We start from the raw sequence: 72,089 nt of genomic DNA, 5'->3' as shown, positions 1-72,089 counted from the left end.
TGCATGGTACTCACCAGATCAATGGCGACAGTCAACAATCAGGGCGAAGAACCGCATGCTACAGTGCTAGAAAGACAAGTTTAGACGCTTGCTGCTGCTGTCGAGCGCCTCACTAAGCAGAACAACGACTTGGAAGAGCAACTACGGCAGATGACCGTGCGCCAAAGTGCACCACAGGACGACCAGGAAGTCGCGAGCCCGGAGGGGAGGGATGCCGTCAGGCCCGAAGGTAGCACCGCACCTACAAGACAGGAACGACAGGAGACAAACCCGCCGTCTGCTTTGGACTCCATGCCACCTCATGTCACCGCTGAAATGCAGGAGATGAGGGAACGCATGGATGCGATGATGAACGCCCTTAAGGGCCGGGTATCCAGCAATCTGGACGACCTAGTCCAGAGAACGGATTCGCCCTTCACGGCTTTGGTGAACACGTGCCCCGTTCCTCTGAAATTTCGTATGCCCCATGTGGAAAACTACGACGGATCTAAAGACCCGGTGGATCACTTGGAGTCCTTCCGAACCCTAATGCATCTTCAGGGTGTACCGGATGAAATAATGTGCAGGGCTTTTCTCACTACTTTGAAAGGACCTGCAAGGGATTGGTACAGAAGGCTGACGCCAAATTCCATCGGCACTTTCAAGGAGCTAGGCGCACAGTTCGTGTCGCACTTTATTGTAAGCCATCGTCACAAGAAGTCTATTGCCTGTATACTGGGTATTAAGCAACGAGAAGACGAGACACTAAGGTCCTATATAGCCCGCTTCAATAAGGAGTCCCTTTTGATAGACGACGCAGATGACAAGATATTGGTGGCAGCATTCACGAACGGGCTACAAGAGGGTAAGTTCTTGTTCTCTCTATGTAAAAATGACCCAAAGACTATGTCCGATGTATACTACAGGGCGACAAAGTATATGAACGCAGAGGATGCCCTGCTGGCCAGGGACGACCATAAACCAAGGAAAAGGGAAAGACAGGAGGATACGAAACCAGATAATGGACGAAAAACGGCAAGAACCAGAGATCGACGGGAAGATCGGAGATCCAAACCACCTTCGGGGAGGTTCACGAGTTTCACCCCCCTCACCACCCCGATTGACCAGGTGTTAATGCAAATCAAAGATGAAGGAACCCTGACGTTTCCGGGCAAATTGAAGGGAGATCCGAACAAAAGGCCACGAGATAGATACTGCCGCTTTCATCGTGACCACGGCCATGATACGACGGACTGTTACGACCTGAAGCAACAGATCGAAGCCCTCATCAGGCAAGGAAGGTTGCAGAGGTTCGTGAGGAAAGAGAGAATGGATCAACCCCAGGAGCAGGGTCGAAGACGGGAAGACGAACGTCCCAGACCACCGGTAGCGGACATACGGATGATAATAGGGGGAATTACTCCAACGGGGTCGTCTAAAAGGGCCAGAAGGACTTATTTACGGGCAGTACAAAATGTCCAGTCAGCGGGCTCTTCACTTGAAAGAATACGGCGGAACGGCTCCAGTATCGAATTTTCTGAAGAAGAGGCCCGGCGCCTTCACCACCCTCATGACGACGCGCTTGTGGTTAGTATACAGGTCGGAGACTTCAACGTCCACCGAGTTCTAGTGGATAACGGGAACTCGGCCGACATCCTTTACTACCCCGCGTTCCAACAGATGGGGATTGCAAAAGAGCGACTGGTCCCGGCATGTACACCCCTCGTCGGCTTCGGTGGAACCCGGGTCCATCCTTTAGGATCCGTTACGTTGGCAGTAACGGTAGGAGAATACCCGCAGCAAATAACAAAGAATGTTTCCTTCCTTGTGGTTGATTGCTCCTCAGCATATAATGCCATTCTTGGGCGACCCACTCTCAACGCATGGAAGGCCGTCACTTCTACCTACCATTTGATGATCAAGTTCCCCACCGAACATGGAGTTGGAGAGCTGCGTGGGAATCAGGTGGCCGCACGAGAATGTTACGTGGCCATGATGGAGATGGATAACCACGTACAAGCAATGAACATCAAGGAACAGAGAACAGCGGCAGAACCCGTGGAGAGACTGGAAGAGGTGCAACTGGACGATTCAAGGACCGATCGGACCACTAGGATAGGAACCTCGATGGACCAAACGGTTCGACATGCGCTTCTGCTATTCCTCAAAGAGAACCAAGACGTATTCGCATGGAGCCATGATGACATGCCAGGAATAGATCCGGCAGTCATTGTCCACAAGTTGAACGTGTCGCCTTCGTTCCCTCCAGTTCGACAAAAGAAGCGCGTATTTGCCCCCGAACGGGATCGTGCAGCAGCAGAGGAGGTTCAGAAGCTACGGGAAGCAAACTTCATACGGGAGGTATACTACCCTGACTGGCTGGCAAACGTGGTGATGGTCAAGAAGTCTAATGGGAAGTGGAGAATGTGCGTCGACTTCACGGACCTGAATAGAGCGTGCCCTAAGGACAGTTACCCGCTCCCACGCATTGACGCCTTAGTGGACTCCACCGCTAGACATGAGTTGTTGAGCTTCATGGACGCCTTCTCAGGGTACAATCAGATCAAGTTAGAGGAAACAGATCAAGAGAAAACATCGTTTGTGACAAGCCGCTGGCTTTTCTCACAAAGTGATGCCGTTCGACCGAAGAATGCAGAGCCACGTGAAGCCAATGATTGATGAACAAAATGTTCGAGCACCATTGGCCGAACGTCCAGGTCTATGTAGAGACGACATGCGGTGAAGAGCGCAAAGGTGTTCGGATCATCCGAGGGATCTACAGGAGACTTTCAACACTCTTCGAACGTACAAAATGAAACTGAACCCAAGCAAGTGCGCATTCGGAGTGACCGCTGGAAAGTTCCTAGGATTCATGGTGTCCCAGCGGGGCATAGAGGTAAACCCTGAGAAAGTGAAAGCAATTATGGGGCTGTCTCCTCCAAGGACGGTGAAGGAAGTTCAAAGTTTGACAGGGAAGATAGCAGCTCTAAACAGGTTTGTATCAAGAGCAACGGACAAATGTCTGCCTTTCTTCAAAACACTAAAGAGATCTTTTGAATGGACGGACGAATGCCAAAAGGCATTTGAGGAGTTAAAAGCATATCTCTCCGCACCGCCGCTGCTTAGTCCGTCCACACCAGGGGAGGAATTATTCCTGTATCTTGCCGTCTCGTCAGCAGCCGTAAGTACGGCTCTCATTAGGGAGGAAGGAAAAATGTAGAAGCCCGTGTACTTTGTAAGCCGATCGCTAAGGGGTGCAGAGGAGAGATATCCACGGATGGAGAAAATTGCCTTCGCTCTTATGACCGCGGCACGAAAACTGAAGCCTTATTTTCAAGCACATCCCATAATAGTCCTAACGGACCAGCCCCTGCGAAGGGCAATGAATAATCCTGAAACTTCCGGACGGATGGCTTTATGGGCGATTGAGTTGAGTGAGTATGATATCCGATACCAGCCGCGAACAGCAATGAAAGGGCAAATATTGGCAGACTTCATCACAGAATTCACTACGACTGAGGAGCAGGGGGCAGAAGAAACGCCCACATGGAGAATTCACATAGACGGGTCCTCCACTAAGCATGCGGGAGGAGTCGGAGTTGTACTTCACACACCGGAAGGAGATAAGATTGAATGCATGATTCGTCTAGAGTTCCCCACTACGAACAACAAAGCAGAGTATGAGGCCCTCATGGCGGGATTGGAACTTGCAATAGCAGGTGGGGCAAGGAAGGCAGTAGTCTACTCCGACTCTCAAGTCGTAGCCAGCCAAGTTAATGGGAGCTATGATTGCAGGAATGAACGAATGAGAAGGTACCTCGAAGAAGTGAAGGAACTAGCGAGTAACCTCCAATTCATGATAGCTCAGGTCCCAAGAGAAGAGAATCAAGAGGCGGACCGACTCGCCAAGGCTGCTTCGGCCGAACCCATGACCGCTCCAGAACAGGTATTATCCTTTGTCCAATATTCATCGTTACTAGATAACGTTCGGATACAGGAATTAAGCACTCAGGACGATTGGATGGCTCCGATCGTGGCGTACCTCAAGGACGGGAAGCTGCCAGACAGCAGGCAAGACGCAAGAAAGATGAAGGTTAAGGCTGCCCGATTCGTACTAATTAAAGGCATCCTCTACAAAAGAGGATTCTCCCGACCGTATCTGAGGTGCCTCGGCCACGACGAAGCCGACTACGTGATGAGGGAAGTTCACGAGGGAATTTGTGGAAACCACTCGGGATCGAGGTCTCTGGTGCACAAGCTACTCCGAGCGGGGTACTACTGGCCGACAATGCAAAGGGATGCCCATACGTACGTCAGAGCCTGCGACAAGTGTCAACGGTTTGGTAACCTCATTAGACAGCCGACGGAGGAACTCACACCCATGACGGCCCCATGGCCGTTTGCACAATGGGGATTAGATATCATGGGCCCGTTTCCAATGGCAGCAAGACAACTGAAGTTCTTGGTGGTTGGCATCGACTACTTCACCAAGTGGGTGGAAGCTGAAGCCCTTGCAACTATCACGGAGAAAAACATTCGCGGATTTGTATGGAGAAGTATTATTTGCCGATATGGGATCCCGAGAGTGCTCATTTCCGACAATGGGAAGCAATTCGACAACGATGCATTCCGAGACTTCTGCTCTCAGCTGGGTATCAAGAACCACTACTCGTCGCCCGCACACCCACAGGCCAACGGACAAGTCGAAGTCACGAACCGGTCCTTGCTAAGAATTATCAAGACCCGACTCGAGGGGGCAAAAGGCATATGGCCAGATGAACTACCGAGTGTGCTGTGGGCGTACAGAACAACGGCAAGGACGCCAACAGGAGAGACACCATTTCGATTGGCGTTTGGTGCTGAGGCCCTCATACCGACAGAAGTGGGGTTGACGAGCTACCGCGTGGAAAGCTATGACGAGAACAAGAACGTTGAAGCATTACGTCTGGAGCTTGATCTTGTCGATGAGGTTAGGGCAGCAGCAGCCCAGAGACTGGCACGGTACCAAGACATGATGGCGAAACACTACAACTCTAAGGTCCGGCACCGAGACTTCAAGGTTGGAGATCTAGTTTTACGAAGAGTGCTTGGCGCTACGAAGGATGCATCCCTAGGAAAGCTGGGTCCTAACTGGGAAGGCCCGTACAGAATCATCTCATGGCACAGGAAAGGAACGTACTACCTAGAGACGTTAGACGGAAGGAAGTTGGGCCATCCCTGGAACACGGAGCACCTGAAGAAGTACTACCAATAGCGCAGCAATCAGAAGACGATATCTACTGCCTAATTTTTTGTTTAATTTTTAAAACAGTCATAGCTTTTACTTTTCTACTCATGTTTTCTTTTCCGTTGACAATCTGGTTTGTTAAACTTATGAGGGGAATTTTTATTTAGAAAATACGGAATGCATGCTGTTGAAAAACCTACGAGTCCACAAAGTGGACGGATTATCCAAAGGATGAACACCCTACGATTCCATAAAGTAGACGGATCATCCAAAGGATGAACGCACTACAAGTCCACAAAGTGGACGGATCATTCAAAGAATGACCAACATGTAAGTCCACAAAGTAGACGGATCATCCAAAGGATGAACGCACTACAAGCCCACAAAGTGGACGGATCATCCAAAGGATGAACGCACTACAAGCCCACAAAGTGGACGGATCATTCAAAGAATGACCAACATGTAAGTCCACAAAGTGGACGGATCATCCAAAGGAGGAACGCACTACAAGTCCACAAAGTGGACGGATCATTCAAAGAATGACCAACATGTAAGTCCACAAAGTGGACGGATCATTCAAAGAATGACCAACATGTAAGTCCACAAAGTGGACGGATCATCCAAAGGATGAACGCACTACAAGCCCACAAAGTGGACGGATCATTCAAAGAATGACCAACATGTAAGTCCACAAAGTGGACGGATCATCCAAAGGAGGAACGCACTACAAGTCCACAAAGTGGACGGATCATTCAAAGAATGACCAACATGTAAGTCCACAAAGTGGACGGATCATCCAAAGAACGACCACACTGTTAGTCCACAAAGTGGATGGACCATCCAAGGGATGAACACACTATGAGTCCACAAAATGGACGGATCATCCAAAGAATGAATAGCCTACAAGTCCACAAAGTGGACGGATAAGGAAAAGATAAAAATATACAAATTCACAAAGAGGACGGGTTTTTCAGAATGGCAAAGACCATCTGTGGACGGATCCACTGAAGATATCAGGCAAAGCATAAAGTAACGGATCAAAATATTAACGGATTATCAAAGAGTTACAAATAATACCGTACAGTTCGACAAAAGGAGTCCAAAAAAAGTTTAACAGAGTACAGGAAATGAACTTGTTCCTTATAGCTACAAATTGAACTAATCTTTAACAACGACGGGTTCCCCAGGAGCTTCAGGCAACGGCTGTACAGACTCCGTGACGGTCTTTTCTTCTGTTGCTTTGACGAGCCCGTCGTCATCCAGAACCTCGCCGAAGAGTTCCTCGGTCCCTTCAGAGTCGACGGTGTGAGCAGGGGTTCGGGCCTCAGCGTCTATTGTTATATGAGCTAGGTCCAAATCAGGGAACGATGCCTTAACCTGACGGAGGCAATCATCGAACCCGTCGTTAAAGGAGGAACCTAGCTCCGTCAGAAGTGCGTCGGAGTATCGATACTCATGGACGGCATCAATTTTAGCCTGCTGAATGTTGTCGTCATGAGATTTCACTTTCTTCCTTAGCAGCTCCACCTCCTTCTCTAAATTTTCGCGAGCCTGCTCGGAGAGCGTCAGCTTCTTCTCATGACGGACCCTCCACAACTTCAACTCGTCCAGCTCTTCCGCCGTCGCCTTTGCCTTAGCACGAACTCGCTCGAGGGCTCTTTCCTGAGCAAGGCAACGGTCTGACAAGCCCTTGGCCATTAACACACCCTGTGACGGTTCGACCGAAAATCAGCTCATGATGGCAAAGAATCAAACGAAGTTAATGGCTTATGACGGAATCTAACCTAGGCTAAGCTATACAGACAAGAGTCCCCCATGGTCTCGGTGGCATGGTTCCCCAAGTCCTCATAATCGTCGTCACTGATGATGGAGCCTATACGACGGAGAGTGTATTGGGGGTCTTCACGAAGCAGAACGGGGGGTTTCTCCTTCGCGGAGTCCGGATTGGTCATCAAACCCTTCCCCTTGCCGATTCCAAGCTTAGTGGCCGGTTTCGCCATGCCGGACCCCTGACCGGCGGGTAGACCCGTCACAAGCTTTTGCTTCTTCGAATGACGGTCCAACCTCTCGACGGATGGCCTTTTAAGTGACGGATGTGACAGATCTGCCTTTGGAGCATCGCTCACCTTCTTCTTCTTGGCTGCCTGTTTGATGAGCGCCCGTCTCCTAGCATCGTCCATTTCTGCAAAGGAAGACGGTCAATAAAAAGCAACATAAGGACAGATTATCGACGGAAGGATTCCAGCACTTACATTTGCGTACACCTATATCGTATCTTCTGGCGACGGGTGTAGGTTCAGGACCTTCACAGTACCAATGCAACGTGTCCAAGGTGACGAGCTTCGACCAGGTCCGTTCAGACAACTTCGTCTTTTGGAAAATTTTCTCCAGGAAACCAAACTGCTCAGTCGAGATAGGTGGACGGTCCCTTGCTATAAAAAAAAAAAAAAAAAGAAAAAAGTAAGAGAGATAATTCATGAAATAAATGACGGTAAATGAATAGACGGGCTCGTACCGGACGGGGGCATTATACCCCAGGTTTTATCAACCGGCATGTAGTCGTCGTCGCCTGGACGACACATCCAGTTATCCCCTCGAAGGAAGAAGTAACGACCCTTCCAATTACGGTTGGAATCTGGGGTCTCGGATACTAGCCTCAGTACCAAACTCCTCGGTACAAAACTATACATCCCTTTGGACTTTGTGATTTCAGATGGACGGTAACAATGAAAAAATTCTTCCACTGTTAACCGTCTGGCACCGTCAGACATGACGCCATACAGTACCTCGACACTAAGGAAAACCCTCCATGCGTTCGGAGATACCTGGGTGACGGCTAGACCTAGGTACTGGAGGAGACGACGGTGCAATGCACTTAAGGGGAATCGGAGCCCCGCTTTTAGCATTTGCTCGTAGACACCGACGTCTTCAAGGCCGCGGTAATAACACTTTTCTGATTTGAATGGTAGACGGATGGATATGGTGTCGGGTATTTGATACTTTTGCCTCAGCGTGTTGAAGTGCGCTGGCTTAATAGTTGACACGAAGTCATTCACCGTCCACAAAGGCAGCAGGACGAACTCCCTGAAGCCGTCAGGTCCAATGACGGATTGAATAGGAGGATCGACACCGTCTAGGTTATCGGACGAATCATACTCTGACCCATTTCCATCCTGCCCTTCGTCTTCCTCATGGGAAGGAGAGCTTGATGACGGTTCCCTCCCCTCGCTGGAGGTGTCCTGGTCTGCTTGACCTGACGGAAACACCTCTTCGTAACCCACTCCCTCGCGGGCACAAGACTGACTACTCGACGCCTCACTAGACATCTGACACCTACATGCGACAGGTAAAGGAAACCTAAGGCTCTAGATTCATACCGACGACGGGACTAACAAGAAAAATAAGGAATGAAACGCCGTATAAATAGCTTACAAGCAGACGGTGAGAAAAACTTACAAGTAGACGGCGAGACGCGCACGACGAAGAAAGTTATCACCACGTTGCTTCTCGGCCTCCAAAGAAGACGGTTGCTCTCTGAGAAGAGGTGACGGTTGCGCTCTGATCAGAAAGCTCTCTAAAAAGTGTAAAAATGAATGCGGTGGGTGATATATATATATAGGGGGAACGGCGCGATAAACGAAGCGACGCCTCGATTCCAGCGAACGACCAATGAAATCGCCCCACGTGTCCCTGAGCATTTATGACAGCTTCCAGCCTGTCCGTCAGAAACTGTAACTATCATTCCGAGATACCGCCTCGTAGAGATGACGGTATCACGGAATGAGGGGGCATCTGATGTGGGTAAATATATCATGACGGTCTGGCTGGTATGAATAAATTAAGGTGACGAGTAATGTAAGAGATGACGGATATGTGGCAGACGGACGGAAAAAATTTATACATCGCTCCCCTGGCCCCCTCAAACCACGCTATGAGATTAGGGCTGACATGGCCTTGAGTGTGACTCACGCCAACGTAAATACTAAGAATTCTTGCGCTACACATTAGCCTTAATTAAAGGAATTTTATAAGGAAAGAGTTTTGGTCATGAAAGGAAAGAGCTTGGTAATCAAGGAAGAAAGGGCCGACTCTACGCCTCTATAAATACATCCAAAAATCCCCATGACCAGAGGTACGCACATTTGACTCAACTCTAGCACTTTAGGGTTGAGAAGAAATTCTAACTTGACCTTCGGAGGGTTTTTGGCCGGCACCACACCGGTGCTCTCTTTTAGGTCTCTTTGTTTTCTTTTTGCAGGTTTGATTCAGGTTGGGGAGTGCTTGCAACTTACTGGTGATATTCTCCACATCATCACTTGACATGGAGGCCCTCCATTGATGAAATCTACTTGTCTTGGCAATGACAAATCAACGTAGCTACTTAAGAGAGAGAGAAAAAAAAAATACCCATTTAAATATTCAGCAGTGGAGAAAGAATTTAAATGAAAACAAAAATAATTCTGCACAAGATCCAACCCATCCGCAGTAAAGTTGAAAAGAAAATGAAAAGCTAAAAGAAAGAAATGGAAGTGAAAAAGAAGAAGAAAACATAACTCAAAACCCAGATCCATTCCAACATCATGCTCCTCCTCAAAATCCAGACCCAATCCAACATTATGCTCTTCCTTAAAACCCATACCCAACCAACACAACCAACTCATGCTCCTCCACAATTATCACCCAAGCCACCACGACCCAAAGCTACGGACGATCTGAACTGTAGTGTGAGAGATGATAGAGACATGGACAGAACAGAGAGAGAGGGGCAGAAAGAGCGTGAGGAATAAATTAATGTATAGAGAAGAAAATAAGTTAATGGGTTAAGTAAAATTTACCTTTTGTGTTATTTTCTTTTGAGTGTGTTACAAAAATATAGTTTGTGATTTATTGGAGTTCTTGAGACAAGTTTCTAAATTCTTACAAATAGCATCTTTTGATCTTATTTTCTCTTGTTTTAGTGTCTTTTTTTTTTGGGAGGAGAGAGACATAAAAGGGGAGTAGAAATACATATTTACCCCTGTTTTTAATAGCAGTAGGTTACAGAAAACAAACGAAGCTTACCTCAGGTGGATAAAGTCACACTTTTCAAACCACGGGTAGGCAAAGTGATTATGGATCAAACCACAGGTGGGTTTACTGTAATTACCCCTAAAATTAATTTTATACTAAATTTATGATTTTAAAAATCGGATGAACATAAATCTGGAAAGGATTTGTTCCTGGTTCTCTAGTCCATTTTTGTTGTTATCATGTGAAAAGTAAAAAAGAAAAGGAAAAACCTTGCCAAGGAAGCTGGTCTAGAGGCTTTAGAGGGTTGTTAAAAGCGGGTGGGAAAGGGATCAACAAAATCGAGCCCTGTATGGCATCATGTCCACACCGGTACTGTATATATTACCCATCATTAATCCCAAAACTCAGCCCTGGTCATCAGTGCTAGCCCGATGGAGCTGGTTTACCAAGAAACAAACAATTTTGCGATGACGTTATTGTCATTAGCAGAGTCCAAATGGCAATAAGTCAAGAACTTCTAGTTTGAGTGCTTTGTGCGACTAATTGCCTAATATTAGATATAGAAACCCTAAAGAAAGGAAATGCCATACGTACATTAAACAAAGAGCTTTTGTGTGGAAATCGTTGGAATATTTTTTGGAAAAGAGAGAGAGAGAGAGAGAGAGAGAGAGAGAGAGAGAGAGAGAGAGAGAGTACTAAAACTTGACTTTTCTGTGCTCTTTTAATTATCGCAATCTAGCCTTTTTATAGCTTTTCAAGAATTGCCTATCTGAAACCCTTTGCATTACAAGACAAAAAGCGTTAAGTATAACACAACTTTGGGAATACCATATAGCAACAACATTTTAACCATAGTTTTACTCTTGAATATACATATGAGATGATAACTGTGGGGGATAAATAGCTTGAATAAGGGTATTGGGCCAAGGGCCGCGCTCGAGGACGTCAAATAGCCCGAGGACAAACAAGTATTAGTAAAGGCAAGTAGGTTGTCAGGTCGAGGACAAGAGCTGGTTAGGACAAGCAGGTGATGTTGTTTGAGGAGACAAACTTCCTTGAGAAACAGAGTAGAAGCCTAAAGTCCGATCACCCAACAAACTGGGAAGGGGACACCATGTGCTTGGAAGGAGGATAAGCTTTGGAGAGAGGAGAGTCAACAGGTAATTGAGAAATATCTAGGAATAAAGCTGCTACCACCGCATTGAATGCTCTGCACCTAATCAACTGGCCGCATTAATGTGGAGGTGATGTCTGAACAGTGACTTCTAGCCTTACAACTACCCATAAAAAACTTCAAGAAGGCTCTGATGGGACAAGTATCAAGGAGATTAGTTACCTGACCAACAGGTGGAAGGCTAAGATGAGTGGGGGGGAAGGAGTATAAAAGGGAAAGGAATCCCTTACAGAAGGGGGATCGGAGAAAGGGGAGAGAAAACCTCTTTGTAACTAAGAATTTGGCTATTTGTATAAGCCTGAGAGATATATACAAGATTATACCATCCTCGGACTTGACCGAGAAGGTTTTTTCTTTTCAACTTGCTATTTTCATTCATTCCAAGATTAAACTAACCCGTAGTGATTTTACTAGACTCACTAAACGTTCAATATTAGACCCATTCTCTTACAAATTCATTGATGTGGGCCTATTGTGTCATTGTCCAAACCTATTGGGCCATGAGTCAATTCTCGTCCTTACGTTAACAATGAAAATGAATGACCATAATCATTGAGATATCATAATAATAAAAATAATAAAGGTACCAAAAAATTAGCCCACAAGTATTTGCAAGTCTTATTAATCTTTCCAATATTTTTATTTTTTCCCACACCATCCTAATGCCAACAAATGCCTGGCACGTGTCCCAATCCTGCCCCCTCTAAAGGGGTGTGGTTATGGAAAACAATATTCAACAGGGATAGTGTAAATTTTACTACATAAAAACCTATAAATTTATAGTAAAATTTGTAATACCTTTAACATTTTCCTCATATGTTTTACTACAAAGCACAGGTACGTTTTTGGATTCGGGTGTGGGTGCGGGTGCAAGATTCGGCAATTTTTTTAAAAGTAGGGTACGGGTGCGGCGATTAAAAAATTATTAAAAATATTTTTATATAGTGAATTTAATATTTTTTATATAAAAAAAATTCAAATAAAGGAGTAGAGTTTATTATTAAAAAACAATTATTTATGATTTGTTTTTAATAAAATCAATATTTTTGGTAATTGTAAACAAAAAACCACCTTCCAAGAAGGTTCCTTTACTCCTTTTTCAATTCCCAAGCTCACCCATGTGAAACAATTGGCTTTCTCACCTACTTAATTTATATTCTTTTGTTATAAACCTTTATCTTTCTTCCTCACCTCTTCTAAGTTCTAACCATTTCTTTGTGTCTTCTCATCTTCTTCTTCCTTCTCTCTCTCTCTCTCTCTCTCTCTCTCTCTCTCTCTCAAGGCCAAATGAAGCAGAAGAATGGCGGCTAACGGCCGATTTCGGCGACCGTATCGTTCTGTTTCGGCGGCTGTTATCGGACTATATCGGCTGTTTTGGCTCCCGTTTTTGCCAGAATCGGGCCAAATCAGAGCGAATCAGCCAGTTTCGGCATGAATTGAGCCAAATCGAATGAAAAAAAAAGGAGAATCGATGCGTCGGACACTGCGTCAAGGCGAGTCCGGTGCGCGTATGGTGGCCCTGGAGCCGCACCTATGCTTTCTAGATGTTTTATCAAGTTTAGTTATTCATTTGTCTTGAGAAATAAAATAGTATCTCAACCCTTATGTCATATGCAACTTATTTCGTGTATCTATACCAAGCATTAAGCAAACGTGTTGAATTTAACTTAATGATGCAAAACATTAGGAATTTAACTAAAGTAAAATAATATAATAGAAATAAATTCAACATAATGATGCAAAAGATTAGGACGTTTATAGACAGATACATTGTGACTGCCTAAACATCTATGCACGTCCCTTCACAACCGGTAGAGTCATTGCCAAAAGTTGGCTAAAGCATTTTGGCATCTGTAATGGATGCCAAATCAGAATAATAGGGAATGTCGTAAGAGTTTGAGTCATGCTAAAGGTATGTTAACCTTGTATTGTTGTATGTCATAATTATAGTGCTTCTAAATATTACAAGAACCATTCACATAAGCTTTATTATCAAATATGAGATGTTAATGATTCCATCCTGTAGAGTTATTTAGACCCCTTAAAACACAATTGGATTAACCTAGTTAACAAGCCAAGTTATTTCTTCATCCAAATTCGGTTAACACAATCATATAATCATATCAATGTAAAGTGCAGAAATATAAAGAACACAATGATATGATGACCCAAGAAAACCAAACTAGTAAAATCTCTGGGGAAGATTTAACCTAGCTATTCTCAAGGTAAACCTGAATCCACTATGAAAGAATCGAAATTTGTACAATAGCGACTTAGACCACTAACATCCTATTGCTACCCACTAGTAGAAAACTTACTGACACGACCATGTGCAAGCTCCGAGACCACAGACTCCTTCTTTCTTGGATTCTCCAGCAAGTACAAGCACTCCCGCTTGTGTATCTTTAAGCTCTTATGGCAGCAACTGAATGATCATCAAGTTCTTGAAGAAATCTCTTTCTTGATAATCCTAAGCTTGTGTGAAGGCAAGCATCTCTTAGATCTCACAAGAGATTCACACAAACAGCAATATGAGCAACCTCAAAAACGTGACTAGGGTTTGCCTTTTATACCTAGGGCAAAACATAAAACCCTACATGTCATATGGGCTAAGGGCTGAGTTGGAAATTTTGCAGAAAAAAAAATTTGCACGACTTTAAATCAGTCAAGTCTAATTCTCGATCGATCGAGTCAGGCAGAATTGCATAGTAACATCTGCAGTTAACTTGATTCCAACTTTACATGAATGACACACTTTGAGCAAGTTTAAAACAAGACTAAACACCTATTTTGATCATGGTTTGCCAACAATACACATTAGAGTTCTAATACATTAGTTCCTAAGTACTTAGAACCTAACAAACCCCTCCTTTGGCAATCTGTGACAAAACACAACTAAACGCTAAAAGTTTACAAAGAAAAACCCTTTACAAAAAATGCTCATTATAACAAATCCAATCCTAACTACTATCCATCAGTTGCAAGTGTAGACAGCAGCTCAATTGAATCAACTTGTATATTTCCTGAAACACTAAATAAAATACATAAACGTATGTATGGAAAATACAAGTAAATAAAATAAACATCTTGTATTCACAAAACACAAAATAAAGACATATATCAATGAAGAACTCATAGACATAAGTCAATAAGCAGTGAAACAAGAATCATATATAAAAATGAATGTATCTCCCCCTAACAAGAAATACATCAAGAGCCAAAAATGTAGATACAAAGCGAAACACCTAGATACAATCTAATCTCCACAGGCTCACAAAGACAAAGTCTCCCCTTAACTACACAAAAGTGCTCAAAAATAGTACAGTACAATACTCCCCCTTTTTGTGATGGAATGCTAAAAGGCAATCAGAATCCATCATCAAAAGAAGGTGGCGAAGGCGAACGTCGAATATGCGCCAAATCTGCTCGCAAAGCACGGATCTCATCAAGCATGTCCACCAAAATCTGACGATGAGCTGCCTGAATAGTCAAGACAGACTCCAAAGTACGACGAATGTCAAAGTCATCCGAAGTCGATGGTGGAGGAACATCAGCAGCAGTAGCACCTACAAGATTAGCAGACTCCTCACCAGAAGGAAAACTTGTAGAAGAAGAAGGGGGTGTAGTACCAAAAGGCTCAACTCTAGGACGTTTAGAGCGCTCTCTCATCTGAGCAACTCTCTGCCTAAGAAAAGTGGCACCTATGGGAGCAATAATGTGTACGGGCTCAGAAGTGGGGAAGTCAGACAAACCTAAAAATAACAAAATCCTATGAATGAAAACAGGATGAAAGAAAGCATGAGCAGTAGAAGAACTCCTATAAACTTCGTTCAAAGAACGAAGAAACAGATGAGCAAAACTAATAGCAGCATCCATAACTAGAACATACAAAAATGCACAGCGCTCCAAAGGAATGGTGTGCAGATGAGAAATAGGCCACAAGGAATGACACGCTATCCGAAAGAAAAGATAGGTAGACTCAATGTGCTCAGCAGAAGTGATTCGAGGATCAGAACCTCACCAGATAAAAGTACCAGTGATGTATGACATGATGTCGTCTAGGGGAGGAGACACATCATACGGGTAAACAGGATGCTGAACAAGAGGCACCCCAAGAGCATCAGCCACTACCGAAGGGGTAATGGTGTACTCATCACCACGAATCCAACTCCTAAGGACAGTGTTGGAATCATAGACATGAATAGAAATGTTAGAATAGAACTCTTTAATCAAGATGGCTGGGGGAGGGGAATCAGAATCCAGAAGAGGTAACCAGCCCCGACGCTCAAAGTTTGCCCTAATGGTAGGATCAAGCTCATCTAACAGAACCCTACGCTTAGCCCATAACTTTCAGTTAAGGTTAAGTTTCTCAAAGGTCTCTTGGTGCTTAGCACTCAAGAATCTGTCACTCTCAAATGAAGGAGCAGAAGAAGAGGAGGATGACCTATTGGCTCTAGTCTTCCTAGGCATGGTTCTAGAATAAAAAACAGAGACACACGAGAAAGAACATAACAAAACACAAGGGCAGATGGCAAGTTAGCATGACAAAAAAAATCTATATGATGCATGAACAAATAAATATCATGATGCATGCTCTAATGCAGTGATAACAAGTTCAATGGTTAAGTATAGAAGCACAAAATTGGCTTGAGCACAGAGTTTATAACAAAAACTCCAAAATTTTGAAAAACCACTAGTTGAATTTTAACGAAAATGACCAATTGAGCATCACACAAGTTAGATAACAGTTTATAATGATCAATTACATCAAACCAACAAGCCAATTTCATCAATCAAACTCACTAGTTGAATTTTAACGAAAATGACCAATTGATCATCACACAAGTTAGATAACAGTTTATAATGATCAATTACATCAAACCAACAAGCCAATTTCATCAATCAAACTCAATTTGAACAAAATCCCCAATTCGGATAAATACAAGTCCTAGAATTTTCAATTCTTCACAAAACACCAATTTGATCAAATTAAACACCATAGATTATGATGATAACAATGTAACACAAAAACCCATTGATCAATTTGAGAAAATATGGCTTGAATCATCAAAAACCCCAAAATATGCTTAGGTCCGAAAATCTCCCTTAAATGCATGAATTTATGCATGAAACATGAAATAAAGTGCAAAAGAAAGGGTAAAAAGGTCTAACCGGCCTTAGGAGAGGAAAACCTTACAAAAAGAACGGAGGAAAATGACAAAAAATTAGATTGGAACCTTGACCGGATTGTATAGAGAGAGAAAAAAGTTGAAAAACTTTTGAAAAGTGAGTTGAACACGTGAAAAAAAATCCTTTTGAAAAAGTCTCTACACGATTTTCGATCAATCGAAAAACAGATTCGATCGGTCGAAAATGCTTCGATTGATCGAACATCAATCAAGCACCGATCAAAACAGACAAAGGCTGACCAAAAATTTTAAACGCAATTTCGATCGATCGAAAAACAGGTTCGACCGGTCGAAATTCTGGAAACATCAGTTTTTGAAAAAATGGAGCAATTTGAAGCATAAACTCCTCAAAGCATTGAATTTAATGAATAAAATGCATGAGTATGAGATGAAATGCTTTTCAAAAACACATGTTTTGAACCCAGTTTTTCCAAAATTAAGATTTTCAAACATTTTTCTTGAATTCTCAAGCATCAAATCTATTTTGCATAAAACTCAAGGCATTTTCAAACTTGGTTGGTCAGACTAAAAACACACACAATAACATGTACAAAGTTTAGCAAAGAGTGACTTGTGTAGTGTGTGCAACTAGCAAAAATTTGAGATACATGTGCGGTGATATGTAAGTAGAAGTCAACCACAAAGTCTACAAAATTCATCACAAAGAAGCTGAAAGAGACTATCACCTAAAGAGTTACATCATATAACTCCCACATTTCCTAGATCATAAGCTTGCAATCATGTATGTTTCTTGATTTTGCCTCATATTGTACACACCAATTTTATTTAATCAGAAACTTATTAAGAATAGTTGGGATAATGTACACACCAATTTTATTTGTTTGATTTAGCATTAAGTCCAATAATGTACACACCAATTTTAAGCAATTAAACTGAGGCTACACCTTATGTTCTTTTTGTGCATGTGCTACACTTTCTAGAGCACAAAATCTTACGATATGTACTAAGGTGTTCATGATTGGCTAGTGAACAGTGGTGAGATGGTTATTTATGCCTTTCTCAAAAGGTTCAAGTCCGACAGTCAAAGACATGTGACTTCAAGATCAAGACAAATTAATCAAAAACTACAAACATCTTCCCACACAACATGCACTACAAAGCTTTTAACTAGTAAAGTGCATGAAATAAGCTCATCCAAGCTAAACAAGGTAAATAGACATGTTATGTGAAAATAAATTGACCAACCTTGTTTTCAAAACCAAGAAAATAAATGCAAAACACATTTTGCTTCCCTTTTCTTTTCCCTTTTTTTTTTAATTTTTATTTTTAAAACCATCCTAGAATGAAATGCATGAATGTTATGCAATGCAAATCCTAGAAAAACAAAGAGAACAGAAACAAAAAAAAATACCAAAAAAAAATGGTCACAAAAAGTAGAGCAATAAAGCACAAGGACTATGTTAGAAAGACTCACTTAGATTGAGCCTTTTGCATCCAATGTCTTTTAGATGCACCTTGAGCATTGGAGTTCTTATTCATATTAGAATGATTTCGAACTCCAGAATTGGAATAAAGGTTTAGAGCCTTTACCAACTCACTAATAAGTACCATAGGATCTTGTGTTTGAGGCACAAGTACTTTTGGTTTGTTTGCTCTCTTAGCAGCTTGAAGCTTGTAACAGTTTGGACGAATGTGCCCAGACTTTCTACAAAAATGACAAACCCATGCAGGCTTATCATGTGACTTGTTTTTAGAAAGGGTAGACTTCTTAGGTTTAGACTCTTTCAGATCAACCCTAATCTTCTTGGGAGGTGAAACTTCTATGAGTTTGACAACCTCACGCACAGGGGGTTTGACAACCTCACGCACAGGGGGTTTGACAACCTCACTCACAGGGGGTTTGACAACCTCACTCACAGGGGGTTCAGAAGAAGATGAAGGAACAAAGATTGTGGAATTAGGTGCAGACACATTGATGCTTTCTACAAAACCTAAACCAGTTCTGTCGGAAGGAGACTTTTGAACACTCAACATCTGATCAAGTTTGGAACTAGCAGACCTATTTGTTTGTTCTCTAGCAATAGATAGTTTATATTCCAAAGATTTAACTTTATCGAGCAAAAGCATGTTCTCAGTCTTCACATTATTCAAAAGTTCAGTAGAATCAAACAAATTCACAAGTAAATTTTTCTTATCAAGCTCAAGAGATGCAATTTTTTTTAAGCCTAATTCAACACTCATGGCATCCTTTGCAACAACTTTGCAAAGTTTATTTTAGGTTTCTTGAAGATCTGCATCCTCAGAAAGTTCCCCATCAGAAGGGTTCTCTTCAACAGTCACACTTTCATTGACTACAGCTGTAGCAGTGAAAGCAATGAAATTTCCATCTTCATCACAACCTGACTCATCATCAGAAACTTCATCATCACTAAGGGTTACAGCCATAGCTTTACCCTTAGACCTCGAGAACGTTGGACATTCATATTTCATGTGACCATACCCTTAACATCCAAAATATTGAGGACCCGTAGAATTATTAGAAGATTGACCTACTTTTTCTCTAGGTTTTTCAATTTTGTTAACCTTAGTGGGATCATTCTTCCTAAAGTTTCTAGGTTCATCAGTGTTGTTAGGACATATGTGTTTCACTTGTTAAGAACACATGTCATTCATTATTTATGTATTTAGGATGAGTTTTATACTTCAAGAGACTGAGTTTCAAGATTAAGTGTTAAAGTCATCAAGTCTGCCTAATAATCAAGCTGAATAGTGCAAGTTCATCAAAGCTTGACAGCTAGCATGTGTCGAGGTTTAAAGAGCTGTTCCAGCCCTGTGGCTCGACAACATCTTGATACCTCTATCTGTTGAGGTTTAAGAAAAACAAATTCTGAGTTCTGTTTTGATTCCAATCTGTGGATCTGTCTTTGGGCCTTCTTTTCTCCTAACCCTAGACATATAAAATGATTATTTTAAGGGCTGTCAAAGGGTGACAAGTTGCACAAGCATTGAGAAATCCTTGTTCATGTAAATTGTAACTTGGGACGAAGTTCTTGCCCTAGTTTATATCTCTTGTGAAGAAGTTGCTATGTCTTTGCACCGTAGGGTTTTGTAACTAAACATCTTCTTGATTTTTATCGTGTGGATGAATTGAAGAACTTTGCAGCCAACAATCTTCTCTAGTTGGTGATTGAAGTCGCGTACTAGGATCCGCATAATTGGTTAGTCACGTACTTGGGAGCCGTGCATTGAAAGGAGAAATTGTCACTACAGAATAAATTCAATTGGATATTGGGGTAAGGGTTCAACTGTAGGTTGGTAAGGTACTTGAGATTCTTTTACTTGTAACCGCTTGTTGTGATAATAGTGAAATTTCGGGAATGGTGACCTTAAATTCACCCGGTGGGGTTTTTACCATGTAGGTTTTCCCCATTCGTAAACAAATCACCGTGTCATTTAATTTTCACTGCATACTTTAGTTTATTGGTGATTTGTTTGTGCTACCATGCGTTTCCATGCTAATTTGATTAATTAATAAACTTGGCTAATTAATCAACTTAATCCATCACAAGCACACTCTGATTAGGGTTTAATCTTTGTGTGTAATCTATTGACCCCTGTTTGTCATGGATAGAGGTTAGTCTCTTATTATACCTCCATTGTTTGATGGTACTAACTATGCATACTAGAAAGTACGCATGAGAGCTTTCTTGCAGTCTCTAGATGAGAAGGTGTGGTAAGTTGTGGAGATAGGCTGGACTAAGCCTAAAGAAGCGCGGACCGATTGGGATGAAGCTAAGATCAAGGCGACAAACTTCAACAGCAGAGCATTGAATGCCTTATTCAGTGCAGTCACTAATGAGGAGTTCATGAAGATATCCTCCACTGAAACTACTAAGGAAGCATGGACCATCCTCCAGACAACCTATGAGGGAACAAAGGCTATCAAAGATTCAAAGCTATAAAGGCTCACTACAAGCTTCGAAGAAATTAAGATGAAGGAGGATGAGTCATTTAATGAGTTCTATGCCAAGCTTAAGGACATAGTGAACTCAGCTTTCAATCTTGGGAAAACCATTCTTGAACCCAAGATTGTGAGAAAAGTGCTCAGATCTCTGCCCGAGAGATTCCATGCCAAGATCACGGCAATATAGGAATTAAAGGATATTGACAAGATTCCTCTGACTGAGCTGGTTGGCAATTTGCAAACCTATGAGCTAGGGTTGATAAGAATTGGCAAGTCGGGCAAAGGCAAGAGCATGGCACTGAAGGCAAAGAGCAGTGAAATAGACGAGTCATCAGATGATGAAGACTCTAAGATGAAGTCCTACATCACCAGGCAATTCAAGAAATTCATAAAAAATGCCAATGGAAAAGGCTTCGACAAGGACCGTAGGCAATCTAGCTCTTTTCAGTTCAAAAGCCAAGATAAAGGGAAGAAGGATGCTAGGGATGGCGGTCAGTACACTATTCCAGCAGGACCTAAGTGTTTCGGGTGTCAAGGCTTCGGCCACATGAAACAAGAGTGTCCCGCATATCTCAAGAGCATTGGGAAGAGCAAGGCACTAACTGCTACTTTGAGCGACACTGAGCCTGAGGATGATTCTGACAATGAGGATGATGGAATTTTGAATGCCTTCACTGCCACTGTCAATCCTAATGAAGGGATTGTTGAAGATGTGGATGAAGAAGAGGAATTGGTGGAATCCAAGTTTGAAAAGATGGATGATCAAGATGATATCCATACAGCCTATGAGAAACTGTACAAGCTTTCTGAGAAGCATGAGAAACTCTATAGGCTAGCCACCAAGAAGCTTAGTGATGTGGAACTTGACCGTGAAGAGCTTTCCACTAAGTTTGATGAAGCCAATCAGACTATTGGGATACTGAGATTCAAGAACAATTTCTTGGCTGAGAAGACCAAGAAGCTTGAAGCAGAGCTATTTCAAGTTAGAGCTCAATTAGAGAGGACATCAAGTGCAAAGCTAGATGAGATGCTCAGCATTCAGAAATTTGCTTCTGATCGAACCAGTTTGGGGTATGAATTCTCTTCCTCTAATATTGCTTCTGCTAGTACTACTGTTTTGTTCCTCTTGCTAATAACATTAAAATTGAGAACAATGATGTTAAAACTGAATTAGCAAGCGAGAACCTAAACAAGGGTAAATCCATCTCAGAAGCACCACCTAAGCCTGAAAAGAAGGAAACTAAAAACCCTAGGGCTAAGAAGGCTAACTCTCAAAAGCCTAAACAAAAAAAGCAGCATCTTTGTCATCATTGTGGTATTGTCGGTCATACTCGACCAAATTGCTATAAGTGGTTAGCCACTCAACAAAGCAATGACATGATATATCTGGGAACCAGAATCAGCTTCAAACCTCTCTTGCTCCTCTTGGAGATCTTCTCAAAACCCTCATGTTCCTTTCAAACTTGAACGGTTTCAATCCTTCCCCCTCTTCACCAACTCAAGGGTTTGTAAAAAGGAGAGGTTATTCCAAGGTGTGGAAGGAAAAGGGTTCCAAGTGATTTATTCTTTTTTTTCTCTCTCTCCCCTTCTTGTTTTTGTTTTTGCATTACTTGTGTGTTTTGTTTTACTGTTTTTGAGTCAATCTAGTTTTATGCATTGTTTTGCTTTGATTAACATGTTTTTGTTTGCTTATTATCAGTTGTTGATTTATTTTTCCTTTCAGATAAAAATTAAAAAAAATATTAAAAAATCAGAAAAATACAAAAATAGTGTGTGTATATGTACATCGATTCTTGTGAACCTTAAAATGGCCGTTGAAACAGAGTTGTCTAAACTTTGTATCTCTTGTAGCTTAGATGAACATCTCTATGCACAACTAAGCAAGTGAACTTTATGGCTTTTAGTTTGTGATGAGTAAGGTTAAGTGATCTCTTGTACTTAACACTCGTATCACTTTCTTTGACGGGTAGGAATAGAAAATCCTAAGAGAAAGGCATAAATAACCATCTCATCACTGTTACCCGCCAATCATGATATGACATCTGTATGCTTCGACATAGCAAAAGTGCAATGTCAAAAGCTTAACATAATTGAGTATTTATTTTCTCTATTTTATATACTCATGCATGGTTTGCTTAATAAAAAGAAAATATGCAAAGAAAATAAAAGCAAAAAGATAAAAAAAAAATGCTTTAAATATGATTGCAAGCGTGTTTTCTAGGAGATGTAGGAGTTATAGAATGTACCTCAAAGGTGATAGTCCCCATCAAATAGTTATGATTGTGTGTGAGTTAAAGTGATTTTCTCATATCCCAAATCGTCATATCTTAGAGACACTTATGCAATTTTGCAATGTTTTCACACACAACACGCAATATTATTTGCTATTTTTGATACATGTGCAGGTACAATGTGATTTGGCCATCACAAGGTTTACATGTGCTGATGTATACTCACTAAACTGTCTTGACTTGTTTTTGAAATTTAAAATCGGTTAGACTTGTTTAGTGTGTGAGTGTGTATTTGAGATCCCTGTGCTTAAAATTGTTGTTGAGAGATGATTTTGAGAGTCTAATATGTTGATTGGATCATTGGTTGAATTGCATGCATGATTGCATTCATGTTTGTGTTTTTCCCTTCTCGAAAAACTGTTTTGAAATGTTGGCTCGACACCTCCTCGATACCTCCTCGACACCTGGCTGTCTATCGAGCTTCTCAGCTTTTTTTTTATCTCAATCTCGATAGCTTCTCGACACCTTCTGAATCGATCGAGAAACCTCATGTCCTCTCGATAGCTTCTCGACACCTGGTGGATCGATCGAGCATTTGTTTTCGTGTCCTGTCTTGTTCCTCGACACCTTCTCAATAGCTGTATCTATCGGCGTTGTATTTCTCGACACCTACCTCGACAGATGTCTCGACACCTCTTGATACCTGTATCTATCGGGATTTACTGAACCTCTATTTAAAGGTTCTGTGCGATCCGTTTCTCATTTCTCTCGATCTCTCTCTCAATAGATTTGTCTTTTCATCTTCAAACCTCTCTCTCTCTCTCTCACTCCAAATCCTTTTCTCAAGGTTTCTTCAAGCTTCTTCAAGTTTTTCTTCACTTGGTAAGCTTCTTTTCCCTCATTCTCATGCATTTCATGTTTTGAAACCTAGGTTTTGGGGGTTTTTGAAAAATTTTGGGGTTTTTCAAAATTGATGAGTTTTTGTTGAAATTTTTGGGAAGGGTTTTGTAGATTTGATCTTAAAAACTCCATGCATTGCATCACATTAGCATTCTATCTGTCTTCTCATGCATTTAGATGTGTGCAATATGTTTGTATGTTGGTAGGATTAGATTGGGCTAAGCCCATGATGTTTTTTCATATTGCATGTCCCATGTTCATGCATTCCTCATGCATACGTTCTCTTTTCAATATACTTGTTATATTTGAATTGTTTTTGGGACTTTTCTAAGTGTTTCTTTCTCCCCCCCTCTCTGTCTGTTTACGTTAGTAGTGTCTATGGCACCAAAACATAAGTCTATTCTGACCTAGAACCCTCTTCGTTATCGGGCCTCCTCATCTTCTGATCCTATTCCTCTTTCTGTTTGGTTCCGTGATGAGAAAGCCCATCAGGACTTCTCGGAGAACTTCTCTAAATGAGGTGTTCATTCGGAATGCCAAGTTGTTCTGGCGGACTTCGCCAACACCGACCTTCCCGATGTCTTTCACAAATGAGAGTCACTGTGTGACGTCCCGGTCATTGTCCTTCCATGCTGATCTAGGAGTTCTACTCCAACATGCATGGATTTGATTCTTCAGTACCTCTCTTTCACACTCGCGTTCGAGGTACACGTATTGTTGTCACACCGGAGTTGGTATCCGATGTGCTCCAGGTACCGAGGGTTGCGCATCCTGACTACCCCGGTTGTGAGCGTCTACGAACTGTGTACAAAGACGAGATGATTTCTGCTTTTTGTGAGTGCCCTTCTAATTGGGGTGAGCACCAGTTTACGTCATGTCGACCTTTTGTTAAAGGTCCTCGTTTCTTAAACATGGGATGACTTTTGTGTTGTATCCTCTCTCTCACTAAAACTCTATCACAGAGCCTCGTGCTTGTTTTTTGTTGTCTCTTCTTGAGGATCTCACCATTGGCTTTCTTTCACATTTTATCTTTTCTATCATAGATGTATATAAGGATACGGCTACCCGAGATAAGCTCATCTTTCCTTCCATTATCACAAGGATTTTACGCCATTTTTCCATTCCTTTTCCTGTCTCCGACCCTTTTCATGTCATGGTTGCCATAGACGCCGCTACCGTAAAACATAGTGAGGTGCAGTTTAGATTGCGATAGATAAGTTCAGTAGCTCCTTCCTCCCGTTTCGCTCCATCTAGATCTGCTCGTGTCTTATCCGCATCCTCCTCTTCGACGAGCGATGTGTCACTAGGAGACATCATGGCACAGCTTTAGCGCATGGATCTCGCTTGGATACACTCTCTACAGAGTTGTATCAGGTGAATGTTCGTGTTGGTCGCATTGCTCGGCGACAGGCGATCATGGGTGGTTTTGCTCCTAAGGTTTCTCCTCCACCAACTCCTGTGGCTTTTGAGTCTGAGGCTGATGATGGTGATGACGATGATGCTTTGGATGATGATGATAGAGATGCTAGCTCTACCGATGAGATGTCTACTTGACACTCTACCCTTTGTCACTCGTGACAAAAATGGGGAGTAGTTTTGGGTTATAAGAGTAATCATACTTAGGGAGAGAGCTTGTATAGGGACATTTTTGATAGGGGGAGTGTTGAGTGTTGAGGGATGTAGTAAGGATTACTTGTATCTTTTTCTTTTCTCCACTTTAGATACATTTTCTTCTTGTACCTAGGTCTTGTGACCATTTTTACATACATTGTGCTTATCTTTGTTATATATGTGATAATGTATGTTTCTTTCACCTATCTCTATATGTGTTGTTTCTTTTCTCTCTTTATACACATGATTCTCTATTTGTATGCAATCTATTATTTCTGTTTCACACTAAGATACCTTTATGAGTTTTGTTTAAAGTGTTTCAGAAATACAGGTTGTCAAAGTCTACTTGTCATAAACTCTCTTCTTGCAAAATTTTTCAAGAGTTTGTGTTAGGATAGATTTTATTGTATTCAACAAGTGAGTATGAGTTGAGTGATTTATGATTTCTCTCATATGTTCATTTGTTTGTTGTGGTTTTATCACAGATTGCCAAAGGGGGAGATTGTTAGGACATATGTGTTTCACTTGTTAAGAACACATGTCATTCATTATTTATGTGATTGGCTAATCCTTTGACAAAACGCACTTTACTTGTAATTGGGTAGAATTAGGATGAGTTTTATACTTCAAGAAACTGAGTTTCAAGATTAAGTGTTGAAGTCATCAAGTCTGTCTAAAAATCAAGCTGAATAGTGTAAGTTCATTAAAGCTCGACAGCTAGCATGTGTCGAGGTTTAAAGAGCTGTTCTAGCCCTGTGGCTCGACGGCATCTCGATACCTCTATCTGTCGAGGTTTAAGAAAAACAGATTCTGAGTTCTGTTTTGATTCCAATCTGTGGATGTGTCTTTGGGCCTTCTTTTCTCCTAACCCTAGACATATAAAATGATTATTTTAAGAGCCGTCAAAGGGTGGCAAGTTGTACAAGCATTAAGAAATCCTTGTTCTTGCAAATTGTAACTTCAGACGAAGTTCTTGCCCTAGTTCATATCTCTTGTGAAGAAGTTGCTGTGTCTTTACACTGTAGGGTTTTGTAACCAAGCATCTTCTTAATCTTTATCGTGTGGATGAATTGAAGAACTTTGCAGCCAAAAATCTTCTCTAGTTGGTGATTGAAGTCGCGTACTGGGATCCGCGCAATTGGTTAGTCATGTACTTGGGAGCCGTGCATTGAAAGGAGAAATTGTCACTACAAAACAAGTTCAATTAGATATTGGGGTAAGGGTTCAACTGTAGGTTGGTAAGGTACTTGGGATTCCTTTACTTGTAACCGCTTGTTGTGATGATAGTGGAATTTCGGGAGTGATGACCTTAAATTCACCCGGTGGGGTTTTTGTCATGTAGGTTTTCCCCATTCGTAAAAAAATTACCGTGTCATTTAATTTTCACTGCATACTTTAGTTTATTGGTGATTTGTTTGTGCTACCACGCGTTTACATGCTAATTTGATTAATTAATAAACTTGGCTAATTAATCAACTTAATCCATCACAAGGGGTTAATATGTTTTTGGCCTATCAAGTGTTTTTACCTCTTGCCCTTTTGTTGCTATTTCTAAGGAAATTCCTAAAGTTCTTGGCAAAGTATGCAATCTCTGTAACAGAGAGCTCATCATCAAATCCACCAACATCAACATCGTCAATAGACTTAAGAGCCATTGATTTGGATTTGCTAGTTTTGGGTAGGTCCAACTCATAGGACTGAAGAGATCCTACAAGCTCATCAACAAGGATGGAGTCCACATCCTTTCTCTTAGTGATGGCAGTCACTTTGGGTCTAAAATCTTCAGTTAAAGATCTAAATATCTTTCTAACAATTTTTGGTTGATCATAGATTTCATCCAAGTTGTATGCAGAATTAACAACGTCATTAAGTTTAGCATAGAATTCATCAAAAGATTCATCATCAGACATCCTAATGCTTTCAAATCTAGCTGTTAATTGTTGCAACTTATTGATCTTAACTGCCTTTGTACCTTCATGCACACAATCTGGAGGATATTCCAAGTAGTGTGAGCAACCTCAACATTAGAGATTTTCTTAAATTCCTCCATAGAAACAGTATTAAAGATTGCATTCATAGCTTTGCTAGTGAAGGCGGCTGCTTCTTTCTGAGAAGTTTGCCGCTCACTCACAGGGGTAGTGGGCTTCTTCCAGCTGTATTCAACGGAGTTCCAGACTCTCTCATCAATGGATTTCAGGAAAGATTTCATCATGACTTTCTAGTAAGCATAATTATTCCCATCAAAGTAAGGAGGAATAACAAGAGTGTCCATGTTCCATGACAACAGGGGTCAAAGATTAGTTCAGAGATCAAAAGATCTACACACAAGAGCTACCCGCTCTGATACCACTTGTAGAGTTATTTAGACTCCTTAAAACACAATTGGATTAACCTAGTTAACAAGCCAAGTTATTACTTCGTCCAAATTCCAGATCTAGGTTAACACAATCATATAATCATATCAATGTAAAGTGCGAAAATATAAAGAACACAATGATATGATGACCTAGGAAAACCAAACCGGTAAAAAACCTGGAGAGGATTTAACCTAGCTATCCTTAAGGTAAACCTGAATCCACTATGAAAGAATCAAAGTTTGTACAATAGCGACTTAGACCACTAACATCCTATTGCTACCCACTAGTAGAAAACTTACTGACACGACCATGTGCAAGCTCCGAGACCACGAACTCCTTCTCTCTTGGATTCTCCAGCAAGTACAAGCACTCCCGCTTGTGTATCTTTAAGCTCTTATGGCAACAACTGAATAATCATCAAGTTCTTGAAGAAATCTCCTTCTTGATAATCCTAAATTTGTGTGAAGGCAAGCACCTCTTAGATCTCACAAGAGATTCACACAAACAGCAATATGAGCAACCTCAAAAACGTGACTAGGGTTTGCCTTTTATACCTAGGGCAAAACATAAAACCCTACACGTCATATGGGCTTAGGGCTGAGTTGGAAATTCTGTAGAAAAAAAAAATCTGCACGACTTTCGATCGGTCGAGTCTAATTCTCGATCGATCGAGTCAGGCAGAATTGCACAGTAACTTCTGCAGTTAACTCGATTCCAACTTTACATGAATGACACACTTCGAGCAAGTCTAAAATAAGACTAAACACCTGTTTTGATCATAGTTTGCCAACAATACACATTAGAGTTCTAATACATTAGTTCCTAAGTACTTAGAACCTAACACATCCATTCAAGAGCATAGATAGATTTTGATGATGAGCTCGTTTCCATCTCTCTTCTTCCTCCATGGGTCTTCTCCCCTTAATATTGAGATGAGATGGGACCATTCTCTTGTTTCTTTCTATATATCTATCCTTATTCATCCCCCAAAAAAGTAGAACATATATAGAATTCAGCCAAATAGGTCGAGCGATCTAGTTAATTATGCCTACCAGGGGCACAAGGTTGTGCAAGACAGATGAATACCTGAACACCTATAGAGATGTCATGATTCATGAACATGACTCCCACTTCTGACATTAAATTCTATAATAATAATAATTATTATAATAATAAATAAATAAATAAAATAAGTGTCGATGTCACTGTGAGATATATGGCTTTTCATTGTTATGAACATGTTCTTTATCAAAATGTTCCATCAAATTCATCGCATGCAGCATCTTTCCTCAATCATATTGATCATGAAATATACACAGAAAACTGAAGACAGACACACTCACTTCTGACATGCAATTCTAATATAATATTTTTTGATAAATAATAATCAAAAGCCTAGGTCATTGTTATATACATGGCTTTTCATTGTTAGTAACAGTTTATCTATCAAACCGTTCCAATGTATCCATCAAATGCAACAACTTTCCTCATAGAAGAAAACTACACACACATACAACAACAAAAAAAAAAAGAATGCAATAAGAAATTCAACACTATGGCGTGGCTACAGGACCCTGCAGAAGTGGATGCCTACTGCACAGTAAACAACCTTTCTAAAATTACAATAGATTTCGATATAAGCATTGATATGACAGATACATAAATTAACTACAAAATCATCAATTGAGTCCTCTATGTCCAGCATGGTCACTGCCTTTGTTCACTAAAACAAATTGTCAGTTCTATTTTGTTAAAGACATATTTTATATAATTGACTAATCCTTTGACAAAATGCACTTTACTTGTAATTGGGTAGATCTAGGATGAGTTTAGTACTTCAAGAAACATTTTGTTCAAGTCAAGTATTAAAGTCATGAAGATTGTGTTGTGAAATTTCAAAATACTCGCAAGTGTACGAACCATACTGAAGTATAGTTTGACAAGAACAAGGTTGAACCCACAGGGACTAGAATGAATGTAGGAAAATTAATTAAATCTTAACTAAATTAATCATAATCTAGTTTAATAAAAATTGGTTGTTTTGAAATTAAATAAACTAAGCAAATGATAAAATTAAGCAAATAGTTAAACTAAGCAAAAGATATAAAGCAATAAAAAGATGTAAACAATCAAGGGGAAGGAATTAAGGTTTTGGAATCCGCCTTGTAAGTCATATCAGCATATATTTATGATCATTAATTTTTCCCAACTCGCTACATGATAATCTAGAAATCAATCTTGCTATCATGGAAAATATTCTCATTAAAATCCTTATTTTAAAAATCAAAAGCATGCTCTTCTTCGCTTCTTAAGTATAAAATCAAATCAACAATTGTATCCACAGCCAAACAAATCACAAGATATATCCAATTCTAAAAATCAAATCATAAATTGTATCCATTGACTAACAAAGCACAAGCGATATCCAATTTTATAATCAAGAATTAATAAACCAAACATTAAATTAATTAAGACAAATCCTAAATCATGAGAAAAACATGATTGAACTCATATCAAGAATCTCATCTCAGTCAATTGATATGAAGTAAGAACAATTTAAATCATTAAATAAAAACTATTTTGGGAAAAATCAAATCACATAAATATTACTGATAATCCTTAACAAGGTTTCATCCTCAACCCTAATTATAAATTTAGCTACTCATAATAATTAAAATAAAATACAAGAATAAAATACTAAACATTAAACTAGACAAATAAAATAAAACTAACTGTCATGAAAGCAAACCAAAGAAGTAACCGCACTCTCTATGTTCAGCCCCCAGTCCTAGCACTAGCCTCCCTGAATTTTGTCCTAAAGAGCCTTTAAATAGGTCAAGGAATCCTATTACAAGTTGAATTCCCGTTTGGGGAAAATCCCAGATTTTTAGGCTTCACTTAACTGACGATTTTGGCCCATTTAATGTTAGAATTTGGATTTTTAGTAAACTAAAAAGTTGTAGCCCTTTAAGTTAAATTTCTAGCCCAACTTGAATTATCTCGATTGGACATCTGAACCGAAAGTTATGCCAAAAATACTAACTGATGTGCAGGCTGGAATCCCAATCCGAATTGGACTTGGATTTGAAGCAAATTTCCTTTGATTCCCTACTCCAATTGGACTTAAATTTAATTGGGTTGGCCTTCTCTAACTTCATTATGGCCCTTGTAAATGTAAAGTCCATTAGCATTCTTCTTTGCACAAATCCACTTATTTAATTTCATTCTCCTACAAAAGATAAATTCATGCAATAAGATTCAATTAAGCACAAAATTGATTATTCACCATTATTCCAAAACCAAATATAAAATGCATGAATTAACTCAAAATAAGTATGATAATGATTTCTAACAATGATATAAATATGTAAAATTAAGTTATTATCAATGTACATCAGATTGGACCAAGAAACAAATGAATAAAAGCTATTCATTAAAGCTCGATAGATATCTCGACAGAAACAGTACTTATTGAGACTTAATGAAGAAAGTTCAACAGAAGCTGAATCTGTCGAAATCTACGACATTAGAATTTCCAGATCTGATTTTCGGCCTATGCTGAAATATTTGTGTAGGGTTTTTCTTTCTCACAACTCTAGACATATATAAGGTTTATTTTAAATGCCGTCATAGTGGGTATGCACATAGAGAACATATGAAAAAGTGACTGAGTGCTTTATTCTCTCTTTAAGAAGCTACTGCATCTTTTGCGCCTTAGGGTTTGTAACCAAGTACTTCTTGATCTTCATTGTTAATGAAGTGAAAAACTTTGCAGTCAGCAACATCTCTTCAAGTTGCTGGAGTTAGTCATGTACTAGGATTTGTCCATTATTGGTTAGTCACGTACTGCGATTCGTGCAAAAGGGTGATGTTCATATATTGAAGAGTTCAAAGGTTCTGAAGCGGTAAAAGGTTTCTGCTGTAAGTTCATCTATGAGAATTGTAGAGTCTAGCGACAAAGGTTTTGTATCAGATCTGAAACTTCTTTTTATTATAGTGGATTGCTTTTTGGGAAGGTTTTCCCGAAGGTTTTTTTACTATGAAACTAGTTTATTTCATTGGTTTTCCTAGGTCATCATATCCTGTCTCATTTACTATTCCGTTGTACATGATATTGATGTTTGTTTGTTTTAACAAGGTTTATTTATAATAAATCTAATTAACAACTTGTGATTAAAACTTGTTAATTCTATCAATCGGGGTCTAAATTTTTCAACATATTTGATGCCAAATGCAACAATAGGGAAAAATGGAAGATTTTGAATAATTCTTTGGATTTTCATTTTGGGAAAAGACATCTAAAATACTATAGCCATTGCAAGTTACTTGGATATTTCTTTCCCCCTACATATGTGAAAAAGAAGCTAGACCTCATGCATCAGAAAACTTCATCCTTTGAGTAACCGAGCACTACAAAGGCACCTTAAAAGGTCTTTTCCCAAATGCAAATTGGATAAATGCATCAGAAAACTTCATCCTTTGACTATTATCTCAAAAATTGATCAGTGTCAAAATTGTAGAGTTTGTTTAGACCCCTTAAACCACAATTGGATTCACCTAGTTAACAAGCCAAGTTATTACTTAGTCCAAATTCTAAATCTAGGTTAACACAATCATATAATCATATCAATGTAAAGTGCAGAATATAAAAACACAAAGATATGATAACCCAGGAAAACTAAACCGGGAAAAAACCTGAAGAGGATTTAACCTAACTATCCTCAAAGTAAACCTGAATCCACTATGAAAGAATCGAAGTGTACAATAGCGACTTAGACCACTAACATCCTATTGTTACCCACCAATAGAACTTACTGACACGACCATGTGCAAGCTCCGAGATCACGGACTCCTTCTTTCTTGGATTCTCCAGCAAGTACAAGCACCCCCGCTTGTGTATCTTTAAGCTCTTATGGCAGCAACTGAATGATCATCAAGTTCTTGAAGCTATCTCCTTCTTGATAATCCTAAGCTTGTGTGAAGGTAAGCACCTCTCAGATCTCACAAGAGATTCACACAAATAGCAATATGAGCAACATAAAAAACGTGACTAGGATTTGCCTTTTATACCTAGGGCAAAACATAAAACCCTACACGTCATATGGGTTTAGGCTGAGTTGGAAAATCTGCAGAAAAAACAATCTGCACGACTTTCGATCGGTCGAGTCTAATTCTCGATCGATCGAGTCAGGCAGAAATGCACAGTAACTTCTGCAGTTAACTCGAATCCAACTTTACATAAATCATATACTTTGAGCAAGTCTAAAACACACCTAGACACCTGTTTTGATCATGGTTTGCCAACAATACATATTAGAGTTTTAATACATTAGTTCCTAAGTACTTAGAACCTAACAAAAATCCTATAGCTAGTTAAGCTATAAGAGGTGTGAAGTAAACGACAAGGCGAATAGCAAGTCCCCTACGTGCAACATAGCACAATTTAGTGTGAATCCAGCAGCTGCAAATCGTATAGCATCGTCGCTCATAAAGATGGGAGTCATAATAGCCTATGTCAATTTTATTAGTTTTAAGTCTCCTGTTTTCATATATAAGCAACAGATTTCCCAAGACACAACTTCCAAATTTTAGGCCAAACAAGTACTCAAAAGAATAATTTTACAATCCATAACTAGCCAATTGTTTTCTATCCACTACTCTTCATGCAAAATTGTTATATGACATAACACCAACACAAAGTGAAATATAAAACTGATAAAAGCACGATTGTTTACTTCAATGTACCATATGAAAATCAAATCACATTAACAAAAACTCTAGTCCTACAATTCCAGCTATTGTTTAACAACTCCACATGTATATTTAAAGAAAATGTACAACAACAATGCTTATAAACTGCCTCAAATCCGAGTACACAAAGAATCGAATTCATTAGGAGCAACACGAGCAATCCAATTATTGAATGTGCGCTTGATATCAAAGTGATTCACATCAGCCAACTCATACATGCTACATAAATTCACCACAAGCGCTTCATTGAGCGCCACAGTGGGAACTCTCTCTAGCGCACTCCAAAATCTTAATCTGAGAAGAGAGTAGAGAAAGAGGTGTAAGAGTTATGGGCCAAGTGTGCAGCCTAGCTAAGGAATTTGAAAGAAAGCCTAAAGAGTTTTTTTGGGCTAGGCTTGTGGTTAATAAATATATAAATTTATGGACTGAAATTGGAATTTATTGATTCAAAGTTTTTTTTTAAAATCAATTAGATGATTCATCTTACTTATTTTTATTATGTGCAGAAGGCTTCTTGTCACTCATAAACAAGGCTGTAAGGAATCAGAAAATGAGTGGGTTATCAATTTGTAGAGGCTGCCCCAAGCTCACAAATCTCTTCTTCGCGGATGATAGTTTGCTTTTTTGTAAAGCTAGCAGCCAGGAATGCTAACGTTTAATTGAAATTCTCAGGGTGTAAGAGGCTGCCTCGGGCCAGAAAATTAATACAGACAAATTATCAATTTTCTTTAGTGCCAATACCTTTGAGGAAAAGAAAAATGAGACCTTGGATATTCTTGGGCCGATGCAAGATTCTTGACACAATAAGTATTTAGGTCTCCCCTCAATTATTGGCAAATTAAGAATTGAGGTATTTGCTGTGATCAAAGAAAGAGTCAGAAGGAAGTTATCCGGATGGAAGGAGAAAATTCTTTCTATTGGTGGTAGGGAGATTCAGATAAAAGCTGTAGCCCAAGCTATTCCTATGTATGCCATGAGCTATTTTCAGCTTCCTAAAGGCCTGTGTGATGAGATTGAAGGTATGATGAGAAGGTTTTGGTGGGGCCAACGCAATCAGGAATCTAGGATTGCTTGGGTGAGTTGGAAGAAGTTATGCAAATCTAAGCTTAAGGGCGGTATGGGCTTTAGAAATCTCCAAGGGTTCAATCTTGCCATGCTTGCAAAGCAAGTTTGGAGGCTCCTTATGAACCCAAATTCATTGGTAGCTTGAATATATAAAGCTAAATACTATCCCCATGGTGATGTTCTTAGAACTAGTTTAGGGTCTAATCTGTCCTTTACTTGGAGAAGCATAATGAATGGGCTTGAGGTTGTTAGGAGAGGAACTCGTTAGAGAGTTGGCAATGGGAGGTTGATCCATATTTGGGATGAAAAGTGGCTGCCTACCCCCACAACATATAAGGTTGTTTCTCCTTAAAATTTTGATAATTTTCCCATTGTTTCGACTCTAATTGATTGTGATACGAGAAGATGGAAAGCAGATCTTGTGAAGTCTTTATTCTTGCCGTTTGAAGCAAAGAAAATCCTTAATATCCCAATAAGCTATAATCTTCCGGAGGACAAAATTATTTGGGTTGGCAACAATAGGGGTGTTTTCATTGTCAAAAGTGCCTATTATGTAGCACTTAATATGGTGGAATCATCCGAGGAAGGTGAATTTCCTATAGAGATCCGAGGGAACTCTTATGGAAGAAAGTATGGCACCTGCATATCCCATCAAAGGTTAAAATCTTCGCTTGGAGAGCATGTGTGGACGCCCTTCCAATAATGGTGAATCTGCAAAAAAGAAGTATTGGGGAAAATGATTTGTGTCCTTGTTGTGGTTCTGATTCTAAGACAATACTTTATTCAATCATCAGGTGCAAGGTAGCTAAAAGAGTCTGGGATAATTAGGAAGTCAAAATTGTTGAGAACTGGTAGGGGTTATACGACATTTCAGATGTTGCAATGAAAATTCTAATGAGTGGATTTGATCGTGACTTAGAGGTGTTCTTCGGAGTTGCTTGGTCAATTTGGTATAACAGGAATCAAGTTTCCTTTGAATCAAAGTGCCAATTATCGAGCCAAATATGGAGTTTAGCTATGAGGTTTCTGCAAGAGTATAGAGGAGCTTGGGCAACAATGAATATGAGTCCTACGGCAAAGAATAATAGGTGGTTACCTCCGCCTCTTGGTGTGTTCAAGATCAATGTAGATGGGGTGATGTCTGAGGATGGAAGAAACTCCAGTGTGGGAGCTATCATCCGAGATTCTTGTGGAGTTATCATAGCTTCTTGTTGTAAATACCTTCAAGGCCAACTCATGGTAGCAGAAGTGGAAGCTTACGCTGTGGAATCTGGGATCCTTCTTGCCCATGACATGAAGATCACTCAGGTTATTATCGAATCAAATGCTGCATCAACTGTTAAAAATATCAATGAAAAGTTTGTTGAAGGCAGTCTTGGCCATTTGTATTAGGGCATCCTTGCTTTGTTGAGCTTTTTCTCTAGCTCGAAAATCAATCATGTGAAAAGGGATTACGATAGACCTGCCCATGAGCTAGCTCAACTAGCAAGAAATGATAAAGTTTCACAAGTGTGGGTAGGGGCTTATCCTACAGTAGTGCAAGAGGTGATTCTAGCTGAATGTATTAAGTAGTGCCTGTGATTTTCTGTTGTTTTGTTCTATTGTACTTCCTTTTCTTTGCTTGATTGATTACAATTACAAGCTTTGCATCCAAAAAAAAAAAAAAAAAAAACTAGTAACTTATTAAGACAAGTGGCATCCACAACTAAGTTTATTTTTCAAATGTCTTAAACTTTGGTCATGAAAGTGGAAACAATATTGTTAAACATCATTTGTTTTGAATGATGATGTTTTCTAAAAAAAGTCATTTTAAAATTATATTTTTTAAAAAAACTCATTTTTAGGTGTTTGATTGCTTTTATGAAAATGGGTTATAATACATTTTCTAGTCAAATGTCCTCATGTACAAACCATATCGCAATGGAAAATAGTCAAATCACCAAAGCAACAAAGTATTTTACGCACAATAAAAAAATTTGAGAAAATTATACAACATCGACTGTTCTGCTTTGGGAATTTGGGAAAAATATTGGGTATTTTTTTTTTTATATTTTCGAATTAGGATACCATTGTACACATGCAAAGAAACAATAAAATTTTTACCATATGTTTGTCTTTAAGGTAAATCTGATGTGGCTAAGGTCATACTACAATTGAGGTTAAGTCTTTGTGGTTAAGACTTAAGAGAGACACTGATTTGCTCAATAATAAAAATTCAATAATCGGGAGGCCAATGATGTTGAGGTTTCATGATGAGTAAACTAATTATATTATTCAATCCTTGTTATAATGTTGTCTTAGCAAACACTTTGGATTCTATAATCAGGGACAGAACTAGGATTCAAAGTGGAGGGGGGCAAATATAATTTTTCTTGGGTTTATTTTCTAAAATCTTAAATATGTTACTATTTAATATTTTAGAAAAATTTGGAGGGGGGCCACAGCCCCCCTCAACTTGTACATGGTTCCGTCCCTGATTCTATTATTCAATCCTTGGCAAAAATTAGTATTAATTAATGTGATTAGTTTAATTGTAATATATATTATTGTAATAGGTTTTATAAAATAAAATAAAAAATTGTAAGATGACATGAATAATATATCCTCAAATGACATGTAAAAAGCATGGCATGTGCAAAATGCATGGACATGTGAACAATTTATTCTAGAAAGCAAGATAAAAAGAAAAGTAAAGCATGTGATTGCATGGTGTATGCTAAGAAGGTAAATTGTATTCTTGAATTAAATATGACTAGCCTCACTCCAAAGCATAGCCTACCAAAATCAATTTTGCATTCATTTTCCCAAAATATTTCTCATGCAAAAAAAAAAAAAAATTGATATGAATAGTTTAATTGTAACATATGACATGCAAAAAGCATGGCATGTGCAAAATGCATGGACATGTGAACAATTTATTCTAGAAAGCAAGAAAAAAAGAAAAGTAAAGCATGTGATTGCATGGTGTATGCTAAGAAGGTAAATTGTATTCTCGAATTAAATATGACTAGCCTCACTCCAAAGCATAGCCTAACAAAATCAATTTTGCATTCATTTTCCCAAAATATTTCTCATGCAAAAAGATACAAAGAAATAACAAGGAGCACAAATGTTAAATGCTTATAAAATATGAGAATACTGTCATTTGACAAGTTATTATTCTTGAAGGAAAACATTTTTATTTGGCACAAAATGAGAGTTGAAAATGTATTTTTGTGACCTCAAGAGCTTTTGTGCATTTTTTAGAAATTTAGGGGTAAAAATGTAATTTTGAAAAACTTGGAGCCAAAATATGATTTGGAAAATATTTGGGGTTGAAAGGTAATTTTTCAAAGGTTTAGGAGTAAAAATGTGATTTTTGAAAGTTTTGAGGTTTGAAAATGTAATCTGGAAAGTCAAGGGGGCCGTTTCGTAATTTTGAGAAATGTTTGTGTTGGAGGTTCCAAGGGTTGGGCGTGAATTTAAGTGTGGGTTGGTATTTTAATTGAATGTGGGTTTGAGCCATTGGGTCATCGGGATTGGGCTTGAAAGAGTTTAAGCGAATGGGTGGGATCTGATTAGGTTTGATATTAAATGAGCGTGTGGGCTACTAGCCTTGTTGGGCTGGATTTTAATGTTAACTAAGTGTGAATTTTCGAATTGGGCTAGAACCAAAACGGGTTGGACTACAAACGTCTATCTAAGCCATCTAAGGGAGTGTTTGGTAGTTTAGTTTTAACACACATTTTTCACATTTTAAATAGCATTACACATATTTTCACATATTTTTTCACCCACACGTATATCAAAAACACCCAAACAACATTGCTTAAACTCCTCTACTAAACGGACCCTAAGTTACTACAAACTTTTTCAAGGATTCTAACTGTGGTAATAGTGTTATAAGTAAATAAAGCTAGGTCTACATGCTCTCAGGGGTGGAGGCACACATAAGCTTCTTGGGGGGATGGTCCCCCTAAAGCTTTTGAAAAACCTATATAATACTATATAAAAACAAGCTGGCTCTTGCATATGTATTAATTGGCCCCTCCAACAAAATTCACATACCTAGTTTAATGTTAGTTTTAGTGGTTTCCCCTTTGAAATACGTTGTGGTTGTATGATCCATCAAAGGGCTAAGACAATTATCTCTCAAAACTACATAGAATGGCACACTAGCATGAATGAAAAAAGAATATTTGATACCATAAGTATGTTTCAATTTTTAATGGTTGATGATTGCATGTATCCAGAACATGGAACTATTAGGATTAAAGAAAGTATATCGAAGTAATGAAAATAATTAGCTAAGTGGGGTTATCTAGCAAATTATGGCATATAAAATGATTAAAACAAAGTAAAAGTATTAGTTGCCCTTCAGTCATTACTCATTAGCCTTTGGTTTAGCAAGTGACTGGAGCAATTGTCATATGTTTTATTTTGTTGGGGGTCTTATGCATCATACAATGTTAATTTCTTTATAGTATTCCTTTTGAAATATGACTATTTTTACAATTACAATATTTTAGTTTCTTAGGTGGTCTTCACCCAACAAAACACACACTTACTCAAACCAAAAAAAAAAATACAAAGTTGTCAAGATGCTATTTTTTTTTTAATTAAACAAAAGTGCATTATGTTTGTGCGTATTCAAATGTAAAAGTCGCTAAAAGTTTATTGTTTTACTAAACTAGTGATTTTTTTGGTGGCATTCTTAGTCATTAAGCTTCATTTCTCTTTTTTTTTTTTTATTATTTATTTTAACTCTATCTATCTCACACATAAGTACACATAAATATATGAGTTATAACTGATGTATAAACATGTAATTCGGCCCCCCAAGTTAAAAGTCCTGGCTACGCCCCTACATGATGCTCCATCATTGTGGCTTTACCAACCTTCTATAATTGGGCAGTTAGACTTTCAGCTAAGCTTAGCTTCCAATTTTTCCTTCAGGAAAACAATCTCCATAAAATCTTTGAGCGAGGATCCCAGCAGGTATCTCGAATCAAGGCTAATACTTTTTGCAAAGAGTTGGCTTCTATTAGCCGTAACCCTAATAAAATATTTGGAGACAAACATTACTTAGCTTAGTTTACAGCTAGTCTAGACCATTGGCAATACTTTCTCATACAGTGTTCCAAATTCTCCAACTCATTATCGAGACCAGTCAATATTTGTATTAATTGTATTAGGTAAGGAACTTTCCCAGTCGGTCATGGTTCTAATAAATATGATACTATCAGGTTAACAGTTTGTTTTGTTTTGTTTTTTTTTTTTGTTTTTTGTTTTTTTTTTTTTTTTTTTTGAGAAAGAAACAGGCTAACAGCTTAGTTTCGACTTAACAGAAAAATGACAGACCAACTTCCAGGAAATCATATGTATATTTTATAAATTCAAAGTACCTATTATATGGGCCAGGTAAAATGTTAGTTTGTCAGCTAAGGAGGTCGGAAGGGACAGCCAGACTTCGAAGGGCAAACTTAATGTAAGCTTATCGAATTTCATCACATATATTAACATCATAATTTTATATTTACAAATGTAATATATAAACTAATACTAATTTCATTGTTGGTGATTTTTCAAGATTTTATTTTAGGATTTAAAAAATTAAGATATCAACACTAAAAGTTAGCAACACTGAATTATCATTATTAGCTTATACATAAATTATTTATATCTTTTCTTTGAATAATGCCACCGACACCCAAATTCACAATATCCCCACCAAATTAGTCCCAAACAAAAACCCAAATAAACATGCCCCACATAACATAACAAATATAATGTTAATAATTTATTGACACAGTAAAGTCACAATAATATTAAAATTAACAACTACAAAACATGAAATACACCACTTTTCTATTGTCCTAGGACCACAAAAGTCGATTCTCAAAACAAAAAAAAAAAGACCACAAAAGTCGCCAATTTTAATTTTTTCCACTTCTTACTAGTCTTCGCTACAGCACTAGCCACTAGCTACCCAATACTCTAGTCATCTAACGATAGCCACACGTTTGTTTTTATCAAGAACTTTTTCTTTTCTTTTTTGGTCTAAAAGGCCACACCTTTATACTCGAATATTGAGAAATATCAATTACTACCAGGACCACCACTAGTTCTATACTTTGTCACTACAAGCAGAGAAATGAGCAGGAGCTGGGAGACGGAAATTGGGTTTCATAAAATAAAATAAATAAATAAATAAAAAAGGGGCAGAGCAGCTAGAGTCGCTTCCACACACAGAGACTGGGTTTCATAAAATAAATATAAAAAAAAAATAAAAAACGGGCAGAGCAACTAGAGTCGCTTCCTCACACAACATATTCCAGAGAGAGGACTGTGGTTTGTTTTTCTGGTTTAAAGGTTTTGTATAAAAGTTTTTCAAATTATTCTTGGGGCAAATGGGCAAAAGGGGAGGTCAGACAAAATTTTTTTTTTTTGGGTGTTTCATATTGTAATTTGTAAATATTTTGGAGGGGGCAAAGTGTATATATTTTGGGGTCAAATATTAAACTTGTGTCTATATATATACCTAAATCAAATTTCCAAAAAAGTTGGGGGGCCATTGCCCGGCTCCCAACGCCAAAGCATAGCTCCGTCCCTGGAGGTCTGCAACTAAAGACATCTTTTGTGCTAACTCAGGTTATTAACACCGAATCTTTTAGTTGTTGTGACTCTTGTAATGAATGAACTATCATACAAAAAAGAGAAAAAACAAGGCAATAACTGAATACTCAATTCACAGGAAATAAGAAACTTTGCATATGAATTACAACCATGTCTTTCCATAAGAATACAGTTAAATAATAGGTATTACAATGCCACAGTGTCATCTGGAGCTTATTTTCTTCTCTTTTTTTTTTCTTTTTTTTTTCTTGGTAGAAACCTGGAGCTTTTTTTCACCTCAAAGTAAAAAGGGATTACCAGCATTCATAGAACTTGATGTCGACTCGGAGCCTGAAATATACTTCTCCTTCAAATGCATCAGTCATTATAGTTGCAATTCCACGGTGCATGAAAAAGTCTCCAGTCCCACCCACGATTGATATGTCCCTAGCCTTCACCATGATTGGATCAGCTCCAGAGAAAGTTATAGTACCTTGGTGGTCTGTGCTATTAAGAACAAATGTGAAGCCTAACCAAGAAGTGAAGGTGTTTTTTGTATCGTAAATGTAAAGGCCTTGTGCCCTGCCAACAGGTTTCGAGTGGAGATTGTTGTCGAGGGTAATGGGATCGTCAAAAACTGCTATGTTCCCAAAATGGAATTGGCCTGCTAAGATGGTTAAGTTAGCTCCATCAGGAGCTGCTACAATGGCAGATGTTGCATTACCAGCATTTTTGCCATTGTAAATGATGTCATGGAAGTATAAGACTAATTGTTTGCATGGTTTATACTGTTTCTTGCTTGGGAATGCAAAGGCTGAAGATAAAGCAAGTAGCATAAGGAAATAAAGAACAATTGAGTACCTTGCTTCCATTAGTTTTTCTTTCTAAAAAGTATTTAGAAGGAAAAAAGGGAATTCTAAGTGTAGATGATGACTGATGAGTGAGGAGCTTCTGTAGGAAATGCTTGAATATGATGCATCCCTAGTGTCCTTATATAAGGAGTGAAGGTGCATTTGGTCACAGGACCATCTGACAAAAAAAAAATCATTAATTAAAAAATTAAAAAATTTATGATTTTTTTACCTTAAAAAAATGTGTGACCATCTTAAATTTTTTTAACATCAATATAATTAAACTTTGGATCAAGTTTAGCAACAAACTTAGTGAGAGTTTGGATACACGTTTTCAGTTTACGTTTTCAGTTTTTTTTTTTTTTTTGCAAACTTTTTCACTATATTGGTTACTGTTCACATTGTTTTAAAAACCGGATCGGATCGGCCGGTCTGACCGGTTCAACCGGGAAAACTGGTGCAGTCCAATCCAGTTAAATGTCTCAAAACCGGTCAAAAACTGAAAATTTTGAAAAAAACAGTTTGATTCTCGGTTCGGTTTTTAAAACCATGACTGTTCATGAACAGTAACCGATACTTTCAGCACTGTGCGGAGACAAATTTACTATTCATGGGACCCACAAGCACTTTATTTATAAAAATGTTAAAAATAGTTCTCACCGCACTATTCACACATTTAAAAATTATTTTGCTACAGTGTTTTCAGTTTTTAGTTTTCAGCAATAAGTTCTATCCAAACGGACCCTTAGTTGTAAATTCTTTAAAAAAATGGTTGTAAATTAAGGTTATAACTTCACTCAATATGTTTTTATTGAATATGAATTTTGACAACTCTACAATTAGATTACATTTTTTTCTTATATCCTCCATGCTTGCAAAATTTCGAGAAAATTAAAGATCAATAACTTATGTCTTCAATCAAATGTTTAATTTTCAAGTTTTTGTAGTCTAAAATTATACGCAAAAAATAAGTTTATGATTTAAATAGTAAATAATATCCGATTGACATAAAATTCGACATGTGTGTTTAAGAATATGAAAAACATACAATTCAATAGTTAGATTTTCAAAATATGTAGTCATGTTGATTTGTTTAGTGAAAGTTGTAATAGTTAGGTTACTACTAAGTTTGTAGTCAAACTTTGATCCTTTTAACAATATATTGGGTCTTTACAAACAAAAAGAAAGATCCAAGAAAAATTTTATTTAACTAAAATTTTGAGAGAGATATTGCTTGCAGCTTTTTTTTTTATTTTAGAAAACTTATAACTTGTAGCATTAATAATGAGATATAGCTATTTTTTATTAAATATTTTATAATTTAAGTTTCTTAACGACCACTCTGAAAAAAATTCCTAAAGTCATTACTGCATGCCAACTGAAGATATGAGGCAATTAGGTAACCACTTGGGACCTCCCAATGAAAGAAGGCTCCAAATTTTATCAATAAAGTATCTATGTTCTAATGAGAGTATTAATTAAAGTCTTAATTAAGCCTCAAATATTAGCTAATAAATAAAAAGTAATTTTTTTTATTCAAAAGAAATACCAAAAAAGAAAAATAATTTCATTGGATGTGGCAATGATCTTTCGTTTTCCTCAGTTTTAAAGTGTAAAACTCATTAATCTCCCACACACAAATGCTGAAAAAACACTCAAGTCTTTATGTCTTTCTAAAAAAAAATGCTAGAAAGTGATTTCTTTTCTTCTTCTTCTTTTTTTTTTATTTTTTTTTATTTTTAAACCTCCTAGTTGCGCTTTAGACCATCTTCTCCATTGACCTTTGTAAGTCTACTCCATCATTTTAGGTTTGGCAGTTATCTAAAAACTTTAATTCTTGCTTTACTTTCCCTTTGTTTTGTTCTTGAAACTTAGCTCTTAGTATTTTTAAAAATAAATTTTCACCTTCACTTTTTTTTCCACATCAGCACTTCTATATAATAAAAAAAATTAAAAATTAAATAAATTTATAACTAATTACTAGTAAATAAATTTATACTCAAATTTTATTTGGAGATATTAAATATATAATTTTATTAAAATTGTTAATTATTATTTTTTTTTTTTTGGTATTTGGTTGCTTCACTTAATAGATATTGTTTATTTTAGTTGTATAGTCATTGAGTAATACAATAAATTTGTTTTAATTAGTAAATTTGCATCTAAAATAAATAAATTTTAATGAAAAAAAAGACCAAAAGTTAAATAAATATTTAAAAAATATAAGAATAGGCCTCACTTAAAGTAGCTGCCTTAGGCTCCATAATGCCTTGAGCCAACCCTGGTTAATGGTGATTTTTGGGGGATGGAACATAAGGAGAAGAAAATAAGTGTTTGGTTAGGGGAGGGGGTGATTTTGTTTTCTCCTCGAACTCTCATTTCCATTACCCCCGCTCTATGTTGGTTTTCCTTTTTTCCCTTATAAACTACTATTATTTTTTTTTTCAATGTAATAGAGTCATGAAAGTAGATTTCTGTAAATGCTATTTTCTAACATCTCATTTTTCTTCTTAACAAAATAAATGAGTTTTCCATCCTTCTTTTTTTTCATTGCCTAACCAAAGATACACAAAGGAAAACTAAATATTTTATATCCCATACTTTTCCATCCCCCAATCAAATGAAATATTTTATATTCTATACTTTTCCATCCCCTAATCAAACAAAGCACAAGTGTTAGGAGCTTTCATCATATTTGTATACATCATCTTTCTAATATGGCCCAAAAGAGTTCTATACCACCTTAATGGGCCAAAATGGGCATTTGCCCCTTGGGCCAAAATGGAAATTTGTCCCTTTTGCCTAAAAGATGTAGCAAAATGCCCCTATTTTGAAACTCGATTTTTAGAAAATCGAGTTTCAATGAAAAACTCGATTTGATGAAAATCGAGTAATGTGAAAAATTTTACATGGAACTCGAGTTCCATGAATTTTTTTTTTTTTTTAAAGTTTGATTTCACATAACTCGATTTTCTAAAAATCGAGTTTTAAAATAGAGGCATTTTACTAGATAATTTCAGAATAGGGACATTTTGCTAAAAAATTTTGGTGAAATGGGCAAATGCCTATTTTGGCCCACCTTAATGGGTAACACAACATAAGTAACTTATTAGGGATCACAAAGTGAAACTCATAATTAAAAAATCTTCCAATTTTTTTGGGATAAAGTTTAGTTACAAAATTAGTTGTAGCCTAAAACTACAACCTTACTCAATATCTTTTTATTGAAGGTTAATTTTGACAAATCTACCATTGGATTACATCTACTTCTTATATTCTTCATACTTGCAAAATTTTTAGAAAATTGAATATCAATAGTTATGTCATCAATAAATTGTTTAAATTACAAATTTTTGTAGGTAAAAATGATGCATAAAATATAAACTTATGGATTATATGGTAAATAATATTTAATTGACACAAAATTTGACATACATATTAAGAGCATAAAAATATACAATTCAACGGTTAGATTTTCAAAATATGTAGTAATGTTTATTTTATTGAGTAAAGTTATAACCTTAAGTTACAATCAATTTTGTAGTTAAATTTTGTTTATTTTTTTTATCTTCAAGGTTGAAAATAAGTATAGGAAAATAGAGTTTTGTGTTGTAGAACAAAAATGATTCCACTCTACTCATCTTCCAAGAGTGAGTGGCTGCTAATCTACTCGCTTTCGCTTTGCTCTGCTCCTCTACACCCATATGACCCGTAGACTAATTAGCCCTAAAACAAAATTAGCCAACTCCCATAGAAATCTGTGCCACTTTAATGGGGTCCGCAATGTAAATTAACTTGTTAAGGATTATAAAGTGAATCTCGTGGTTAAAATCTTCCAATTTTCTCTCTTTAGGGTTGAACTTGATTATAGAAAAATAGATTTTGGTTGCATAACAAAAATGATTCCACACTCTATCGTCTGTGATTGAAAATAAATAAATAAATAAATATTTCACACTATATCGTATGTTATCAGAATGGATTTTTGGTTCGAAATTTTTGTTAAGCTGCCAGATAACCAAGAAAATCTTTCCTAACCCATTTATAGCTTTGAAGCTTATTAATTATATCCAAACCAATGTTCCGTAAAATTTTAACTTCTTATCAAAATATATCAGAATCAGACATTTAAATAAAAAAAATCTGAATCCTCTCCATTTGTTTCCAAATAAAGACAATCCATTTTATAGTTTAGATTTAGTTTTCATGAATTTAAGAGGATACATAGCGGCACACCATTTAAAACGAATAGGCGATGATGACTAATTTTAAATATCGTGACATCATAAACACCATTAAATTCATAAAACTGATTTGAACTATGAATGCTGTCCATTTCGAGAGATATAAAGAAATACATTTTCCATTATAAAGATTATATGATCTAAGAACTATCTTGCTACTTAATATTTTGGGAAATTAAACCTTGCATATTTACACAGTGTTCCCCTTTTATTTCTAATTACTTAGATAGATAATTTAACTTATGATTTAGATTTAGTTTCATGAATTTAAGGCTCTATATAGTGACACATCATTTTAAATTTTGGAAAATGTTAAAACTACAAAAAAAATTCAAATTACTGATGTAGTGAGTGATTATTGAGAAATAAAAAAAAGTGATTTAGTGGTAGGTCTAGATGAGAACCAGTCAGAATTTGTCACATCAATAATTTGTAAACATGCTATAAAATAGTTTGTCATTGTAGCATTATTCTTAAAATTTTATTATAAAAAATAAATGATGATAATTAATTTTAAATAACATGACACGTTATATATCTTTGAATTTATAGAACTAAGTGTGCGTTTGCCCAACACTGAAATTATATTTTATTCGCATTTTGCATTTTTTTGGGGTCCCACGACACTGTTCATGAGACCACCAAATTCAGCAAAACACAGATTTCTAAGTAAATTTAGGTCTCACAATACTATTCACATATTTAAAAATTATTTTACTATAGTACTTTCAGCAATAAATTTTTAATTTTTAACAAATAAGCGATATCTAAATAGACCCTAAATTTAACCATGAAATGAATCCCTCCATTTCAAGACATACAGAGAATTACCCTTTCTGTTATAATGGCTATTTGATCTATGTACTTGCATAACTACACAGTATTTTATTAACTTTTACACGGCCTTTACAGCATGTCTCAAATTGAAAAAAGGAGCTTGCTAGTAGAGCCAACTCATTACAATTTAATGTTTTAAGCAACAATTTTAAGTGATATATTTTATAATATATAAATATAAATTAAATAATATTTATTTAGCTTTATATTATATATATATATATATATATATATATATATATAAATTCATTATTCTTGCTTTTTCAGATGAAAAATCACTATTTGTTTATTCCCAAATTTATGAATCTTTTTGATAAACTTATTGTTCTTTTATGATATTTTATTCAAACTTTTCTGTTGTAATTTTCTTATGGCTATTGACAAATTTATCCAAAGATTCTTTTTTTTTTATTAAAGTACAACAAATTACCCTTTCTTTTGAAATGCATTTATTGCATTTTTGTGGTTCACCTAATAATAAGATTACCTAATTGTCTTAACGTGCACCAATAATGATGAAGCCATCATATAACTTTATGACTAGTACTTATTTAATAACAACAAGAAGAACGCTCCCATTTTTTTATAGGTTATGCTAATGAATACTCTTAGAGTATTGGTTAATAATTCAATTTAGAAAAGTTTTAATACTATTTTTGTGGGAAATGAAAAAAATTGTCAAAACATTAATTGTTTTATTTTCTTTTCCCATAAAAACTTTCTTTAAATGAATTATTAGCCAATTTTCTAAGGGCATTCATTAGCATTTTCCTTTTATAATTTATAATTTGTTTTTAATATTATTATCTATTTTAAAATTGTTTTAAAAAAATTAGTTTAATCGTGTTTGATATAAATTAATAACAAAATATTAGAAATTTGCATGCACTGGGCTAGAAGACAGTTCTACCAAACTTTAATAAACCCTTCCCCTCATCTTATCTCCACCAAATATTAAATTCATCGTATCTCTTTCATATCGAGTGCTAACATGCCTAATTGCCCCCAAAATCCACTACCATATCATAAAAAGACCCAATATTGGAGTCTAATTGTTTGCTACAGTAGAAATGAATCAGAGGATTTATATATTAAGAGAAAGAGCAGAGTACAAACAACCCAAAAAAAAAAAAACACAAACACAAACACAAACACAAACACAAACAAGACACTAGCTGCAACAAACAAGAAGCCTATAAAGCCCACTAGAAATTAATAAAAAACAAAGAGTCTACCTACAAAGCCATAAGTCACGCGGAGCGGGAAGGACTAAGGGAGTAATTGAATGCAAATTACCTCAGATTCTACCTCAGATCTTATATGCTGTGTTATTTTATTTTATTTTTGGACGTTCAACCGTGTGTAAGACAAAGCATTTTGATGACTCGAAGAGTGATGAGGCAAGCATGAAAGCAAATACGGTGGCACGATGTGGAGATATGACTCGAACTAGATATTTAATTATTCAAAGTACCTTTTTTTGGAATTTTGTGAAGGGTTACTCACTCCTATAAATGGTGTTTTAAAGAGAAATGACAGGCCAGCTTCTTGGAAATCATGAACACCCCAGTAGCTATCAAATATATATTTTATGAACTCAAGGTACCTATCATATAGTCCAAGTAAAATGTAGTTTGTCAGCGAAGGAGGGCTGCAACTAACCACGTCTTTTGTTTTGTACTAACTCAGGTTAGTAAACCCGAATCTTTTGACTGTTGTGACTTTTGCAATGAAAAAACTATCTTTGCGACAAAGAAAGAAAGAAAAAAAAGCAACAACAGAATTTTCAATTCATAGGAAACAAAAAAAATTGCTTATGAACAATAATGTCCTTCCATAGGAATAGAGTTAAATAATAGATTTTTGGAGTATTTATCTCTTTTCTATATTCCCTTTACATCATTCGAATTCTCTTTCTCAATGCTGCATTTTTGTTTCGGCCCTTTGGGGCAGTTAAAATTAAAATTCCAATTGGCATTGCGGTAGGAATTAAATTTTTAGTTGTTGAGATTAGTTTCAGTTGGTTTAATTTGTAAAATTATTTATTGTCAAATAAAAGATTTGATATTTGAACTCCACTTACACCAAAAATCGATTGATATTTTGGCCTAATAAAAAAGAGTAATTATTCATTTGTGAGAAATGAACAAAAAAGAAAGTAAGTACGCTTATTTATATTAAGGTTGTGTTTGGTATTGACTAAAAAATATAGTTTTTTTTATACTATTTAACTTATTTTTTCTACTATTCAATTTATTTTTATTATTATTTATAGGTCTCATTGCACGTTTTAGTTAGTTTTAACTAAAAAAATTTGTCAAGCTTATGGAATGAGTTAAAGATGAAAGCCCAAATGCTTAGCCCAATTAGGCTTGAATTACAAAAATTATCATCAATTAGGCTTGTGTAGGTACACTTCAATTATTGTTAACTCCTCTGAGCTTTCCAAAGAATGAGGGCTGTTGAAGTATATGATGGAAAGACAAAACACAGTATGGTCCAGTAGATTGTCCCAGGGATTTTAAAACAACTGTTGGTCAGGGAACTAAAAAAGAAAAGAGAATGGATTCTCATGTCTTCAAGCACTTGTAGTTATATTATACGCTCATAAATATACACACAATATATATATATATATATATAATTTCTTCATATTGTGTTTATTTGTTGTAATTTCTTCATATATGATTAAGCCATATTGTAATTTTTTTCGTAGTCAAAATTTCACTTATAATTTTCATATAATAATATTCAGTATTTAGATAAACTATAAGCAGAACTTATGTCAATTTTTATTAAACTCATAAAATGATTAGATTTTAAAAATTATAAATGATGTTTTTTTTTTTTTTTTTGAGAAGAATATATTTTGTGTATTTAAAGAGTTAACTTGAAATCAATATCAAATAATGGAGCTTATTATAAAATTATTTTTAAATTTTATTACTTAAAACATTATTTTTTCTAAAAAATAAAAATTTTAATATAAACAATATAAATAATTTGAGATCTTAACACTTTAATTTGAAAGTCAAAAATAATTTTTTATTATATATTTTCCTTTCAATTTAAACTTTCGCTTATTTATTTATTCATTTTTTTTTCTCCTATCTTTGTTTTGCTTTTATAACTTTTGAACCTTAAAAGATATTGACAAAATAGGTAAGATTTTTTTTATTTTTTTAACTTAAATTTGACATATAAAAGAAATATACTATAAGAAAAATAAGAAAATGTTAAAAAATGAAAAAGAAAAAGAAAAGTATAGAAAGAGAATGTACCTTGCCGGTGGATTTGACCTTGATGGTCCATCCATTACCTTTTATTAATTTACATATGTTCCACTCTGGTGGGAGTAGGTATTCACTTTTTTTTTTTATGAACGAGTAGGTATTCACTTGGATTTTAGTGGATAGTCCAAATGATAATATTGTTTGGTAGTGGTAGGTGAGCTTTGTAAGTCCAACACATGTACTACAAATAAACACCCAATGGCATACTTTTCTTTTCTTTTTTTGGTGGGCAATGGCATACTTTTCAAGGGCAATTAAAACCTACCAATTAATACATTTTTTGTAGCATCAACAAGGACATTAGCATCTATCAGCATAAGCCTAGGCATGAGAAAGTCGGCAACAACTTTTCCAGGCTACTGTATTGGTACACCTTCCTATAAGATTCCAATTCTGTCACCCTGTCTTAATTCTTATGATGTTAGCTACTGATTTGAAAAAAAAAATTCCGAGAATTTGACCTATGATTTTCTTGACTTGATTATAGATACTTGAAGTTTTTTTTTTTTAGAATGAAAGATACTTGATATTGGCAGCAGGGTTTTTACGCATATAATTTACGTCATTTTTATAATAATTATTTATTATCATCTCATTAAATTAAGATATTAATTTATGTTTGACACAGAGGTATGAATCTCAAATATCTTATACATAAATAATACATTTTTCTAACTGGGCTACTATAGGCCTATTTTTCCCCACGTCTGGTGGAAACCTTCACCCCCTCCATACAAAACTCCTCCCCTTCCCTCTCTTCCCACTACCCATATCACCATGGAAGACCTTGCTGGACAGTGTGCCCGCCTCTCCCTTCATGCGAAGGAGTGCCAAACTATTCCCTTAACACAAGCCGTGGAAGATAACAACAGGATTCTTGTAGCAAAACTCTTTACCAAGTGCCGAGTTAACATGGAAGCCCTCTCACGGACTCTAAAGACCATGTGGCGCTTTGTAAAGGACTTCGAAGTCAGAGATCTTACGTCAAACAAGGTACTGCTACTTTTTGCCGACGATGCCGACATGCAAAAAATCTTCTCTCAGGGGCCTTGGATTTTTGACAAATACTTAATAGGCCTATACAAACCCGGTGCGAAAGAATCGGTGGATGACGCAAACTTTGACACCGCCTCGTTTTGGATCCAAATCCACGACCTCCTTCTTTACCGGATGAACAGAACCAATGTTGCAGCCATAGGCAATACTCTCGGCACAGTTGAGCAAGTGGATGCCTCACCGACTGGAGAATGTTGCGGACGCTGCCTCAGAGTTCGCGTTAATATAAATATCACACAACCTCTCTGCCGAGGCCGCTACGTGGATCTAGGAGATTCGGAGCCCCACTGGATTTCATTTCAGTATGAGCACATGCCCATTTTCTGCTACTGGTGTGGCATCTTGAACCACAACGAAAGGGACTGCAAACTTTGGTCTGACAGCGGTGAAACTTTGAACAAGGAGGACCAACAATACGGTCCATGGTTATGGGCCACCATGACTAACGTCCAACCATCGCAAGTGGTCCATACCAAAACGGCCAAACCTTCTGCACCACCGCGACCCCATCATCCTACACCATCACCCTCCATGCGACCATCACCGCCGGTGGTAAAAGATATGCACCCACCACCAGAACAGCCCAATATCATACAACCCGCTGTTGCTGTGATTTGTGCAGAAACTCCGGACTCAGTGCCATCAAACACGGAGATCCTATCCGACCCGACTCTGTTTAATGCGCATATCACAGAGATTGACAAAGTTTTGAATTACTTTCCAAACTCAAACCTGACAAACCCACTCACACAGCTGGCACCAAGTACAGTTACGGAAACCTCCTTACTTCCCTTTTTAAACTCCACAAAGTCAGCCATCCCATCAAAAGAAAACCCAGAGACTTTAAACACCATCCACCCAAATATTCCCCACCCCATACCAGAGCCCCACATCACAGAGACACTAAACCCCGACATTCCTGAAACCCAGAAAACGACCACCAGCCCCACATGCTCCACCCCAACAGTAAACACTGGCCCACCGCTTGGCACCTGGCATAGACTGGGTCCACCTAGACAAATAATGGACACCAGTGATTCTAGCGACCACCTTGTGGGCCCAAAACATAAAACCCATGGAACCCATGCAGACACACTCCACGATAATAAACAAAAACTCTCAGATGCTGAAGAAAAAATACTCCATGATAAGAAACAACAACTCCTAGACGATGAAGCAAAAACCTTGGGAAAGCTCATGGCAGATAACTTGGGATCGGCGGTGGTTGCTTGGCAGCACTGCCGGGAACAATGAGTATCCTAAGTTGGAACTGTCGGGGGCTTGGGAACCCCCGAACAGTTAATGCTCTTAAGAGAGCATGGAAGAAGAAAGCTCCCATCTGTGTCTTCTTGATGGAGACTAAACTTACCACTGAGCAACTGAGTTACATGAAACAGAATTGGGATTACAACCAAGGCTTGGTGGTTTCTTCTGATGGTATGAGTGGTGGCTTGGCACTCTTGTGGAAAAAAAACACTCAGGTATATGTTCAGAATTTTTCTCGGTGGTTTATTGATGCCCATATAGTCTGTGCAGATACAGGTTTAAAATGGCGGCTCACTGGCTTCTATGGCCATCCTGATACAAGCAAACGTGAAGAAACATGGACTTTGCTTGAATCACTTGGAAGCTCCAATGCCATGCCGTGGCTATGTCTTGGTGACTTCAACGAGATCATTAGCCGTATAGAGAAGGCGGGTGGAAGCCTACGTCCAACCAGACAAATGAACCGATTCCGTACTACCATCTCACATTGTGGCTTCGTGGATTTAGGTCACATGGGCTCTCCTTTTACATGGTCACGGAACCATCCTACAGAAGGTCGTATCCACATTCGCCTGGACCGAGCCTTCGCCACTGCTGCATGGAAGAGACACTTTCCCGGAACTGTGGTGCACCATCTCTCGATGTCCACATCTGACCACTCCATGCTTGCGGTCTGTTTACCAACTTCGAAACCACGCCAAAAACGCTACCACCCACCTTTTCGTTTCGAGGCAATGTGGTTGAAAGACCCACGTTGTGCTGAGGTTGTTGAAGAAGCATGGATGGAAGGCTTATATAGGTCGGGTGGTGTACAAATCTCCAACTGTCTAAGCAACTACAAAACACACTTATCTGCATGGAACAAGTCAGAGTTTGGACACGTACGTAGGTAGATTTAACGACTAGAGGTCACACTGCAATCATTGGAACAACACCCCCAACAAAATTATGCACAAATTCATGAGGTCCGTAACTCTCTCAACTGTTGGCTGGATGCAGAAAATACGATGTGGCATCAGAGATCCAAGCACCGATGGATAACTGATGGCGACCGAAACACGTCATTTTTTCACCAAAAAGCTTCTAACCGTAAGGAGCGAAACTCAATCCGGGTTATTACTGATGAGAATGGTGTTTGGCAGGAAGATGGCCAAGTCATGGAACGGGTTATCTTGAATTACTTCACTGATATTTTTCAGACCAATGGCATAACGGATACAGCTGCTGTAATTGAGGCTATAGAACCCGTTGTCACTGGCCCCATGAACGAATATCTTTGCCAATCTTTTCAAGCTGAGGAAGTTCACACAACGCTAAAGTAAATACACCCGAAAAAATCACCGGGTCCAGATGGCATGCCCCCTCTCTTCTATCAGCACTTTTGGTCCTTATCAGGTAAGTGTGTCACCAATGCAGTACTTGATTTCTTAAACTTGGGCATTACACCCCCCAACTTTAATGACACTCATATTGTGCTCATACCTAAAGTGAAAAACCCTACAAAGATAACTCAATACATACCCATAAGCTTGAGCAATATCATTTCTAGACTTGCCTCCAAGGTCCTAACTAATAACCCGAAGCGCTTCCTTCCAGATATTGTCAGTGAGAATCAAAGTGCTTTCATGTCCTCTCACCTTACCACAGACAATGTATTAGTAGCTTTTAAGACCATGCACTACTTAAACAACAAACGTAATGGGCGGCAGGGGGAGATGGCTTTGAAACTTGATATGAGTAAGGATTTTGATAGAGTGGAATGAGGGTATCTAAGGGATGTTATGCTAAAAATGGGTTTCTTTGATAGGTGGGTGAACATTATGATGCGCTGTGTTACATCAGTTACGTACTCCATTTGGATTAACGGTATACCCCGAGGCCACATCACCCCTATAAGAGGCTTGCGGCAAGGAGACCCTATATCTCCTTTCCTTTTCCTATTTTGTGCAGAAGGACTATCAGCCCTCCTCCGTAAAGCCACACGAAATGGAGATTTGCATGGAGTCGCCGCCTCTCCATAGGGCCCTCGAATATCACATCTCTTTTTTGCCGATAACAGCATTATTTTCTGTTGAGCCACAAATGATGATTGTAGCTACCTTGAACATATTTTGGTAACGTATGAAAAAGCATCTGGCCAACAACTCAATAGAGAGAAGACCTCATTATTCTTCAGCCACAACACTCCCCAAGAAGCCAAGGAGTATATACAGCACCGTTTTGGAGCGGATGTCATCAAGCAGCATGAAACCTACTTGGGATTACCTTCCCTAGTTGGTAAATCAAAGAAAAACACCTTTCGTGCTTTAAAAGAGAAGTTGGATAATAAACTCTCTGGCTGGAAGGAAAAAATGCTCTCACAAGCAGGGAAGGAAATTATTATCAAAGTAGTGGCTCAAGCCATCCCTACCTATACAATGAGTGTCTTCAAGCTACCGGACACCTTGTGTGAAGAGTTAACTAGCATGGTTCGTACCTTTTGGTGGGGACAATCCAACGGCAAAAATAAGATGGCATGGTTGAGCTGGGACAAAATGTGTGCACCTAAAAAGGATGGCGGGCTTGGCTTTCGAGACCTTCGCGCTTTTAACTTGGCACTCCTGTCAAAACAAGGCTAGCGTTTGCAAACAAACACACACTCACTGGTATACCATGTTCTTAAAGCTCGTTATTTTCCTAACAGTGACTTTCTTCATGCAGAGCTTGGACGACAACCTTCATATGCATGGCGAAGCCTCATGGCAGCCCAACACATTGTCGATGCTGGTCACCGTTGGCAGGTGGGAAATGGTACTACTATTCGAGTGTGGAGAGATAGATGGATCCCACAATGATCTACATTTCGTGCTATCACCTTGCCGAACACGCTCCACATGACTCCACGGTCTCTGAGCTTATTGATGATGACACAGGTGAATGGAAGGTTGCTTTGGTCAAGCAGATTTTCTCACCTTCTAAAGCCCAGACCATCCTAGGCATTCCACGGAGCCATCAACGTGCCAATGATCGCATGGTTTGGGCCTATACACCTAAGGGCAACTTTACAATAAATAACACCTACAAAGTGGCCATCGCTATGTCACAAAATACCACCTCAGAGGGTGCCTCGACCAATGACATGATGAGTCGGTTTTGGGAAAAAATTTGGAGCCTTGGTCTCCCTAACAAGCTGAAGACTTTTGCATGGAAAGCAAGCCGCAACATCCTCCCTACCAAGGTTAATCTTTATCGTCGCGGAGTGATTGATAATGCCACTTGTGACGCATGTGGTTTGGCCGAAGAAACAAGTGGGCATTTGTTTTGGGATTGCACAAAGGCACGTGAAGTATGGTTGACCACCGGAATACCTTTTGATGCTACGGGTGTACACTTCAGGGAGTTTATTGATCTTCTCTAGTACCTCATCTTTGTGCAGCACATGGGAAATGACTTAGTTGAGCTCGTTGTCATAGTGGCGTGGTGCATGTGGTACAACCGCAACAAGGTGAGGCTTGGCTCCACCAGGCAGACCAGCCAGGAGATTATCCACAAAGCTCGCTCCACCCTCAATGAATTTCAGCTAGCCCACTTTGCTCCGCCTCTCTTCAAAGAGCAAGCGGATCCTCGTTGAATTCCACCTTCACACCCATGGTACAAAGTCAACATCGACGCCGCAACCTTTTCAGACCTTCACACCGTTGGCATTGGAATCATGATACGTGACCATGAGGGATCGGTGATATTCGCTATGAGTAAGCACTTACCATTACCATTGGGTCCATCAGAGGCAGAAGCAAAGGCAACGGATGAAGCAGTCTCCTTTGCATGGGACGTTGGAATCAGGGAGGCGATTTTTGAGACTGACTCGAAGGTAGTTTCTGATGCTCTATGTGGCACCATTATACCCCGGGTCACAATTGTTGACATCATAGATGGAACTCTTCACCGATTGCAAGCCTTTCGACGAACAAAATTCCAACATGTGAGACGAACAGCCAACCAAGCAGCATATACCTTAGCACGTCATGCTAAAGGAATTAGTGAGTTTGTAACATGGGTAGAGGAAAGCCCACCTTTTCTTGAATCCCTTGTGTTTTGGGAAGCTATGTAATTTTTTTCTCTCATTTTTTTCAATAAAGTCTTTCAGTATTTCCCATCAAAAAAAAAAAAAAAAAAAGGATAAAAGAATCATGCAAATCTTTGATTAGGTGTAATAAGGTCAAGGAGGCATAATTAAAGCAAAAATACTTGCGTGAGTCTGTACTTAATACTTTGTAATTTTGTTGTGCCATTTGCTTAGGAACCACTTTATTGGGCGGCAGTAAATTTGCTTTATATAGTGTATATTATTTTATAGGCTAAAATTGACCTAATGTTAGGAAAGAGGAAAATTAATCCACAATTAGGTCCCGTTAATGTGTGCCTTAAAGTACACGTTAAGCCATTAATTTTTAGAAATATTTTCTCAGAAATTGAAAAAACTGTCAATACTTTTTCAATTCTAGAGAAAATATTTCTAAAAATGATTAATTATTGTGTGCCCTTAGGGCATACATTAAAAAAATCCTTAATGTATATATGCAAATGGGAAATGCTAACGAATGCCCTTAGGGCATTGTTTAATAATTCATTTAAAGAAAGTTTTTATGGAGAAAGAAAGAAAAACAATTAATGTTTTGACAGTTTTTTTCATTTTTCATAAAAGTGATGTCAAAACTTTTCTAAAATGGATTGTTAACCAATGCCCTAAGGGTACTCGTTAGCATGACCCTATGCAAATAACACCGCAAAAAAAAAAAAAAAAAAAAAAAGAAAGAAAGAAAGAAAGAAGAAGAAAAAGAAGAAGAAGAAGAAGAAGATACAAGATCAAGCACATGCGCAAACATTGGATCTTAAGTGATTTACTCATAATCATAATCATAATCATAATTATCACTAGATTCATCACATGGGTATTGCGCATGCAATAATACTCTTTTTTTTGTTTGTGGTATAGTGCTATAATGTTTAAAAGTGATATATTGTAATTTTTTTTTTTTAAAGAAAGGTAAGGTAATATAGAATAATGTTTAAAAATAAGATAGAGTAGTATTTTAAGTTTTAGGCAAAATGAAAAAAATAAAGGAAAAAACCTGAAACATAATTGAAGTATTTGAACACAAATAGATAACAAATACATATAGGAATCAAAAATTTGAATATGGGATAAGAATGAGTAGTTTTTACATAAGGTAGTGGATTTTTTTTGGAAGAAGTAATTTTGTATTTTTTTTTTTAATAAATGTATTTGAATTCAAATAGATGACAAATGGAGATAGGTATCAAACATTTGAATACAAATGAGAATAACATTTTTTTTCCCCCTTTTGTACATGAGATAGTGTAGGGGTATTGAGCCTAGTAATTTATGAAGGACGGCCCAACGAAGTCTTTTGGGCTAGAAACCCAAATCCGAAAACATCAAAATGGTCGTGGAGTATTTAAATGTCCCAAAACGTCCAAGGAGTAGATTTGTCCTCGGAATGTTAAGCCGAGGATACACAGTATACGTGGAGGAAAATAGAAAGAGCGGTGGAATGTCTAAAGTAAAGCTGCTACCACCGCCCATACATTAAAAGCTCTGCAATTGATACGCTGACTGGATAGATGGAAGGATGGGACCTGAGCATAGAGCTTGGAACTTGGTCCCTAATCCCAGCGGGCTTTAGGGAAGAATGGATGGGACAAGTATCTGAAAATCAGGATTGCAACCATAAAATGGAAGATGATGAAGAGAAGGAGAGGAGTATAAATAGAAGGGAAGGCATACGAAGAAAGAAAAAAGGGCTTTTTGAGAAAGAAAAAGTGTATGATAATCAATATTTGTATCCAAACTTGAGAAATACTATTATAAACTATCCTCGGAAACAGTCCGAGGAGGAATTCTCAGTCTTACTCTTTGCAAACGATTCTTTGTTTTGTTCCATTGGGCCCAAAGCCCGTTCTTTTTGTAATTGTCTAAGCCATCCTTGAAATCTAGATTACAAACCCATCCTCTACAAATTCATTGTGAAGAAAGGCCTTTCAAGCCCATTTCCTCCTAGTCGTGGTTTGGGAATTTGAATTGTGTCCTTACAATTGGCACCGTCTGTGGGAATTTAGTCTTTAAGGAAGTTTAGGACATCATGGTAGGATCAGGACCACAACGCAGCGCGGAGTCCGTGGGCTCCCAGCATGAGGATCACTCCTTGCATCCTGATCACGGAGAGAACCGAGAAGGAAGTGTACATACTACACACACCATCAGAAGTGCAAGTCATTCGCAAGGAGGAAGCAGAGTTCCTTATGAAAGAAATGCCAAGGCCATGCATAAGGAGATTGACGGCCTAAAGAGGAGATTGCGCCATGAAAGGCCAAGGAGAACTCGTCCGGTCTCTGACCCCTCTTCGGAAGGATCCGAGGATGACAATTACGGACAGAGATCCAGAACTCCCCCAGGTGAATTTTTCTCTTCCGAAGAAGACAATCTGCATGGGAGGCGTGGCAGGGACTACCCCCCTAGGGGCTTAGGAAATGACGCAATGGGCAGAGCGTTACACCAAATCTCCAGGTCACCCTTCACGCGCAGATTGGAAGAAGGGAGGTTACCTCGGCGCTTCACACAACCGGCCTTCACTCTTTACAATGGTCAGACGGATCCTGTGGAGCACGTAAGCCATTTCAGCCAGAGAATGGCAGTGCATTCCAGGAATGAAACTTTGTTATGCAAGATTTTTCCTTCTAGCCTGGGGCCCATGGCCATGAGATGGTTTGACGGCTTAAGGGCAGGCTCCATTGATTCTTTCAAAGAGCTTACTAGAGCATTTGGTTCTCACTTTATCATGTGCAGTAGAGCTCCTCGTCCATTGGATTATTTACTATCCATGGCTATGAGGGAAGGGGAAACCCTGAAAACGTATTCGGACAAGTATTGGGAAATGTTCAACGAAATTGACGGAGACTTTGATGATGTAGCAATAAGGACTTTCAAGGTCGGCCTACCAACAGAGCATGACTTGAGGAAGTCCTTAACAAAGAAACTTGTCAGGAGCGTACGTCGACTGATGGATCGCATCGACGAGTACAAAAGGGTTGAAGAAGATCAGCAGCAGAGAAAAGGCAAGGCGAAGGTTATCCCACAAGAAAGAAGGGATTTCAGGTCGGACAGATACAACAACAGTAGGCCTGCGCGGGATTTTTCCAAACAGGCTGGTCACATACCCCCACAAGTGGTCAACACCGTCTTCAGGGAGCCGGTGCAGCAGCTGTTGGAGAAAATAAGGCATGAGCCTTTTTTCAAATGGCCAAATAAAATGGCAGGGGACCCTTTGAGACGCAACCAAAATCTCCATTGCCATTATCACCAAGAGAGGGGTCATACCACCGAGGATTGTCGCACTTTGTGGAATCATTTGGAACAATTGGTTAAGGAGGGAAAGCCGGCCGGCTCGTACCAACCCAATGAGCGAGGAAACCAATCAGGAGTGGCAAACCACGACGGCCCTTCGTCGAGACCTCCTCTAGGTACTATCAATGTCATTTTTGCAGCACTTGGAAGGACTGGCTCAGCTCCTTTCAGGGTAATGTCAATAGCTCGAACATTAGCCGAAGAGTCACGGGATCAGCCGAAGAGGATTAAGGCAAATATCCTGCCACTCTTGAGTTTCTCTGAAGAGGACAAGATGGGGACCATCCAGCCTCATGATGATGCCTTAGTGGTAACCCTCAGAATAGGGAACTATGATGTGAAGAGGGTAATGGTTGATCAAGGCAGTGGCGCAGATATCATGTACCCTGACCTATTCAGAGGCTTGAATTTAAGGGTTGAAGATCTTATGGCATACAACTCACCCCTGATAAGCTTCGAAGGGAGAGCTGTCGTTCCGAATGGACAAATTAGACTGCCTGTTCAATCAGGTCCGGAGGTGGTAGACGTAGATTTCATCGTGGTCGATGCTTATTCTCCCTATACGGCCATTGTAGCGAGACCTTGGCTGCATGCGTTAGGGGCTGTTTCCTCAACCTTGCATGTCAAAGTCAAATTTCATTCTGGGGACCAGGTGGTGGAGTTACTTGGGAGTCAATCTGTGGCGCGACAGTGTGTCACGGCTGCAATTCTGCGTCGACCAGAACCAAACTCCTCGGCCTTGACTAACGAAGAAGCATAGCAATCAAAGTCTCTTGCCGCAGCCGAGGTAGATGAAGCGGTATGCGAAGAATTGGAGAAGATCCTCATAGACAATGACCCTGAAAAGTTCTTCCAGGTTGGAGTTCAATTGCCACAGGAAGAGAAGACGGAGCTGATTTTATTTTTAAGGAAAAATATGGATGTATTTGCTTGGAACGCGTATGAGGCCCTTGGGGTTGATCCGAGCTTCATATGTCATCATTTAAAGGTCAATCCAACTATAGTACCGAGGAGGCAACCACCTCGGAGGTCCTCCAAAGAACATTCCGAAGCTGTGAAAGAGGAAGTGCTCAAACTCAAGAAGGCAGGTGCTATCAAAGAAGTGTTTTACCCTGAATGGTTAGCCCATACGGTGGTGGTGAAAAAGAAGAATGGGAAGTGGAGAGTTTGTGTAGACTTCACAGATTTAAACAAAGCTTGCCCGAAGGACTCATTCCCAATGCCTCAGATTGATCAATTGGTTGACGCTACTGTTGGACATCCTCGGATGAGTTTTCTTGATGCTTTCCAAGGTTATCACCAGATACCCTTAGCCGTTGAGGACCAGGAGAAGACTGCATTCGTCACTCCTACAGGAAATTATCATTATAAGGTAATGCCCTTTGGTTTGAAAAACGCAGGGGCTACCTACCAAAGGATGATGACGAGAATGTTTGAGGCACAGCTAGGAAAAACTATTGAGGTATACGTGGATGATATGGTGGTAAAGAGTAAAGAAGTTTCTGCACATCTGGAAGATCTGAGCAACACTTTTCAGAAGCTAAGAGAGTATAAATTGCGGCTTAACGCCTCTAAATGCTCTTTTGGTGTGGGATCGGGCAAGTTTCTAGGATATATGGTGACTCACCGGGGAATTGAAGTGAATCCTGCTCAGGTTAAGGCAATAAACAGCTTACACCCACCTCGGAATCCTAAAGAAGTACAAAGACTAACAGGTATGACTGCTGCTCTCAACCAATTTATATCTCGGTCCGCGGACAGATGCAGACCTTTCTTTCAATTATTGAATAAATAGAAGGGTTTCGAATGGACCGAGGAGTGCGCGGTGGCTTTCCAACAGCTAAAAGAATATCTCTCGCGACTGCCAGTTATGTCTCGACCAGAAGTTGATGAAATTCTGTTTGCATATATTGCAGTGGCTAACCATGCAGTTAGTTTGGTTCTTATCCGAGATGACAATAACATCCAGAGACCGGTTTATTATGTAAGCAAATCTCTGCATGAGGCCAAGCTGAGTTATTTGCCACTGGAGAAAGCTATCTTGGCGGTGGTACATGGTACACGAAGACTTCCCCATTACTTCCAGTCTCATACGGTTGTTGTTCTTACACAACTCCCTCTTAAATCAATTTTGCGAAGTGCAGATTATATGGGAAGAATTGCCAAATGGGGAACTGTCCTAGGAGCTTTCGATATCAAGTATATGCCTCGCACCTCTATAAAGGGACAGGTCATCGCGGACCTTGTGGCGGAATTTGCTGAGCCTTCGTTAGAAGACTATCAAGAAGGCATGGGAAAAAAGTCGATAGGCATGATTTCGTGTGAAGGGCCTCCATTATGGAAAGTCCATGTTGATGGAGCAGCAAATCAGAGGGGATCAGGTATAGGACTAGTTTTGATATCTCCAGAGGGAATTACTTTTGAGAAATCATTGAGATTAGGATTCTCGGCCACCAACAACGAAGCAGAGTATGAGGCCGTCCTCGCAGGGATGAACATGGTTCATAAAATGGGAGGAAAGACGGTGCAAATGTTCTCAGATTCACTGTTGGTGGTAGGCCAAGTGGAAGGGAAACTAGAAGCGAGGGATTCCAGAATGCGAGAATACCTAACCCAGGTCAGGTATATGCAGTCTAAATTTGAGTCTTTTTTACTATTACATGTGTCCAGATGTGGCAATACCCATGCCGACTCATTAGCCACGCTCGCAACGTCCTCGGCACAAAGTCTACCACGAATTATCCTTGTTGAAGATCTGTTGAAACCCATTGGGACGGACGGTAACTCCACTCAAATTCTTCAAATTAGGACAGGGCCTAGTTGGATGGATCAAATAGTAATGTTTCTCAGAAATGATATCCTGCTTGGAGAAAAGGCTGAAGCAGATAAAATTCGCAGAAAAGCCACTCGTTTTTGGTTATCCGAGGACTAGAAATTGTACAAACGTTCCTTTTCGGGACCATATTTGTTGTGTATACACCCCGAGGCAACGGAGCTACTTTTGGAAGAGTTACACGAAGGGATTTGTGGAAGTCACACAGGGGGAAGGTCTTTAGCTCACAGAGCCCTTACTCAGGGCTATTGGTGGCCAAATATGCAGAGAGAGGCGCAAGATTATGCAAAGAAGTGTGACCAATGTCAAAGGTTCGCTCCAAATATACATCAACCAGGGGGAGTCCTAAATCCTCTATCTAGCCCATGGCCTTTTGCTCAATGGGGCCTGGACATTGTTGGACCCTTCCCCAAAGCAACAGGAAATAGACGGTGGCTTCTCGTGGGAACAGATTATTTCACCAAGTGGGTTGAAGCCGAGCCATTATCAAATATCAGAGACGTGGAAGCAAAAAAGTTTGTATGGAAGAATATCGTTACCAGGTTCGGCATCCCTCATACTCTCATTTCAGATAATGGTTTACAATTTGATAGCAAAGCCTTTTGAAAATACTGCTGTGATCTGGGCATTATGAATAGATATTCCACTCCGGCTTATCCCCAAGGAAATGGACAAGCCGAGGCTGTCAACAAAGTAATAGTGAGCGGACTCAAAAAGAGGTTGGGTGACGCCAAGGGGAGGTGGGTGGAAGAACTGCCACATGTCTTGTGGACGTATTGAACTACACCACAAAGATCCACAGGTGAAACACCCTTCGCCATGACTTATGGAGCTGAGGCAGTAATACCCTTAGAAACTGGGTTCCCAACCCTGAAGAAAAGCTCCTTCATTCCAGATAGCAATGATGATCTATTAATGAGAAACTTAGACTTAGTTGAGGAACGACGAGAAAACGCCATGGTTCAACTAGCTTATTATCAACATAAGCTTAAGCAGGGGTATGATTCTCATGTGAAACTTCGACCTCTTGGACCTGGTGACTTAGTACTAAGGAAAGTTTTGGGCACGACGAAGAATCCTGCGTGGGGAAAATTGGGGCCCAACTGGGAAGGACCTTATCGTATTACTTCGGTCGCAGGAATAAGGGCCTACAATCTGGAAGACTTGGACGAACGTGTTGTACAACATCCCTGGAATGTAAATAATCTACGAAGGTACTATTACTAAATAAAAGGCACTTCGGCCGTTTTTTGTTGTAAACTACATTACGTTCATTATCTTCGTTCGTCTAAGTATCAAGCTGAAGCTTGGTATGCCTGGATCCTCAGACCACATACCTCGTCTAAATTGATATTCTTTACTAAGTGTTAAACAGAACCTAAGTTACGTCTGATCCTCGGATCATCTACTTTGGGAAAATTAACATTTCAATTTATTCGTCTAAGTATCAAGCTGAAGCTTGGTATGCCTGGATCCTCAAACCACATACCTCGTCTAAATTGATATTATTTACTAAGTGTTAAACAGAACCTAAGTTACGTCTGATCCTCGGATCATCTGCTTTGGAAAAATTAACATTTCAATTTATTCGTCTAAGTATCAAGCTGAAGCTTGGTATGCCTGGATCCTCGGACCACATACCTCGTCTAAATTGATATTCTTTACTAAGTGTTAAACAAAACCTAAGTTACGTCTGATCCTCGGATCATCTGCTTTGGGAAAATTAACATTTCAATTTATTCGTTTAAGTATCAAGCTGAAGCTTGGTATGCCTGGATCCCTGGACCACATACCTCGTCTAAATTGATATTCTTTACTAAGTGTTAAACAGAACCTAAGTTACGTCTGATCCTCGGATCATCTACTTTGGGAAAATTAACATTTCAATTTATTCGTCTAAGTATCAAGCTGAAGCTTGGTATGCCTGGATCCTCGGACCACATACCTCGTCTAAATTGATATTCTTTACCAAGTGTTAAACAAAACCTAAGTTAGGCCTGGTCCTCGGATCATTTACTTGGGAAGAATTAACATTTCTTTTCTTTTTTGTCAAGACATGAAATCTTTACATACCTAAGTTAAAAGACCATATGCCTTATTTTTACATAGTTCAAATAGAGATCCAAAGTGAAGAATCAATTACTTAACTGCATCACTTAGATGCAGTTCCCGGCATAATTAAACCTTCCTGGAGTATCAATTTCAATCCAGGTTGTTGCTATTAAGTTAGGTAAAAAACAAAAGGATGGTACTTTTTGAACAATATGATTAAAATAAAGCAAAAAAGTAAGAATCATCTAAAAAAAGGAAAAACAACATTCATTCTTATATTAGATTCCAAAATAGTACTTTTGCACCTACACTTAGATATTACACTTAGAGATAAAATAAATTAAAAATAAAGAAAGAAAAGACAACAAGCAGTCACTGTTTCAGCTTAATCTTCAGAGGGCCTTTGGGGTCTTGAGGAGATGGAAGCTGAACCGAGGACTCAACGACAATTCCTTTGCCTTTAGGATCATCTATCAAAGTTATTAGGTTAGCTTGATCACCCAACTCATCCTTTGAAGATTCCTGAAGGTCACTTGAGGGCTGTACGTCTTCAAGTGCCTTTTCTTGTGCTGGATCAACTTGTTTAGGAGCATCTTCAGGAAGAGTTGAGTCTTCAGCCAAATCACCCCCCTTATCCTCAGATGATCCCTGGGCAGCTTCTTGGGCAGCTTCAGGAATGGAAGAAGCGCGAATTGCGGGAGGATAGTAGACACTCTCTGCTTTCCAAAGAGTGGAAGAGGCATCAACCCCAGCTTGGGAAAGTGCCTCATTCCACACTTGGAGGCAGTAATGCCTACATACCTCGGGAACCTGAGCCTTGAAGGTTTCGGTGACCTCCTTCACGCCTATATCATAACCGGCTTGTTCGACTTGGTCCCTTGAGATCTCGGCCTCTTCTTTTGCTTTCTCAGCCTTTTTCTTCTCCTCAATGGCTTCCTCTTTGCCCTTAATGGCTTCCTCTTTGGCCTTCTCAGACTCGTTCAGATCTTTCTTGAGATCCTCTACGAGCCTTCGTGCTGCTGAGAGGTTGTCGTCGGCTTCACGGAGCATTAGGCGCTGATCCTCGGCCTGTTTAGTCGTTGTCTTCAGATCAGCCTCTAAGCATGCCTTATCACTCTCTGCCTTAGCCAAATTTGCTGTGACCTCCTGCAGTTTCTTCTTGTGAAGGTCCGAGTTCTTTTGGGCGGTTTCACGCCTGGATTCCTCGGCCCTCAGAGATTTGTAGGAGCTGATGGCAATCTCCTCTGCCCTATGGGCAGATTGAACGGCCTACGAACAAAACATATAAAACTTAGACATATATATATATATATATATATATATATATATATATATAGGAAATAAAAACAAAAACCAAGGTTTTAGAGAAAGAAAACTCACCATTGCAAGCTCCTTCTTCAAAGTCATGAAGACGGTGTGGTCCCTTTTCTTTCTAAGCTCAACCATATCCTCGGGGAGTAACAACGCCTACTCCAATGCATTTATGACGCATGCAGCTGTCCCTTCATCGGAATTTCTAATGGACGCATCCACGGTAATGACCTCGTCGTCCATAGACATGTCAGGAAGCCATACAGGGGCGTGCACGGCCACCTGTTGGTCGGTTCTTCTTTCCGACCTAGTTTGCATGGTGCGGGCCTGCTTTCCACCCTTTTCCACCTCGGGCTCCTTGGAAACAGAGCCCTTTCCTACCTCCACCACTTCCTTCCCTTTCGGCTGATCCCTTTTTCTTTTGAGATCAGCTATGTTGGTGCGTTGAGTTTGGGAGGATGGGGGAGGAGGAGGAAGCCTAGTTTCAGGGCCTTTGTCAGCACCCTTTTCTTGAGTCCGAGGGCGCACCTCTTTTGGAGGTTCTTAGACTCTAGGGCCCTTGTCAGCGCCCTCAAGGACATCTTTTAAGCTGGGCTTAATCTTTCGTTGAATGCCCATATTGTCAAGTTCTTCAGTAGTAGCCTTTGAGATTTGGGTAGAGGTGCCGAGGATGGAAGTTGAATCTTCAGGAGAGTAGGGTTGATTAAAAACCTCAAACTCGTCCTCGGAATCTGATACCTCAACTATTTCTTCCTCTTCTTCCTTTACAGTAGAGTGGGAAGACGCGGCTTCACCAAAGGTTAATTTTGTGGAGAAAGGAACTGTGGGAATCCCAACTGGAACGAATTGGGGTGGTCGGATTGGTTGGGTGACCAAAGTACCTTGAGGAATGGTAGTCCCCTCCGGTAGCAAGAAACCCTCAACGGCAACACTAATCCGAGGAAGACGAGGATCGTGGGCTTTAATCACACACTTCGGCACCTGAAAAGCTTTAGATATCGGAGTGTAGCCGAGGATCAGATGAGCCGCACGGAGTTGGCCGTCAGTATGCACGAAGATCTCAGCTTGTAGGATCCTATCCAATCGCCCGAAATCAACAAGATTAGGATGACGATCCGCTGCGTGTGGATCTGCAGAGTTATCCAAGTAAAAGTGGGTAAGAATAAGTAAAAAGACGAAATATAATAGTATGTAAAAGAAATTTCACCTGGAGTCCCTTCCCTTGTCGGACAGGGGAGGCCGTCGTGCCAATTTCCTGATACGATCAGGAAGTCGTTTTTTAGGTCCTTATTTGATTCAGGCAGACATTGAATTAGCCTAACTTCGGGGTATCTAGACTTTAGGTAATATTCGTCTTTTTTGCTTAGGTAATGGAGGTTATAAACCCAGTTCACGTCGTGGTGAGTGAGCCCTAGGTTCATCTTCTCATTTAAGGCATCTATGGAACCTAGGATCCTAAAGACATTTGGGGCGCACTGGGTGGGAGCCAATCTAAAGGCCCTAAGATAATCCCTAGTCACAGTTCCCATGGGGATTTTCATTCCCCCTTCGATGAACGCAATCATCGGGATTACAACTTCCCCCGTTTTTCTTTTTGTATAATATTCTTCCTCGTTACAGTACCTAATGGATACATCCGAGGGAATTTTGTACTTAACCTTAAACTGCTCTATTTTTTCATTTGAATCCACTAGGGACGCAAATCTACCCATTTTCTTTTGAAAAAAGGGGGGTGTGAAGAAAACTAACTACGCCGAGGATGAAAGATACAGTGAAAAAGAGAAGATGGGAAGGAAAAGAAACAAAAGAAACAAAAAGCTGATAAGGAGGGGAAAGAGTATTGAAGAACTTACTTTTTTAAAAAAGAAGAAAGCACGTCACCTCGGACAGGGTACTTGATAGAAAGAGAGAGTACGGGGAGATGGAAAGTGTGGCAGGTACGTTATGAGGTTTCTGTAGTGTGAAGAATTTTGAAGAAAATTAGTATTTATATGTCAAAAGGTGTTTTGAAGCGGGCGAATTCCCGCCTCAACACAAGAATCGCTCTCGACCGTTGGATATGTGTCATATCAATGAAACGTGGGGGACATAGAAGCGCTAATAATTAATTCGGGGGCGTTTCGCATACCGAAGCATCGGGAACACGCGATGGGTATTTCAGAAGTTATTTCCGTCAGCAGTATTCCAGGATTCTGCAGGGTAAAAAGGTCTTTTAAGTCGAGATCCTATTTTCCTCCCGAGGTGAAAAAAATAAAGAATCTCGAGGGGCTATTGTAGGGGTATTGGGCCCAGTAATTTATGAAGGACGGCACAACGAAGTCTTTTGGGCTAGAAACCCAAATCCGAAAACATCAAAATGGTCGTGGAGTATTTAAATGTCCCAAAACGTCCAAGGAGTAGATTTGTCCTCGGAATGTTAGGCCGAGGATACACAGTATACGTGGAGGACAATAGAAAGAGCGGTGGAATGTCTAAAGTAAAGCTGCTACCACCGCCCATACATTAAAAGCTCTGTAATTGATACGCTGACTAGATAGATGGAAGGATGGGACCTGAGCATAGAGCTTGGAACTTGGTCCCTAATCCCAGCGGGCTTTAGGGAAGAATGGATGGGACAAGTATCCGAAAATCAGGATTGCAACCATAAAATGGAAGATGATGAAGAGAAGGAGAGGAGTATAAATAGAAGGGAAGGCATACGAAGAAAGAAAAAAGGGCTTTTTGAGAAAGAAAAAAGGGCTTTTTGAGAAAGAAAAAGTGTATGATAATCAATATTTGTATCCAAACTTGAGAAATACTATTATAAACTATCCTCGGAAACAGTCCGAGGAGGAATTCTCAGTCTTACTCTTTGCAAACGATTCTTTGTTTTGTTCCATTGGGCCCAAAGCCCGTTCTTTTTGTAATTGTCTAAGCCATCCTTGAAATCTAGATTACAAACCCATCCTCTACAAATTCATTGTGAAGAAAGGCCTTTCAAGCCCATTTCCTCCCAGTCGTGGTTTGGGAATTTGAATTGTGTCCTTACAGATAGTATTACTCTTTTAACCTTTTTTTTTTTTTTTTGTAGGAAAAAAATTAAAATAAAGGGTATGTTATTTTAGAATTTGTATTAGGATATTTTGATACGTCAAAAATTAAAGAAGAAATAGGAAAATCCTCTTATTAGTAGTACAGATAATCAAACTGAGAATTAAACTTTTCAAGAAGTAATATGATCGTTTATTGGTTCAACCTTTAGATTAATATTTAATTTACTTTAAATAATAATATGCATAAAGAAATTAAAAGAATTATGTTAAAAATAAAAAAATAAAGAAATGAAACTAAATCTCACTTTGCCCGTGCGATGAGGCTTTTTTTTTTATTGGTCCTATTTTGTAGAAAAAAAAATGCGTTTTTATTTATTTTATATATATAATTTTTATTTTGAGAATTTAATTTATAAGTTGATAAAACAATTTGAAAATCAACAGGAAAGTAACCCTATTTTTTAGGCCATGTTTTAGCAGGAATTAGAGTTGTATTTTTACTGAATTGCCTTTTAATTTTGTCTCTACTTAAACATAGAGGTATAAGAGTAGTTTTGAACCAAAAAATGAGAATTCCAAAAAGGTGAACAAGATAATACAAAAATGGAAATTAATAAGATATTATAATTGTTAAGAAAATTTATTCAAATATTGAATGTAATGTTCCTTATATATAAAAACTGACTAAAATTAAAATATTTGAATTGATCTTTTGACGTTTCTCAACCAAAAAAAAAAAAATGATTTTTTGATTACTTGCTTCAAATTTAAAAGCAAAAGACTTAAAGACTCCATAAATAAAAGTGCAAAATTGAAGAAAAGTATGATTATATGTTTTTTTGTTGTTGTTGGGAATAGAGCGATTATATGTTCAAAATGATGTAACATTAAAAAACCGAAAGGTTAGAATAAAATCATGTAGTTCTGTATTTTTCTAAAAAAATCGTTGGCATATTTCATTGGTTATTGGTTAATCATTTTCTTTTTTTTTTTTGGTTGCAAATCCATTAAAAAAAATTGAATGGTTTACTGGTTTGACTGTCTCATTGCCAATTTGGAACAATTTTGATAACTATGCTCAAAATTGGATTTGTCCACATAATTTTAAGGATTGGTAGTTCATGCCAGCAATCACACACGCTCGTTCAAGCGTGTCCACACACATGCACACATATAGGGACGATCGAATTTCACCTAGTATAATTTTTTATGAATGTTACTAAAGGTGTCCACTCACCAGCCAGACTCAACCAACCTACGACCGACCCAAGAGCTCTGGTGGTCAACGACAAGTTCTAAACCCCAAAAAACGACTCTGGTGGGTCGGTCAATGGATTCTCTCCTCTAAAACCCGCCTCACCCAACCCAATCGTGAACTTACCAAAATTCAGCAAGTTTTGGTCAAAATTCTCAAATCTAACGATATTTATGCCAGATTTAGGGAGATCTCACCAAATCTAGTGAAATCTCATCTATATCTGATGGAAAACTCATCGGACTAGGCACATATCTCACCAGATTGGCAAGTCCTCTCCTCTAAAACCTGCCTCACCCAACCCGACTGTGAACTTACCAAAATTCGATGAGTTTTGGTCAAGATCCTTCAAATCTAATGATATTTATGTCGGATTTGGTGAGATCTCACCGAATCTAGTGAGATCTCAGCTAGATCTAGTGGAAATCTCACCGGATCTAGCGAGATCTCACCAAATCTGGTGAGATCTTTGCCAGATCCAGTGAGATTTTGCTTCTAATTCAATGTTTTGGCTTGTTTCCTTTGCCTTTGATAGTTTTGATCGCTATCCAACCACTTTGATCCGACTCCCTCACCATTCGGCGGTGAGTTTGAAAATCCTCCACCCAATTTGGTCGAGTTAGTCGCGAGTTGGCACAAACCCAACCCATGGACACCCCTAAATGTACACCACTCAATAACTTTTAATTGGATCAATAATTTTAAACTCCTAATGTTGGATTATATGTTTTCATTATTCTTAAGATGCAATCTAACTTTTGCATTAATCAAATGTTAATTACTATTCCATTAATAAACTCATGTTTTGTGTATAATTTTAAAATACAAAAAAAAAATGAAATAAAAAAAAACTCTAAATTTTAAACATTTTATAGATGAAATAGTTATTAATATTTGATCATTTTCAAATTTTACAATCATGGAACATATAAGGAAAATATATAATCCAATGGTAGTCAAAACGAGTAGTTCTTAGGTACTTATGGAGTATGGAGAATGGTGCTCTCTCCTCTTACATTCATGATGGGGTCAACTCATTAAATTCATGGTGGGTTCCATCATGAATGTAAGAGAAGGGAGCATCATTTCTCGTTCTCCGGAAGGAAAAATTATAAAATACTCCGAGAGTATCATAAATGCATGCTCTCCTCCCTCACATGAATTGTGAGTCCCATCATAAATTTAATTAGTAGGACCCATAGTTATGTGAGAGAGACAATACACATTTATGGAACTCCGGGAGTATCCAATAATTACCCCTCCAGGAGTACCTTAGAATTTTCCGGTCAAAAGACACCAATAAAAAGATATTAAGAGTTGTATTATTGTTAAATGTTATTCTCGGTGTAATTTGAAACTAACTCATATATATATACACACACAAATATTATTAGTATCCCTAAAAATTGTATTGGTATACAGTCACCAATTTTGCACGATTCGAGGAGGACAACCCTCAAATTCCGGCATAACCAACACGATTAACTCCATGAAATGTCAACTTCTAAATCACCAAAAATTAAAAAACCCTTTTTACCGTTGATTGAGATAAACAACTTTGGGTCCTATATATGTGTAAGAGTACACCTACTTTGGCATGTTCATTAGGAGGGTGTTATTTGGAGATGTGTTTTTTTTTTT

The 72,089-nt window shown here is 38.6% G+C and overlaps 3 protein-coding genes across 3 annotated transcripts; 2 read left to right on the top strand and 1 right to left on the bottom strand.

Moving 5' to 3' along the window:
• Positions 1-41,129: 41,129 nt before the first annotated feature.
• LOC142622016 (disease resistance response protein 206-like) lies at positions 41,130-41,962 on the bottom strand. Its single transcript, XM_075795424.1, has one exon. The coding sequence runs from the start codon at positions 41,883-41,885 to the stop codon at positions 41,328-41,330; it is 558 nt and encodes a 185-aa protein (XP_075651539.1). The 5' UTR covers positions 41,886-41,962; the 3' UTR covers positions 41,130-41,327.
• A 10,582-nt stretch (positions 41,963-52,544) lies between these two features.
• On the top strand, positions 52,545-53,453 carry LOC142625018 (uncharacterized). The gene has a single exon (XM_075798736.1). The coding sequence runs from the start codon at positions 52,545-52,547 to the stop codon at positions 53,451-53,453; it is 909 nt and encodes a 302-aa protein (XP_075654851.1).
• Positions 53,454-55,378: 1,925 nt separating this feature from the next.
• LOC142625013 (uncharacterized) lies at positions 55,379-56,170 on the top strand. The gene is made up of 2 exons (XM_075798731.1): positions 55,379-55,885; positions 55,976-56,170. The coding sequence occupies exons 1-2, from the start codon at positions 55,379-55,381 to the stop codon at positions 56,168-56,170; spliced, it is 702 nt and encodes a 233-aa protein (XP_075654846.1).
• The last annotated feature ends 15,919 nt before the right edge of the window (positions 56,171-72,089 follow it).

Source organism: Castanea sativa, chromosome 1 (genome assembly GCF_040712315.1).
Source record: "Castanea sativa cultivar Marrone di Chiusa Pesio chromosome 1, ASM4071231v1".
Taxonomy (NCBI): domain Eukaryota; kingdom Viridiplantae; phylum Streptophyta; class Magnoliopsida; order Fagales; family Fagaceae; genus Castanea; species Castanea sativa.
The sequence above is the reverse complement of the archived record's forward strand: the minus strand, read 5'-3'. Positions and strand labels throughout refer to the sequence as shown.

Coding starts and splice junctions, on each gene's coding strand:
- LOC142625018 (XM_075798736.1), top strand. CDS start 52,545: ATGAGTATCCTAAGTTGGAACTGTCGGGGGCTTGGGAACCCCCGAACA.
- LOC142625013 (XM_075798731.1), top strand. CDS start 55,379: ATGGATCCCACAATGATCTACATTTCGTGCTATCACCTTGCCGAACAC. Junction 55,886..55,975: donor ATTGCACAAAGGCACGTGAA/GTATGGTTGACC, acceptor ATCTTTGTGCAG/CACATGGGAAATGACTTAGT.
- LOC142622016 (XM_075795424.1), bottom strand. CDS start 41,885: ATGGAAGCAAGGTACTCAATTGTTCTTTATTTCCTTATGCTACTTGCT.